This window comes from Haliotis rubra, unplaced genomic scaffold (genome assembly GCF_003918875.1).
Source record: "Haliotis rubra isolate DU_JTF1 unplaced genomic scaffold, ASM391887v1 Scf337, whole genome shotgun sequence".
Taxonomy (NCBI): Eukaryota; Metazoa; Mollusca; class Gastropoda; order Lepetellida; family Haliotidae; genus Haliotis; species Haliotis rubra.
In genome coordinates, this window is record NW_025767010.1 from 860,356 (window position 1) to 928,800 (window position 68,445).

Consider the following 68,445-nt stretch of genomic DNA (forward strand, 5'->3'; position numbering starts at 1 on the left):
CGGGTGAGGTGAGGTGAAATTGGGTTTAACGTCGTGCTTGAGAATATTTCGCTCATATGACGACGTGCATGCGTGTGTATGTGTGTATGCTTGTACTAGCCCAGACTTAAGCTGGTTTTATAGTGCTAGCCCACTGACATACCAGGCCGCAGTGAAGCATGAATACCCTACTCAGACACATTATACTTACTCTGACCCGACCAGTCCTTGTTGTATCCATTACTGCCGAGCGCCAGGCAGGGACCAACAAGTACCATATTTTAACGTCTTTTGGTATGACACGGTCAGGGATCGAACCACGCGACCTTCTGCTCTCAGGGCGGACGCTCTAACCACTACACTACGGAGGCGGTCGCCTCATTTAGGGCTTTAGCATTGCAGGGAGGGCTAGGCAATAAGGAAAATAATGTGGTTCGGGGACTGTGAGACAGACTACTACAATCTTTAACGTGGAATCGTGTCCACGTGTATGTTCTATAACTTAAACTTCTAATACATCCACACTGTTGTACTCTACAGCATGATTTTATAGACCCGTTTTGGTGTGTGGGTAGAGATTGCCTACTCTCGCAGTGAACCCTGCACTTACAGTGTAACTATATAGCCCCTTGTTCTATAGTGAGTTTGTACAGATTGTCTACTAGTCTGTCTCACAGTCCCTGAACCACATCATTTCCCCTACTACCTAGCCCTCCCTGTAGTGCTAAAGCCCTGAGGCTCATTTCCAATGGGGATGAACATGAAGTGAGTGAGGGAGTTGGGTTTAATGCCACTTTGAACAGTATTTCAGTTAGAGCATGGCTGCCAGCATAAACTGGGATTAAAGACTACAGTGATGCAGATCCTTGAGACATTATAACATTTATACACAGGGTATGGTGTCAATAACCTAAAGGTGATGATGAGACAAATCTTGAGATTTCAACCCTGATAAGATCCCTGAAGGGATGGAGCTGCAGCACTTTGTTGACTATAGCAATCTGTGTCACTGGTAACATCAAGAGACTTGAGCTCAATTTTTATACCATGATTAGTACATCACACCCTGACACATTTCTTTACTAAGTCCCATCAGCTAGTTTCCCTACAAAACCAATCTGTAAGAGTTCAGTCACACACTGTACACTGGCTGTAGTTGTAGGTAACCTGGGAATGAATTCACGAGTTGATGAAGATGATCCACACAAATCAATGTTGTATCACCACAGTTGTATGACAAGTGCAGTTGAGGTTGTGTCTGCTGGTCCAAATGACTTTCCAGCACAAACTACTGAGCAAAACACAGTCCCATGTACCTGGAAGGGTTCTGTAGAAACCCACTGTCAACAATTCAGGTATATATTTGTACGCTATGTCAACAACCTCTTGGCAACCCTGTCCTTCAAAACATTTCTGTTTCCATGGCAACCTGGTGTCCATCTTTGACTGGGAAAAGAGATGGTCAACTCCCGAAAGTGATATTTTCTCAGTTTGTATATTGATGTCTGTCAAACAACTTTCTTCTGCTTGACAGGGGCTGATTGTCATACTGAAACATAGAACATTGTACCAATCGGTTAAAGTCAGTTGAACACTAACAGGCTTCAGTGCAGTATATTGGAGAATAACAGACCAGGTGATTTTGTGCTTTACATAGAACTGTGGATACCGGTACTGTCTAAGGAAACATAACTGAAGCACACAGTAAAAAACTATGTGTGATACTGGAATTTAATGATTTCATGATACATTGTAATATCTGTCAATCTACCATCGCATTAAGATCAGATTCCTCACTTCAGTTTGATGCCTCTCTGGGTGAACTTTGTCTGAATAAAGAATGCCTGATCTGATGTTGGCTTTCAAAATCAAGGTGGCTTCATTTCTTTACCTCAAAATGTTTCTACTTGTATAAACAAAACCCATTCAAAATGCAAACTGTCCTTTGCTGGTAATTGCTTTTGATTACTGATGGTATGTTGCTTAGCAACAAGTTATAAATTACCCATACTTAAATTATTACATAGTTTTAATTGGTTCCATTAAGAGCTGATACAGAAATCAGATTTCCCCATCAGAAAGCTTCACTTGCTCGTTTTGGGCAGCTTCAAAACTGACCAGAAAGTTCACCTGATGTCCTCACATCTAAACACACATAGGTAACACGTGAACAAAAAAACTGATTTCAATGTTTTCCATTATGTAACAGGTAAATAAAGGAAGGGAAATCACTAGCAATCTGAAATTGGAGCTGAACTTTACATACTGAAGGTTACCATGATTACTGTAACCAGAGTTACGATGGTTTGGACAATCGTTTGTAAAATTGTCACATTAAGCGAACTCACATTCTGGCTTGCGCTTTTGACTTTGCTGCTTCAGGGCCTGAATAGAAAATGAAAAACAACAAAGTGAGTAAGGTATCAAAACAGACTGGCAAATGAATCTCACACTGTTTAAAACTGTTACAATGTTGAACAAAACCATGAACACTAAAGACAGCTGCATTGCTGAATAGTGTTACAACCGTCAAGAATAGAAGGCTGAAAGTACTGATGAATAAAGCTGCAATACTGAATGCATTGTTTGGACAATGCCAAAATGGACTGTTACTATGTTACAATACTGTCACTATGGTTACAATGCTGTCAGAAAACTGAAATTAATGCTGAATGATGTTACACAAGGCTACACTTTAACACTAGGCTACCCCACTAACCGAAGGGAGTTAGCATGGTTTTACACCACTTTTAGCAACATCTCATCAACATCATAGCACACACTGTACCCCTTGAGAATACAAACCAAGGCCTTTGGTGTGATGAGTTAATGCTTCATCACCAGGCATGAAAACAGTAACATCCAGGATTTACAGCGCGCTCACCTTCTTGATAGCTGTCCAGTCTTCTATGACTTCTAGCTCCTTCAACATGTACACAATATATGGACGTACACACAGTTAAGGTAAACATATATACTCTCATTGACCTTGTACAACTTGTATGTATAGTTTGGGAAGGGGCCAAAATATAATCGGATTGAGACCCCAGCTCTGGACTCACTTCAATGTAGGTAGTAAAGTAAAAAATACCAATATTATTAAAATCAGATCTTTTTCTAAATTTGTCTTCTCTCTGCTTCAACAAATGAGAAGTGAGTGAGCTACTTTCGTTTTACGCCGCTTTAGCAATATTCCAGCAATATGATGGCGGGGGACATCAGAAATGGGCTTCACACATGGTACCCATGTGGGGAATCGAACCCAGGTCTTCAGTGTGACTATGGAATGCTTGAACCACAGGGCTATCCCACCGCCCCAACATCTGAGGACATCTAAACATAATTTCACATTTCAAGGATGCATGGGTTGTTAAGCCATATTTGCCATCAAAATCAGTTTTCCCAAACAAATTGCATAAAATGAGTAAAGGATATCAGAAATGGTGACAGGCTTTCTCCTTCTGTCTGGGTTGAAAGGATCTGTAGGTTTCTTCTTCTTTTTCTGACTCTGAGATTCATTCCACAAATCTACAAAGGAAACAGAAATACAAATACAGAACTCAAAAACAGACAATTGGTTGAACTGATTGGCTGAGACCAAAATAATCATTGCACGACACATATTTACAAGGAGGAAGAAATGGGTTTGTTTTTCACATGTGGGAAAATTTGAGAAAAACACAACAAGTATGTGTCCTTGCATATGTGTTGTGTGACATAAATGGATACTTTGAGGTAACCATGTATTTGTGAGTACTGCAACTTCAAAAAGGACTACAACTTACATTACCCCAAAACAAAAGTTGTAACATCAGTGAAGCACATATGTATTTCCTTTCTTGTGAACCCAGGAGGATCCAGATTAGAATTGGTCTTCAGTAACCCGTGTTTATCGTAAGAGACAGCTAGTGGGATCGGGTGGTCAGACTTGCTGACTTGGTTGAAACATGTCATCATATCCCAATTGCATAAATGATGCTCATGCTCCAGTTGATCACTGGATTGTCTGGTCCAGATTTGATTATTTACAGACCGCCGCGCCATATAGCTGGAATATTGCTGAGTGCAGCATTAACCAAACAACCAACCCACCAACCTTTCTTGTGAATCAATCTTTATCCTATAGGCTGTGTTGTTGCTGACAAGACAAACTGTATAAATGTAAGGATCTGTATTTGTGAAGCCACATACCTGAAGAAATGTCGATGTTATTCCTATCTTCTTCTAAACGACGAATTCTTTCTTCCAGCTCTTGCTTCACAGTATCATACAAGATAATCTTCTCACTCTGAAATACACAAGAACCATAACTGAATCAACTGGGACAAAACTATAGAATATGGTTCATAGTATAACACTGACTGACTGTCTGAGTTTGGTTGTACGCCGCTTTTACGAGCCAACGCTTTAACCACTGGGTATAGTATAACAGGTCTTATGGTATACATATACATGACTACCTGTTTCCAATTTGAAGGATATTATACATGTCAAAATAACTGAGTGACCGAAGTCGATTTAACTCCACTGTGAACAGTATTCCTGTTATGTCAGTTTAATGTGTGAGTGAGTCAGGTTTTTTTTATGCCACTTTTAGCAATATGCCAGCAATATCACAATGGGGACACCAGAAATGGGCTTTACACATTGTACCAATGTTGAGAATCGAACACTGGTCTTACTATGAGGCTACCCCACCGCTCCCTTTAGTGTGTGGGGAAAGCCAGAAGTAATGCAAGTCTTCACCATTTACCAGTTGGGTAAAACCAACAAGCATGAGTATGGTGCTGAAAATTGGTCAAACATAATCTGGGCAAACCAGGATTTAATGAATTTTTGGCAAACCCAAGGGACACAGTTCTACACAGTGAATCATGGTGCCTTAGATGACTGGGACACCGATGCCCCAAAATATGTTAAGACTGAAAAGGTACTGAGCACAACTGACCACATTCCGGTTTAATACACAAAGCAGTTTGCACAAAATAGTTACCTCCATGTTCTGATATGACGACAACTCCTCACTTTCAAATCTATTCTTAATACAAGCTATCCGTAATTCTCGAAGAATCCCTGAAACAATAACAGTCTATATTATTCAACATGTTCTTTACCTATGCAATACTGAAGACAATCAAGTACCTTCACATAAAATACAGATAAGCCTACATAAGCTATTTGTTTGATGCTTGAGATTAATTATACCCCTTGAATGGGTATTCGCTAAATAATATTCATACATAAGAGACCATTATGATCATTATGAAGTAGATCTATTATACCATCAATTGAAATAAGTGAATATCAGTATCACTTGTTACTCAGGGAGAAGGCGACCATAAGTGGTGCACTTGTGCCTAATCCCGTTGTCTTTTGGACAATAAAATATGTTTAAACTAAACTTGTTACTCGTATTGGCTATTTAACATTCATACATAAGAGAGTGATTATGAAGTAGATATAGTCCACCATCAATAGAAACAAGAGGGAATCTCACCTGCCACCTGAGTACGAATCCTCATGTTGTCCTGCAACTGTGCCAGTGGGTTCAGATATTCTATTGCTTTTCCAGCCTTCACCTCCTCTAACTTTTCTGATACTTGAGCACTTCTCTCTCTGTACAGTCTGAAAACATGGATAAAACGCTTATTATCAAGCAACAGGCTAAATTCTTAGTTAAACTGCCCCAAGATTATTTGTTATTAGATCTCCATAATCCATTAAACCCATTTTTCTCTCAATTATCAGTTGGCTGAGCTTGGATAATTCTACCAAATAGTTGATTATCCTACCAAATAGTTGATAAAATAAACACAACTTACTGTTCTTTTAATTCACTGAACTGTCTTTCCAGTTCAGTCATATCATCAAGGCATTCATTTCTCCTTCGCTCACTCTCCTCCTCATCAAGATCTTCAAAAACGACACAAAACATAACAAATACATTCATATTGTATCTTAGTACAGAAAATTATTGATATCACCATATTATGTTTTCAGATGTCTTATGTTTGCAGACGACAGTGTTTATTCTGGGTATAACATGGCGTGTCGCATCACACTGACTATGTAAAAACTCAGATGAGTTGTTTTCAATTGTTCATGCGATAATTGAGAAAACAAGGGATGTTCTAAAACGTCTGACTGACTGACTGACTGAGTTTGGTTTTACGCCGCTTTTAGCAATATTCCAGCAACATCACGGCGGGGGACACCAGAAATGGGCTTCACGCATTGTGCCCATGTGGGGATTCGAACCCGGGTCTTCGGCGTGACGAGCCAACGCTTTAACCATTAGGCTACCCCACCGCCCCTAAAACGTCTGAAAACTCATAACACGATGATAAGTGTGTTGGTAGTTTGACAATCTAGATGTCGTGATATCTTTCATGGGGTTGTTGTATATTTAGAGATGACATCCCATGCAGGGTTTTTCCAAAACGTGCAAGATCATCAAATATGACCAAACTTGACTTTAAAAAATTGTCTTCACCAGTCCTAAAGCAGGAATATCTTCTCGGGATCAGTACATCGTACATGAGATAAATATTTTCAAATTGTGAATCATGACTTCAAAATTTGAAATGTCACTTCGGTAAGAGCTCCGCCCGTACCTCCCACTTGAAATGTATTCTATTTATTAGGATTATTTCGAGGGTTTAGGGTGAGGTTTGGGATTAGAGTTTAGGTTTAGGGTTAGGGTTTAGGGTTCATGGTATACTTGTGACACTTAGTTTTCCTTACCCGAGGTATCTTCGTCTTCTCCCTCCGATGTTGCCGACCCCGTTTCATCTTCGGAAGACTTATCGCTGTCCCCCGGATCGTGGTCCATTTCTTCTTCTTCCGTTTCCCCGCGGTCGTTTTCTATCAATGGCATGCCAAAGTCAACAGTTTGGCTGTTCACCTTTCCCAAGAGAATTAGTGATATTTGAAAACGTAAACAAGCACCTGCCGCCGAGATGCATGCGACGCACAGACGGAACTGGACACTGCGCCTGCGTAGAAGAAATCCCATGGAAAATCCCTTTCAATGCTATTTTTAGATTTGCTGCCCGCGTAAACTATGGAAGCAAATGTGTGTCTGTATTCGTTGTTAATGAACATACTTTTTCTTGCCCACCAGTAGTCATCGTTTGAGTGTAGCTGCTTGTTTTTAACACCAAATTTAATATTTTTCTTTACTTCACAGCAAAAAAGAGAATTTATTGATTGTTGTCTAATTTTCATACAGATATGGAAGTTTTTCTGTAACCTGTCTCGACCAAGGGCAGCATTTAACAAGCGTTCGCTCTCATTTTCGACTTGCTTTGATATTGTTTTACACAATACACATGTATTCTGAACTTGGAATTTCGATTAAACGGAGACATATGTTTTTGACTTAACGTTTTCAAACACACTAATACAATGTGTGAAGCCCATTTCTGGTGTCCCCTACCGTGATATTGCTGGAATATTGCTAAAAGCGGCGTAAAACTAAACCCACTCACTCAAATACACTAAAATGTACGAACGCTTATTGTATCATTGCTGCTATTCCAAAAACAAACGTAGTTTTGAAATTCGAGACCACCCAAAACTCTATATTTTTAATTAACTTACTGAGCTGAATTTTAATAAAAAAGACTTTGATCAAGTTAATAAACTTCAGTCGAATTTCTAGGTCATCCTTGAAGGTATATCTCGTATCACACGTACCCGGATGTCGCCTGGGTGTACAAACTGAATTAAGACCCACGCGTTCCGTTATCTGAATCTGCAAAACAAACTATCACTGTCGGTCCCGCGGCCTGTGTGTACCTCATGTTTTCCAAGTGAACGCAAAGTATCGACCCGTCTTCTCAGTGAACGACGGATAAGCGAGACTATATCTCGCGTCTCCCACCCGATACGGAGGACTACAGACCGGTAGATCGACAAACCACAGCCTGAAAATATACATATTTTCCTTATAATATGTATTGATTATGGCATGTTTCTACCAGTAACAGATTGCGCGTAATTGTTTTGTGAACGAATTTGAAATTTATTGGTGAATTATCCCGCAGGATTAAAATTAAAACTTATAATATCCTGGTGTCTTTTACCACGGGTATGATAAGTATACGTACACCAGCAGTAGGTATTATTACAGGTCTACAGTTCTCTGTAAATAGAGCCTCTTTTGAATCATATCTCATTAATCTTGAAGCCCAGTGTTAAAACACAGCTCGACAGGTATAGACCCGCTGTATGTCTGCTAGCGCGTAGCATTGTTGTGATCAGCTCAGAAGGAGTCCGACACGTATCGCCGCTGTCACTTAAAAAGGGTGGCAGACCAATTGACACGAGTCAGATATGAAATATTAATAATGACATGATGCGAAATTCCAGCATCAATAATACAGCATTGCTTGATGGTGTTGTGAGTGAGGAGCTGGGATCGATCGCTGATGCTGTGTGTACGGTGTGCTACGTAGACCCAGTGGCCATTCCCATGGACAAGCTGTCACCACCCGGTCAATGGGAATGTTAAAAGACACACGGCAGGAATGACGTAGCGGGCGACGTCACCAGTAGCGGTATGAACGACAGGAACCCCCGCCACGTTGAAGACAGAAGCTATAAATAGGGAGGGGAATATATCCCTGTCATTTTCAACACCATTCCATTCGGCGGGTCTTGTTTGAAGTTGCAGTATTAGAACTGACTACAAATTTAAATTCAAGGATCACTGTGTTCCCGAGATAACGTTCTACACAACCTCTGTTGTTAATACTACCGGAGATGGGGAGTTTAAGGATTACACCTGTGCACGTGGCTACCTGGGTCTTCATAGTCACTGTTGTGAGCGGAATTGAGAGGTGAGTACAGCGTCCTTCTACAATACTTTATGGTTAAAGCAAATATATATTATATCCATTTATAATTGCGTTAAATTTAAGCATAGTCTATATCCAATCCCAATATACTGAAAATCAACACAAGCTGTATAATCAAAGTCTCTTCTATGCATAACATAAACAAATATTTTAATACATAATACTGTTTATAAGATATAAACACGATGACAGGGGACATGCCTGCAGACAACGAAGCTATTACCTTCAGAGACAAAATCAATAAAACATTCCTTGTAGTTTACAAACCATAAAGGGAATTGATTTTTCAGATTGGAACAATGCCTTTTAGTTTAGAGAGACAATGTGCAATGTACGCGCATGCGATAGTTTGGAATAAGCGGAATTAACCAAGTATTTTTGCTCTATGGTGTGTAAGTGTAAGCGAGAGAGGTTCAAGTGAAGTAACAGTTGAGTATATAATACAGTATACAATGTACACGTGCACTCTTGTATATAGAGTAGTTACGGATCTTAATGTCAAATGTGTAAAATAAGCTCGAGTTAATTGGCACAACAATTACTCCACGCTGTTTTGTTACATATAACATAGTTCCAGCCGGTGGTATTACGCTTTAAAGGGGGGAGTGGCCCGCCCAGATTAGCATTACCAGCGCTTTTGAGGCCGGCAGTTAAAGCCCATAATGTTTGTCCGCTATCTTACATTGTATTATAAATATCAGACTATCAGTTTACGATTGTCCTAATTTCTCATAGGACAGGAAGCATACATAGCACACGCACACACGCACACACGCACGCACGCACCACTAGTAATGACCGGCTTATGATATCGGACCTCTAATATAATTGATTCGCCCCCTGAAGTAAGTTCCCGAGCTTCTAAGAGGAAGTATATGATATTCGCTGTTTTAATCTCCAACTTGTCCCATATAGCTTGTTGGGCACCGTCTCGATGAATCAAAAGCCGATCTGTAGATTGCAGGTTTTGAGATTGCAAGATAAACTTATATATTGGGTCCCTCGGCGTAGTGTGTTAAACACGGAAGTTAATGATAAAACGTTAATATGCTATATATAGGTGCCTTAGTTTCTGAACAGTGGACATGTAATTGCCACATCTCTACTTAACAAAGTAACCATAGGTCAGCCCTACGACAGTCGCAAGTTCATGTTATCGCCCTTAGCGCTAAGATCGCTTTGTACAGCGGCACCTAGATGTATAACAGAAACTTCAGTTTGCACATATTTGCACTTGATATGTAAAGGGAACAAATGCTATTGGAAATACCGCTGTCAGCTGCTTAGATCTATGCAAAAATGCTGCTGTGTCCTAACGTTGCAGTATTCTTGGTTTGTAACGTATTCATTGGTGGCTACTATAGACCACCAGTATCCAAATAGGATATGTATTGATTAAAGGGGCGGTAGGGTAGCCTAGTGGTTAAAGCGTTGGCTTGTCATGCCGAAGACCCAGGTTCGATTCCCCATATGCGTACAATGTGTGAAGCCCATTTCTGGTGTCTCCCGCCGTGATATTGCTGGAATATTGCTAAAAGCAACGTAAATCCATACTCACTCTCTCAGTATTGATTACAAAATATCGGAGATTTAATGTTTTGTCATTTGCACTTTCCGGTAATCGTGCAGCATGTAACTCCGTTATTTGCCGACAGGGTTAGTTTGGAACATATGGCATGATACTAATGCAGTGTGTATAGTACAGAAGAATATTGAGCCAACATCATTACATAATCCACAAGACCAGAACCTTATTCCTTTCCTACTTAGGTCGATCCTACGGTTTAGATAGAATAGAAGCCAATATGGAAGCACTATACTAAATTTTCTCTTATTTCCAGCCAGAGGAAGTACTGTGAAGTCAGAATGTGGTATCTGGACTTGGTGACAGATGGACCGCTAGCTGGAGAATTGTCGGAAGATAAAGTTATTCTCAAAGCAAAGATCGAAAAAATGATGGAGAAGTACAAGACAGTTGGTAGACCAGACGGCAAGGTGGATTGTCACATACTGACACTGTACGAGGAATTACTACGAGCAGACGATAAACCACCAGAACCACCTGGAGGGGAGAAAGGTTCCGTCGATGATCCGGAACAGGTCAAGGACAGAAATGACAACGAGAGTCCCCGGCAAATACAAACGGACAAAGAAAAGAACGAAACAAAAGAGGCTAGCTCTAAAAGCGTCTCTGAATCCACCGAGTCTTCAGAAGACGATACCGATCTTGATGAAACAGAGTTTGGGGACGAAACAGACGATGAGACTGCAGAACTGAATGAATCTGCTTTCCCGTCAGACACAGCCTCTGTTAGTGTAAAGGAACAAGAAAAAGCTGATATTTCAAAACAAGAAACTAAAACTCACCTCAAACAGGAAGACGAGCCCGTTAAACCCAAAAATGAACCCAAGTCAGATGCTAAGGAGGATGCGAGTCAACAGACAGCAAGTAAATCCGGCAAGAAGACACGTATGGTTGAGGACTTTGTATTTGATCCTCTCCGAGGATATGTCAAAGTCACGAAAGAAGTTGAGATTGATGACGAGGAGGAAAAGGCTCCAAAAGAAAAACAAGAATCGGATAAATCTGTAAAATCAGATTCTGATGCAAAACCACACATGGAAACAAAGATAACTCCACCGGAGACAGAGACACAATCAAAAGAGAAAAATGTACAGGAAGAAAAGGTAAAGGTAGAGGAGACTGTAAGCAATGAAGTCATCTTGCAATCTTCTGAAGAAAGAGCGAGATCCGAGCTGAAAGTACCCCAAACATTGACCTCATTACAAAGAATACAAAGTGCTTGTTTATACAAAGATCAGTGTGAACTGTATTGTTACTATGGGTTTTCCAACCGCATGTGTCTTGAGCATTATCCTGATATAGAATATGAAGTAGTTCAAAGATTTGAAGCAGTGATAACTGAGCCAATTAGCGAGAGTTCCAAAGAAGAGACCTCTGGTGAGAATGCTGAAGAGAGGCTGTCAGTGACTGAGATGTTACAGAAAAATACATTAAGCCAACAGGAATCATCAGTTGTTTCAGAAGCAAATCTAGATAAATCAGATCCTCCTGAACCTTTGCTGGGTGACGGTACCTCAAAGGGAGGTGACCACCTGTCACAGACACAAAATGACAAAAAAGAAACAGACGAGTCTGAGGAAAATCCCAAGGATAAATGGGATAAACACATTGAAACGACAAAGGAACAAATTGAAGAAAGAGCAGATGAAGGATCTGCAAAAGATACACACTACCAAGGATTCCAGGACTTCAGAGAGGATCTTCATAGGTTCGAGCGGCAGTTTCAAGAACGAGCTTCAGAATATGCAAGTAAGATTCAGAGTTTGGAGATCATGATTATGAAGCTGGAGAACCAGTTACTGGGTGAAACAATCACAAAGCAGAATGACAGCAACGTCTTGTCCAGGCTCGAGAATCAGATCTTGAGACTTGAGAACGACCTCTTGAAGCTTAACCAAAATTATGTGACTTTAAAAGAAGAAAATGACATCTTGAAAGCTCGCCAAGGGAAATATCTCAAATTGGGACATGATAAAGCCAACCCTAATCATCCATCTCTGACTGACAACAGCACGAAGCACTATGAGCTGATAACACAACAGCAAAGCAAGATATCAGAATTGTCGACCATTTTGAAGAACCACTCGACTCTGTTCAACCAACTTCAGAGCAAATCTCAACATCTTGAAGAACAAAATCAGATGCTGTATCATATCGTCATGAACCAGACAGCACTCATCTCTAGTGTTATGAAGAAGATGCAAGATTTGTCAGAGGAGGCTTTGAGGCACCGGCATGAGACTGAGCAACTCAAAGCCAAACTTGAGATAAAAGATAACTCAGATCGAATATTGGAGCGATTGGACAATCTTGTCTCGGGCACACCTGCCATATCAAAGAACGTTGTAGACGACGGTAAACCGGAAGAGAAATATATTCCAAATACTCTTTTAAGTTTCTTTCCCAAATCCCCTGATGCTATAGTAGAGAGGCGTCCTTGGTCGTGTGGTGGTATGAACAGCTCTCGTTTTTGTGTGATGTATTCCTTAATCTTATGCCCATGTCCACCTTTTTCGACTGTTTATTGGAAAAAGTGTCCATACTTTCTAAAAGATATTTCGAGAAATGACACAAACGTCAAAAACATCTCTGAGGTCACTGCTTCTGAATCTGACAAGAAAGATGACCCTGCTGCCGAAGGAGGTTTTCAGACCAGTCATCTTCCGGTTAGCGATGAGAAAGAAAGTAAAGATGATATTTTAACGAAGGAATTAAAAAGTGATGACACCAAGACAGCTACTGAAGGCACTGTAGGCGACAGTAGTTCCTATGATAAGCAGGACAATTCCAAGACAGAGGCTGATTCAACAAAGCAATCAAATGACGTCACGTCCCCGCGACCCTTTGACCAAGCACCTGCTCCTGAAACTAAAGGTGATGAGACAAAGACGGCTTCTGAAGGTGACAGCAGTTCAAAAGATACACAGGAAAATCAACCCCCCAAAGAAGAGGTTGATTCAGTGAAACAACCTCAGACTCCCGAGAAGAGGAAGATTCTCTACCAACAAGAAGGGGACACCCCGAAACCTCGAGGTTGGTTCCAGCTCGTATTAATCTAGACATAAAAACATTCATCGTGTTTGATGCAACGATACTACCACGTACGCGAGGTGATCGTCCCAGCTGTTGTTCTCGTTATAGATCAATCTTTGTCATCAAATAATGGTGACACACCTTCTTTCAGATAAATCTGTTCCATTAAAATCAATAGGTTTGCCCAAACACATGTTGACACAGCCGTTAACAGAGAAACAATATAAACTGAATGATAAAAATTAAGTTATGTTGCGGAACATGTGTCACTAACGATACTATGCGAGTGAACTACTCCATGAATTCAGCAATAATGAAAAATAAGTAATGTTTTGGACTCCACAGCTGCCACAAACTTTGGCTTAATACAGAACATAGACCAATGTCATGTACTATCCATATAACATTTGTGAGTTTATTATGTGTCGTGCATTATTATTCGTGAGGGTCCGGGTTAGCATTGGTCTTCAGTAACACATGCTTGTCGTAAGAGGCTACTAACGGGATCGGGTGGTCAGGCTCGCTGACTTGGTTAACACATGTCATCGTATCCCAGTTGCGTAGATCGATGTTCATGCTGTTGATCACTGGATTTTCTGTTCCAGACTCGTTTATTTGCAGACCCTGCCATATAGCTGGAATTTTGCCGAGTGCGGCGTTAAACAGCACGCCAACCAGGCAACTATAAACATCATGCTATAGAATGTACAACACAGAGACATGCTTAGTTTTCAGCGCTTATGGAGTAATGATATTATCCACACTATCAGAAGTGGGCACTTTTCCTGTCAAATATGCCTTAGCTAAAAGCTGACCATGTAAGTTAACGTTTTTAAAAGCCCCGCATATCTAAGCCGAGTGTTTCGTTATATAAGTTGCTCAGGTCATCCTGTTCGTCATCCACATCATTTCGTTTCTTGGTTACCCAGGTTACCGTTTGAAGTGGGACCTGTTTGGGGGTTACCTGTACTTAACCACTTAACGTCTTTGAGTTTAATTTAACCACTTAACGCTGCGTACTATCCATCTGTATACTCATAGCTTATTTATTTCTCCAGTTCACCGTGATATGTGTCCGTTTGCGTTTATTTAGGCAGATCCTGTCAACCCTCTAAATCTTCCTCGGCAATTGGTATATGTATGCTGAGCCTGTTACCCGTTCCTAAAAGTCCCTCTGTATATATTAAGTTGATCCATGCGGGGGGCTGTTAACCGACTTAAGTGTCCATCAGTACTCAGCCTGTCTATGATGAGCCTGTTACCCGTCTTAAAAATCCCTCTGTATTAAGTTGATCCATGCGGGGGCCTGTTAACCAACTTAAGTGTCCATCAGTACTCAGCCTGTCTATGATGAGCCTGTTACCCGTCTTAAAAATCCCTCTGTATTAAGTTGATCCATATGGGGGCCTGTTAACCGACTTAAGTGTCCATCAGTACTCAGCCTGTCTATGATGAGCCTGTTACCCGTCTTAAAAATCCCTCTGTATTAAGTTGATCCATGCGGGGGCCTGTTAACCGACTTAAGTGTCCATCAGTACTCAGCCTGTCTATGATGAGCCTGTTACCCGTCTTAAAAATCCCTCTGTATTAAGTTGATCCATGCGGGGGCCTGTTAACCGACTTAAGTGTCCATCAGTACTCAGCTGGCCTATGATGAGCCTGTTACCCGTCTTAAAAATCCCTCTGTATTAAGTTGATCCATGCGGGGGCCTGTTAACCGACTTAAGTGTCCATCAGTACTCAGCCTGTCTATGATGAGCCTGTTACCCGTCTTAAAAAATCCTCTGTATTAAGTTGCTCCATGCGGGGGCCTGTTAACCGACTTAAGTGTCCATCAGTACTCAGCCTGTCTATGATGAGCCTGTTACCCGTCTTAAAAATCCCTCTGTATTAAGTTGATCCATGCGGGGGCCTGTTAACCGACTTAAGTGTCCATCAGTACTCAGCTGGCCTATGATGAGCCTGTTACCCGTCTTAAAAATCCCTCTGTATTAAGTTGATCCATGCGGGGGCCTGTTAACCGACTTAAGTGTCCATCAGTACTCAGCCTGTCTATGATGAGCCTGTTACCCGTCTTAAAAATCCCTCTGTATTAAGTTGATCCATGCGGGGCCTGTTAACCGACTTAAGTGTCCATCAGTACTCAGCCTGTCTATGATGAGCCTGTTACCCGTCTTAAAATCCCTCTGTATTAAGTTGATCCATGCGGGGCCTGTTAACCGACTTAAGTGTCCATCAGTACTCAGCCTGTCTATGATGAGCCTGTTACCCGTCTTAAAAATCCTCTGTATTAAGTTGATCCATGCGGGGCCTGTTAACCGACTTAAGTGTCCATCAGTACTCAGCCTGTCTATGATGAGCCTGTTACCCGTCTTAAAAATCCTCTGTATTAAATTGATCCATGCAGGGGCCTGTTAACCGACTTAAGTGTCCATCAGTACTCAGCTGGCCTATGATGAGCCTGTTACCCGTCTTAAAAATCCCTCTGTATTAAGTTGATCCATGCGGGGGCCTGTTAACCGACTTAAGTGTCCATCAGTACTCAGCTGGCCTATGGTGAGCCTGTTACCCGTCTTAAAAATCCCTCTGTATTAAGTTGATCCATGCGGGGGCCTGTTAACCGACTTAAGTGTCCATCAGTACTCAGCCTGTCTATGATGAGCCTGTTACCCGTCTCCAAAAGTCCCAGCCCTGTATTAAGTTGCTCCATGCGGGGGCCTGTTAACCGACTTAAGTGTCCATCAGTACTCAGCCTGTCTATGATGAGCCTGTTACCCGTCTTAAAAGTCCCCCTGTATTAAGTTGCTCCATGCGGGGGCCTGTTAACCGACTTAAGTGTCCATCAGTACTCAGCCTGTCTATGATGAGCCTGTTACCCGTCTTAAAAGTCCCCTTGTATTAAGTTGCTCCATGCGGGGGCCTGTTAACCGACTTAAGTGTCCATCAGTACTCAGCCTGTCTATGATGAGCATGTTAACTGTCTTAAAAGTCCCCTGTATTAAGTTGATTCATGCGGGGGCCCGTTAACCGACTTAAGTGTCCATCAGTACTCAGCTGGCCTATGATGAGCATGTTAACTGTCTTAAAGTCCCCTGTATTAAGTTGATTCATGCGGGGGCCCGTTAACCGACCTAAGTGTCCATCAGTACTCAGCTGGTCTGTGATGAGCATGTTAACTGTGTTAAGTTATTCTGCATTTAGCTGATCCATGCTGAACCTGCTAAGCGTCCTACGTCCCCTTCTTCATGATGCATGATCCATGCTAAGGTTGTTAACCTTCTAAGTGTCCCTCTGATCCTTGCTGAGCTTGTAGTCGTGTTTAGTGTCTATATATATATCAGTATTTAGTATATATGTTGAGCCTGTTAAACCTTTTAAGTGTTCAACTGTATTTAGCTGATCAATGCTGAGCCTGTTAGCCTAGTTGAGTGCCCTTCTGTTTTCCTCCCCTCAGACTGCTGGGAGTACTACGAAGAGGGCCAAAATCGTAACGGCATGTACAAGATATACCTGGTGGGTCTGCAGAAGAGCATCCCGGTGTACTGCGACATGAGGGGCGGGGGCTGGACCATCCTTCTTAAACGCAGCAGTAGCAGCATTGACTTCTACAAAGATTGGGCTGACTACAAGAAGGGATTCGGAGGTATTTATTGTCTTAAGTGCTTCTGTTTCCTTGTACCCGTTCGTAATTAACATCACGTCTTGTGTTTTCCCTTCACTTATACATGATTTAGCCTTGTCGCCCTCCATGGTACAAATGCTTTTCAAGAGGGTTTTTCGAGCACCTGGTGTCATCACTGATTTCAGCGACCTCTTCAAAGAATTTTCACCTCTTTTCTGACGTCCATAGGAATCTGTTCCAGGGTGCCGTTGTACAAAGCAACCTTAGCGCTTACACCCGTATACCTAACATTGACGTACGGCACCCGTATACCTAACATTGACTTACGGCTGTCGTAGCACTAAGGTCGCTTTGGCATAGACGTTTTATATTCTCATCGATTTTACATTAAATAATGACTTGTAACAGAGACTATAAATATTTTGTAGCCCTACTACGAAATTGGAAACATTGCCAAACCAAACATACAATTACAGGATAATAGGACAATGTTTTGTAATGGCTGTGATGTGGTTGAAAGAAGAAATTACGTACCCTCGACTGCTCAACGTACAAAATAGTAACATACCATCATACGTGGTGCAAATATTACTTCATCTGAGCTTGATAACGGTGTTAGAACATGCACAGCAACATCTCCGTTGCTGTTGACTCGTGAAGATCCGGGTTAGAATTGATCTTCAGCAACCCACGCTTGTCTTAAGAGGCCACTAACGGGATCGGGTGGTCAGGCTTGCTGACTTGGTTGACACATCGATGCTCATGCTGTTGATCACTGGATTGTCTGGTCCTGATTCGATTATGTACAGACCGTCGCCATGTAGCTGGAATATTGCTGAGTGTGGCGTAAAACTAAACTCACTCACTCTTCATCGTTGTAATAAAGTTGTTCATTAGTATATGTTAGCCTTATTTAGTACTCTAGCTTCAAATAAGCCTCTCGAAGAAAAAACTCATGTTTTCGTGTTTAATGACTCTCTGTGTCTGTGACCGCCTCCGTGGTGTAGTGGTTAGATCGGGTTCGATCCCCGACCGCGTCATACCAAAAGACGTTAAAATATGGTACTTGTTGGTCCCTGCCTGGCGCTCGGCATTAATGGGTACAACAAGGACTGGTCAGTATAATGTGTATGAGTGGGGTATTCATGCTTCACTGCGGCATGGTATCTCAGTGAGCTAGCACTATAAATCCAGCTTCAGTCTGGGTTAGTACAAGCAGCCGCACATACACATACACACGCATGCAAGTCGTCATATGAGCGAAATATTCTCAAGCACGACGTTAAACCCAATTTCACCTCACCTCTGTGTCTGTTGTCTACAGGTTTGTACGCGGACCACTGGATTGGTAACGAAAATCTCCACTACCTCACAAACCAGAAGAACTATCTCCTTCGGGTGGACATGGATGACTTTCACTGGGACAGCGTGTATGCCGAGTACGACACCTTCTGGACTGACAACGAAGAGGAGGGGTACCGACTTCACATCTCGGGGTACAGTGGCACCGCCGGGGACAGTTTCCTTAAACACAACAACATGAAGTTCAGCACCAGGGACGTTGACAACGACCTCGTCAACAAAGAATTGAAGGCATTCGACCACAACTGCGCCAAGCGGTTCCACAGCGGATGGTGGTACTATAAGTGCTACATGACCAATCTCACGGGACGCTACTATAAGAAGGGGGTAGTTCCTGACAAACAGTATGATGGTGTTTCGTGGAAAACGTGGAAAGGTCCGTCGGAGTCATTAAAAGAAGCAGTGATGAAGATTAGGCCTGTAGGAGTGACAGCCTAGAGTTTCGTAGTGGTTAGCGTGCAATAAACTATCATCTTTCCAAAAAGATCCTCAAGGGTATTAACAGAATATTACGCCAAACTCATCGTGGAATCATGTCCATGTTCTACTGTATGTACATATTCATTAAGAAACTCATCACCGGACACTTCTTTAAACAAGTTCCATGTCTTAAGTGTGATCGAAAAAACGTTTCTTTTTCTTAGGTTAGGTTGTCTAATTTATCCTATTGTTTGAAATAAAACGTGATTCTACAAAATGTAAATTATGTATCTAATATGCAATTAACTGTTCATAACTGTATTTTGTATAAATATGTTTTGTTACCAAGAGTTTAAACTGCTGGAATCTATTCTTCTTGTATCACGCTCTCCAAACTATCTCGGCAAATTCAGAGTGCCAACGCTTTACATAGACATTGTTTCAAGGTCAGCGTCAAAACTGTTTTGCATGATATCATATTGTAATTTTTTCTTCAAAATATCTGTCATTCAACTTTCTGCTAAGAAATCTGGGGCAAGGGAGATGCAGTCCTCGATAGCGCCGCAATTAGATACGCAAAGATGCGTCCGTGGGTCACGAAAAAATGCTACGATCGCGGGTTCGAATCCCGGATGCACAAGACCCGGTTCGACTACTCACATGGGTACAATGTGTGAAGCCCATTGCTGGTGCCCCTCGCCCTGATATTGCAAAAGCGGTGTAAAGCTAAACACACTCCAAGGTAGGTACCCTATATAATACTAGCCTGAACCAAATATAGGCCCAATGATAATTTAATCAGATTTGGCTCTGACTTTCTAATCTATTTAGTGTTGAGTGAGGGTTTTCCTGATATTTCCGTATTGACTGCAAAGCAGTTGGACGGAGGACAAAGCCGCCATAGCTGTTCCGAAAGAGAGAGGGCTTGTGTGCATGTGTGCGTGCGTGCGTGTGTGTGTGAGAGAGACATAACATTTGAAGTATCTCCCGCCATATGTGTGAGAGGTTGATTTTAAGTTATAAACAGGCCTATGTGAGCTGGTCTTCAAGATTGTATCCTTCATGACGGGGGCCTCCCTGTTCTCCATACTCCTCAGTGTTAATCAAAGTAATTGTAAAGTTATTAAATATTTTCATCTAAAAGTTCTATATATAACCATTTTCCCTGCCTAACTGCCATACAATTCACACCCCACCAATCACGCCTGGTATTCCCCTGATGTATGTCAGACCTTTGCTCAACCCATCCTCAGCAAGTACTTTAGGTGTTGCTATGAGCAACATTTATCTCATGACAAATGTTTGGTGAATGACAATCAGATGCTTTTTTTTATCATGATCAACATTCCATACCTATCTAAACCTTTGAGGATAACGACTTCTTTATCCTTAGAATTCTTAAAATAACTTGTTGTTATCCAAAAAAAGTTCATAGCTTCAGGTTTGACCAACTTCAAAATGCTTCTTAAAGACCTTATAACAATTAAATGTGATTCAAGCCTCTCAAGCACATCACTGTCTGTCATGTCAATTTTTTTTATACATGTAGCAGTTATTGAGTACCCTAATCACAAGGAGATAGTGTGTCAGTTATCAGCAGATAATTATAGAGCATTGTGACCCTTTCAAGGACAAGAAACAACATGACCAAAATATTACACGTCATGTAAAACTATTGTCATTATGAGAGTAAAAGCAAATGGTTCTCAGATAGAACTTACTCAAAAATATTTAATTTCTAATATATTTAAGTTTTAATTAAATAATGTTTCACATGGGTACAGTTAATCCATATATTTAATAGGTTGTATCTTCTGAGATAAGAAGACGATAATCTAGAAGATTTCAGATTCACATTTTTGTGTGTGTAACCAGAGGTTTTGGAATAATATGTTTAACCTTAACATGCCACTCTTCTAGTATGTTTGGTATTATGCAAATAATCCATTTAGTGAAATATTACAGAAACTCTTTGTTAAAATTAGTAAAATGTTTTCTTCGTACCGAGTAGTCAACTCTCTGAAAAGACAAACAAGCTTGCTGTTTACATGAGGTATATGAGACTGGTATATTATTTCCATAACTGTGCAATGTGCCTTTCACCAGTTAAAGTGCCTTCTTCATCCTCCACAGCCTGCAACTTGGCAGGCACCTGCAATCAGTACTTAGCTTGATATCCTATATTTGTATCCAAGTCCATGTATATATGTAAATTATTGACTGAATGTATTCATGTTGAATAAATATCATTTGTACAATACTATGTCTCCATTGTTAATGTATGAGGTAGTTCCTTCAGCTGGCTTTTCATCAGAAGTGGAACCGCCTCCGTGGTGTAGTGGTTAGAGCGTCCGCCCGGAAAGCGGAAGGTCGCGGGTTCGATCCCCGGCCGCGTCATACCAAAAGACGTTAAAATATGGTACTTGTTGGTCCCTGCTCTCGGCATTAATGGGTACAACAAGGACTGGTCGGCTCGGAGTCAGTATAATGTGTCTGAGTGGGGTATTCATGCTTCACTGCGGCATGGTATCTCAATGGGTTAGCACTATAAAACCAGCTTAAGTCTGGGCTAGTACAAGCAGCCGCACATACACATACACACGCATGCACGTCGTCCTATGAGCGAAATATTCTCAAGCACGACGTTAAACCCAATTTCACCTCACCTCACCTCATCAGAAGTGTGTTCGCTGCTAAAACTCCAGCCCATTGGGATTTGGAGGGGCAATGGTTCAGTATAATCCTGATCTCTTCAAGGCCCCCAAACCTGTGAAGATCCGGGTGAAAATTGGTCTTCAGCAACCCATGCTTGTTGTAAGAGGCGACTAACGGGATCGGGTGGTCAGGCACTCTGACTTGGTTGACACATGATATCGTATCCCAATTGTGTAGATCGATTCTCATGCTGTTGGTCACTGGATTGGATTGTTTGGCCCAGACGTGATTATTTACAGACCACCCTCATATTGGTGGAATATTGTGGCGTTAAACAACAAATAAACAAAGAGCCCAAAAGAGATTTTGTCGCTCAAATTGATGATCTGGTTGATTGTATGTCTTCTTCTGACAATGTGGGTCGCTGCTCATACAGACTACCATTTGAAATTTTCTATCATTGTAGAGGGCATTTGTAATTACTTAGAGAATGGTCGAGACGTTGAGAAGGGGCTTCTGTAGCAGGGTGCTTAATACAACCAGTTGTTTTATACTATCAGGAAGCCAGTGCAATCACCTGAACATTTCTCCCAGTGATACAAGACATTCCTCATTACATGGATCACACATGGATTTGGATGGAACTTTAGCCTTGCATTTCTTTGATAAAACTCACCAAAATTACAGTCTAAAACGTTTCTACAAGAGCAATATGAAGTTCATTTTCTTGCCATTACTTGGATATACAATGTCTAACTGCCATTTGACACAACAAAACAGAGCTTCTTCAGACAGATCTAGGCTTCTTAGAGACCAACCATTCGATATTTAAGGGGATACTTTTGAAAAATTAAACAAAGTTTCCGGAAAACGTCGAAAAACCTATCTGACCAAATATCATGATAAAAAATAAAGATATTCAGATCTTAAAGGTCAATGCAACGTAAAACACAACTTTGCAGATTCTTATACCTTTCGGCGAAATCAGGGTTTAAACGATTCACTAAATTCACCCCAGCTGGGGTGAAAAATGGTTTCCACAGCTGTGCTGCGCTGCACTGCACTGCGCTTATGGCGCATGCGCAGTGAATAGGTTCGCGCAGCTTGGAAGCGGGATGTCCGGATTATAAGGTCGTGAGCAGGAGTAGTCTAATCTTGGTTGTGTACACAAACAACAAATAGTAAATAATCTACTCGTTACATAAAAGAACCTTGTTAAGGATCTGGCGGTGAGTACTCGGAGTTGGCTTTGATGTTCACGAGCTATTTTTCTAATGTTTTGTTGATATTACACAGTCGCGAGCTTTTTATATGTTATGACAGAAGATTACCGTTTATATAATTTCATTTGACAATTTCACCACACGTTGTTCTTACCGAGTCACTTTCTCCGTTCGATACTTAACATCAACGTCATTATTTAGCATTGTCAGAATTTCTATCTGTGATATATATGCTTCTGTCACAGACAATACACAATGGCTGTTTTATTTACACCTATGTGTCTACCTGCCTGTCTGCTAATGACAATCACTTCGATCACTGACCACATGCAATTTGAACACCTATCAGTCTATACACCATAAACAAAACGCATTGATTTATTGCTCGTGCACCCGAGTTCTGTCTCTGTCACATTATGTAATTACACAGACAGGCAGGTGTGATACTTGTACACATGACATGTTATGGTGTCTGTTGTTTGCAAAATGTTATACACAAAAAATGAGCGCGTGTTTACAAAACCAAAGATCTCTATACACACACAAAGAGTGTATGGGCAAATGAACCAGCCAATGCAAAACTTCGTTACACTTGAGTGCACACCCACCCGCTCTGACTGGGTTCGGTATCCCGGTTGCTTTGTTTCGAGGGAAGAAAACCCAAGTACAAAATATTGCACTTTCGATTTGCGATTGTACGCTTATAATTTGGTTATTTGTTTTTTCATAATCAGCAATGTATATTATATGTCATGAATAAGTGAAACATAATGTCTTGAAGCAGTTCTTTCTTAAGCAAATCTAAAATTCCATTAAATCACAAATTTGACCCTTGTTCACAAATAAAGCCATACAAATCTCTGAGAAGATCCAGATCCCAGGGTGTATATATAAACTGTATAGCTTGATTCAGGTCCATAGTTAAACACTGAGATTGAACACAATTCAAACTTTTGGGGAATATAATATATCTTCTATTTAGTTAGCATAAAAAAATAAGAGGAACAAGCAGTTGTTTCTTAGGTGACAACACACACACACACACACACACACACACACACACACACACACACAAATCATTAATATCAAATCAAGCTTAAAGTGTAATGAAAGTGAGTTTAAGATGAAGTTAAATGTTAACCAAAACATGACCAGACAACCTCTCTTGATATCTTGCTCTGTAGCTGTTCAAACACACAAATATTTTCAAGGCTCACTTTGACCTTGACATGAATGTCATGGTGTATGGAATATGCAAAACATAGTAACAGAGAATTTACTTATCAAAAAACATTCAAGAGAAGTCTTGAAAGTCTATGAAGAACATCCAGTGACCCGTTCTGGAGAGGAACAAGCAGTTGTTTCTTAGGTGAGAAAAACACACACACACACACACACACACACACACACACACACACACACACACACACAAATTATCATTAATATCAAATCAAGCTTAAAGTGTAATGAAAGTGAGTTTAAGATGAAGTTAAATGTTAACCAAAACATGACCAGACAACCTCTCTTGATATCTTGCTCTGTAGCTGTTCAAACACACAAATATTTTCAAGGCTCACTTTGACCTTGACATGAATGTCATGGTGTATGGAATATGCAAAACATAGTAACAGAGAATTTGCTTATCAAAAAACATTCAAGAGAAGTCTTGAAAGTCTATGAAGAACATCCAGTGACCCGTTCTGGAGATATCTTGCTGACATTCTTAACATACTGAAAACTTCAAAGTGTCGTTGTGACTGGGCCCTGCGCCTTCCCTATATGAAGCCTGGTGTCAAATATGATGAAAATCTAGTGAATGGTTCTTCAGGTATCCTGCTGAGAAGCTTAACATGCAGGGTAACATGCTGAAATCTTCGAAGTGTCGCCGTCACCTTGAAAATTAAGTGAAGGTCACCAAAATCGACTGGGCCCTGCACCTTCCCTATCAGGCGCGTAGCAAGCCAATGTTTTCGTGTAAGCCCGATAGGTTACAAAGTTTCATATTTAGATAGTATATTGAGGGCTTGCCCTGCCTTTTTAGCAACAAACATGTGTAAGCCCGGGCTTTATTTTATTATGGAAGCTACGCCCCTGCCTATAGTTGAGTTTGAGTTGAGTTGGGCTTTAGGTCACATCGGCATTATTCCAGCCATATAGTGACGAGATCAAGTTTCCATTCATTACCATTTTTGGTCCAAGGTTCAAAAGAGTTCTATCTTAAAAACATATATATTCATTACATTTCTATTTCAAAACAGAAAATGTCATAGCACCAAATACAAAAGCAAGCAATTTGTTATTCTATTTACAAAGTTACAATTTATGATACAGGTCAACTTCCCTCAGGTAGTTTACGATCAGATGCCCCCTCACGCGGGAAAACAGATCTTTCAGATTTCTTGCATCATAATGTGAATCCCTTGCAGTTGAAAAGTCCACACAGTCAAGCAGAATATGCTTGATGGTGAACACTTCATCGCAAGAGCCACACATGGGAGGTCCATCCCCATCCGTTTTCAGCAGATAGTCATGAGTAAACCGACTGTGGCCAATACGACATCGTGGTAAAATTACCTCATCACGTCTTGACTGACAACCAACGTAGGTATATAACCAATTCCTTCCCTATAGGAAGCTTGGTGTCAAATACTAGTATGATGAAAATCCAGTGATTGGCTTTTGAGGTATCTCGCTGACAAGCTTAACATGCAGGTTAACATGCTGAAATCTTCAAAGTGTCGTTGTGACATTGAAAATTATGTGAAGGTCACCAAAATCAAATGGGCCCTGCGCATTCCCCAGATGAAGTTTGGTGTCAAATATGCCAGAAAATCCAGTGATTGTTTCTCGAGGTATCTCGCTGACAAGCTTAACATGCAGGTTAACATGCTGAATTATTCCCTAAACATGAAGAAAATCCAGGGAACCGTTCTTGAGATGTCTCGCTGACAAGCTTAAAGGTCATAATTAAAACACAATTATCACTTAGTCATGACATATAATATACATTGCTGATATGAAAAAACATATAACCAAATTATAAGCGTACAATCGCAAATCAAAAGTGCAATAATTTGTACTTGGTTTTTCTTCCCTCGAAACCAAGCAACCGGGATACCGAACCCAGTCACAGCGAGTGGGCGTGCACTTAAGTGTAACGAAGTCTTTCATTGGCTGGTTCATTTGCCCATACACTCTTTGTGTGTGTATAGAGAACTTGGGTTTTGTAAAGACATGGTAATTTTTTGTGTATAACATTTTGCAATCAACAGACACCATAACATGTCATTTGTACAAGTATCACACCTGCCTGTCTGTGTAATTACATAATGTGACAGAGACAGAACTCGGTGCACGAGCAATAAATCAATGCGTTTTGTTTATGGTGTATAGACTGATAGGTGTTAAGTTCAAATTGCACGTGGTCAGTGATCGAAGTTGTGTATTGCATATTGTCATTAGCAGACAGACAGGCAGACACATAGGTGTCAATAAAACAGACGTTGAGTTTTGTCTGTGACAAAGGCATATCTGTATCACAGTTAGACATTCTGACAATGCTAAATAATGACGTTGATGTTAAGTATCGAACTGAGAAATTGACTCGGTAAGAACGTGTGGTGAATTAGTCAAATGAAATTATATAAATAGTTAAATCGGTAATCTCCTGTCATAACATATAAAAAGCTTGCGACTGTGAAATATCAACAAACCATTAGAAAAATAGCTCACATCAAAGCCTACTCGAGTACTCACCGCCAGCGAAGGTTTTCCGTCTTGAAATGTGGAACGCCTCACTGGTTGACACATAGCTGAGTAGATCATCTAGATCCTTAACAAGGTTCTTTTATGTAACGAGTAGATTATTTACAATTTGTTGTTTGTGTACACAACCAAGATTAGACTACTCCTGCTCACGACCTTATAATCCAGACATCCTGCTTCCAAGCTGCGCAACCCTATTCACTGCGCATGCGCCATGAGCGCACCACAGCACAGTTGTTGAAACCACTTTTCACCCCAGCTGGGGTGAATTTAGTGAATCGTTTGAACTCTTATTTTGCGGGGTTTTTTCATCGCGTCATTTTTCAACTTTATAAGTTGAATTTGCATTTTTGATCATTTGTAACTGTAAGTCCATACCGAAAGGTATCAGAATGTACAAAGTTGTGTTTTACCTTACATGTGACCTTTAGGATGCAGGCTAATATGCTGAAATCTTCAAAGTGTTGTCGTGACATTCAGATTTATGTGAAGGTCACCAAAATCGACTTAGCCCTGCACCTTCGCCATATGAAGCTTGGTATCAAATATGAAGAAAATCCAGTGAACGGTTCATGAGATATCCCGCTGACAAGGGTAAAACGTTAAAGTCCCTTGTGACCTTGAAATGAAGGTCAAGGTCACCAAACCTGACTGGGACCTCTCTTATACTGTGATGAACCTAGGTAACAAGTATGAAAAGAATCTAATCAATGGTTCTTAAGATATTCCAATTCGTACGTACGGATGGAGCCTAATACTATTTGCCCCGCTTCACGCAAAACGCGCGGCGGGGAATAATGACAAAGGCATGAATATTTGTCGCGATACAACATAGTTATTTACAAATCAGACATTCATCCATACACATAAAACCATCTTGTTATTTCTTTCCAAAAAACAGTTTTGACTTAAGTATTTTGGGCACAACTCTGATGGTAAGTGAGACCCGAGTGCCTCTTTGTAAAGTGTCCCCACACTTGGCAATTGAGCACATGTCTATGTTGGCCACATGGTCTGTGATGGAGTCGACTGTTGTCTCCGCGATGCCGTGTAGATGAACTTTGTACATGTCCCCCATGACCAGGACAAGACTGCGAGGCTCCAGCAACATCGACTGAAAGTACCGGTCCTTGAAGCAGAGAGATGTCTGAAACATGAAACATGAAGCCTTTACTCCCTGACTGACCCAACTTGAAACTGGCAACATACTCTCTTGAAACCAGCGTGACCTGAAACACACAATAAGATCCTTAACACCCTGACTTGCTCAATCTGAAACACACAACATGATCCCTAACACATTGATTGGCTCAATCTGAAACACACAACATGGGTCCGTTTATGATTTATGGCTAAGGGGGTGATGATGATTTTTATGGAGAAACATGTACAATGTGAATGCCCCCTGCTAAAATTTATGTACAAAATCAATTACCTCCCCTCCTTCCCATAATTTTTCAGGATTCAAATGTACAAAATTGATGAACTCTCTACCTCCCCAGAACAAAATGGGTGAACCAACCAACAACCTCGACCCCCCCAACCTCCATTCACACCCCCTAGCCATAAGTTATGAACGGTCCCTGTCAGGCTCAATGTGAAACACACAATATGATCCCTTAACGCCCTGACAGGCTCAATGTGAAAACACAATATGATCCCTTAACACCTGACAGGCTCAATGTGAAACACACAATATGATCCCTTAACACCTGACAGGCTCAACATGAAACACACAATATGATCCCTTAACACCTGACTGACTCAATGTGAAACACACAATATGATCCCTTAACACCGGACAGGCTCAATGTGAAACACACAATATGATCCCTTAACGCCCTGACAGGCTCAATGTGAAACACACAATATGATCCCTTAACACCTGACTGGCTCAATGTGAAACACACAATATGATCCCTTAACGCCTGACAGGCTCAATGTGAAACACACAATATGATCCCTTAACACCTGACTGGCTCAATGTGAAACACACACTATGATCCCTTAACACCTGACAGGCTCAACGTGAAACACACAATATGATCCCTTAACACCTGACTGGCTCATTCTGAAACACACAATATGATCCCTTAACACCTGACAGGCTCAATGTGAAACACACAATATGATCCCTTAACACCTGACAGGCTCAATGTGAAACACACAATATGATCCCTTAACACCTGACTGGCTCAATGTGAAACACACAATATGATCCCTTAACACCTGACAGGCTCAATGTGAAACACACAATATGATCCCTTAACACCTGACAGGCTCAATGTGAAACACACAATATGATCCCTTAACACCTGACAGGCTCAATGTGAAACACATAATGTTCCCTTAACACCTGACAGGCTCAATGTGAAACACACAATATGATCCCTTAACACCTGACAGGCTCAATGTGAAACACATAATGTTCCCTTAACACCTGACAGGCTCAATGTGAAACACACAATATGATCCCTTAACACCTGACAGGCTCAATGTGAAACACACAATATGATCCCTTAACACCTGACTGGCTCAATGTGAAACACACAATATGATCCCTTAACACCTGACTGGCTCAATGTGAAACACACAATATGATGTGACAGGCTCAATGTGAAACACAATATGATCCCTTAACACCTGACAGGCTCAGTGTGAAACACACAATATGATCCCTTAACACTGACTGGCTCAATGTGAAACACACAATATGATCTCTTAACACATGACAGGCTCAGTGTGAAACACAACAGTGAGATCCATTCACATCTTTACAGAAGAATTTCGTCCCAAGGCTCTGAACTCTCTGCCACTGAGGTACAATTCTCAGTTTTCCCAACTTAACTGACACAAAATGACAAAAGCAATGAGAATGTAAAATGCTCACCTGTGTTTCTTCCCCATCTCCCTCGTCAGGGACGTCCTTCAGGTGGTGGTAGAAGTCTAGCAGAGTATGAGAGCCCAGACTAATGGTGGACACTGTCGGGTAGAACAGGGGGCCATCCTCGTGGGGCTGTAATGACAACATGGGGATAAATACACACCCTTTTCCCCTCAAGCAAAACAGATCTCAAAAAGTAATATGTCTAGAATAAACTAGTGAGAGAGTGAAGAGTAAATGACAGGATACTGTAGATAGTCGTATGAGTTGTTTCCCCTGACCACTGACCATGATGCCCTGTCCAGGCAGGTACTCATTGACCAACACATGGTTTGGCATCTTCCCATCAAACACCCCCAGCTTGCCGATCTTCTCACACTGGGTTAGCAGCCACTGTAAACATACACACACACAAATATGAAACACGAAAGTGAAACAATTCACTCAAAGTTAGCTGCTACAAATCAACTTGAAACATGATGTAGTGGACCTGTAGCCTGTTGTAGTGAACCTGTAGCCTGTTGTAGTGAACCTGTAGCATGTTGTAGTGAACCTGTAGCCTGTTGTAGTGAACCTGTAGCCTGTTGTAGTGAACCTGTAGCCTGTTGTAGTGGACCTGTAGCATGTTGTAGTGAACCTGTAGCATGTTGTAGTGTACCTGTAGCAGCCTGTTGTAGTGAACCTGTAGTTGCATGTTGTAGTGAACCTGTAGCCTGTTGTAGTGAACCTGTAGCATGTTGTAGTAGCAGCCTGTTGTAGTGAACCTAGCAACCTGTAGCATGTTGTAGTGAACCTGTAGCCTGTTGTAGTGAACCTGTAGCATGTTGTAGTGAACCTGTAGCCTGTTGTAGTGAACCTGTAGCCTGTTGTAGTGAACCTGTAGCATGTTGTAGTGAACCTGTAGCATGTTGTAGTGAACCTGAAGCCTGTAGTGAACCTGTAGACTGTTGTAGTGAACCTGTAGCCTGTTGTAGTGAACCCTGTTGTAGTGGACCATAGCATGTTGTAGTGAGACTGTTGTAGTGAACCTGTAGCCTGTTGTAGTGAACCTGTAGCCTGTTGTAGTGAACCTGTAGCCTGTTGTAGTGAACCTGTAGCATGTTGTAGTGAATAGCCAGTGAACCTGTAAGCCTGTTGTAGTGGAACCTGTAGCCTGTTGTAGTGAACCTGTAGCATGTTGTAGTGAACCTGTAGTGAACCTGTAGACTGTTGTAGTGAACCTGTAGCATGTTGTAGTGAACCTGCCTGTTGTAGTGAACCTGTAGCCTGTTGTAGTGAACCCTGTAGAACCTGTAGCCTGTTGTAGTGAACCTGTAGCATGTTGTAGTGGACCTGTAGCATGTTGTAGTGAACCCTGTAGCTGTGTTGTTGTAGTGAACCTGTAGCATGTTGTAGTGAACCTGTAGCATGTTGTAGTGAACCTGTAGCCTGTTGTGTAGTGAACCTGTAGCCTGTTGTAGTGAACCTGTAGCATGTTGTAGTGAACCTGTAGTGAACCTGTAGACTGTTGTAGTGAACCTGTAGCCTGTTGTAGTGAACCTGTAGCTGTAGACCTGTAGCATGTTGTAGTGAACCTGTAGCATGTTGTAGTGAACCTGTAGCATGTTGTAGTGAACCTGTAGCCTGTTGTAGTGGACCCTGTTGTAGTGGAACCTGTAGCATGTTGTAGTGAACCTGTAGCCTGTTGTAGTGAACCTGTAGACTGTTGTAGTGAACCTGTAGCCTGTTGTAGTGAACCTGTAGCATGTTGTAGTGAACCTGTAGCATGTTGTAGTGAACCTGTAGCCTGTTGTAGTGGACCTGTAGCATGTTGTAGTGAACCTGTAGCATGTTGTAGTGAACCTGTAGCCTGTAGTAGTGGACCTGTAGCCTGTTGTAGTGGACCTGTAGCATGTTGTAGTGGACCCAGACTGTTGTAGTGAACCTGCAGCATGTTGTAGTGGACCTGTAGCATGTTGTAGTGAACCTGTAGCTGTGTTGTAGTTGTAGGAACCTGTAGCATGTTGTAGTGAACCTGTTGTAGTAGGACCTGTAGACTGTTGTAGTGAACCTGTAGCATGTTGTAGTGGTAGTGAGTGGACCTGTAGCCTGTTGTGTAGTGAACCTGTAGCCTGTTGTAGTGAACCTGTAGCATGTTGTAGTGAACCTGTAGCATGTTGTAGTGAACCTGTAGACTGTTGTAGTGAACCTGTAGCCTGTTGTAGTGGACCTGTAGCATGTTGTAGTGAACCTGTAGCATGTTGTAGTGGAACCTGTAGCATGTTGTAGAACCTGTAGCTACGTTGTAGTGAACCTGTAGCCTGTTGTAGTGGACCTAGCCTGGACCTGTAGACTGTTGTAGTGGACCTGTAGCCTGTTGTAGTGAACCTGTAGCATGTTGTAGTGAAACTGTAGACTGTTGTAGTGGACCTGTAGACTGTTGTAGTGAACCTGTAGCATGTTGTAGTGAACCTGTAGCATGTTGTAGTGAACCTGTAGCCTGTTGTAGTGGACCTGTAGCATGTTGTAGTGAAACTGTAGCCTGTTGTAGTGGACCTGTAGCATGTTGTAGTGAACCTGTAGACTGTTGTAGTGGACCTGTAGCACTGTTGTAGTGAACTTGTAGCCTGATGTAGTGAAACTGTTGAAGGCTGCAGTGAATAGCACTTGTTTTTTCTTTCTAATTTAAGTGCATTACATATTAATTTACGAAAAGTTAATTTTTACAGGTATTTTTCTCATTGAATTGAAAAGAGTTCATTCATTTGAACCATGTGTACTTTTAATCTTCAGAACTATACATTATATTTTCAGCCCCTAATAACTATACATGCTAACCTTAGGAATGTCCTCTGCTATCATTCCCTTGGGGTGAGGCAGGCCCCCTGAAATAGGCAAAGTCAAGGCAATGTGAGTGAAGCCTGGATTGTTTGGTGTCCCTCCAGACTGATTTGTTTGTTTGTTGTTTAACACCACACTCAGCAATATTCCAGCTATATCAGCGGCAGTCTATAAATAATCGAGTTTGGGTCAGACAATCCAGTGACCAATACATGAGCATCCACCTACACAGTTGGGATACGATGACGTGGCAACCAAATTAGCAAGCCTAACCACCCGATCCTGCCAGTCGCCTCTTACGACAAGCATGGGTTGCTGAAGACCAGATGTAACCTGGACCTCCAGATTGACATACAAGCTTAAAATAAACAACCACTAAAGAATAACATACATACATTCAGTGTTAATTTGCTTATAACTAGTGTCCGACTGACAGTGTCAAATTCATATCCAGATGAAGATATTTCTGAACTGATAATGTATCTGTGAATGGAAATGTCCCCATCACAGGGGTAGAAATAACTTTAAGATTGCTAGTGTACTCCGGTACAGTGGCACATGTAAAGTCACTTGAATGCCCTGATCATTTTTCCACTATACCGGCCGTTTTTTTGTTGATTTTTAAATAAACAACATAATTAATATTGGAAAGTCAACTGGACACCGGTACAGTGTGATATACAAATTTGCTTGCCCGACAGAAAAAAACACTGGACTCAGGCATCGGGCAATGGGTTATTTCCACCCCTGCATCATTACATGTAGATGTTCTATACAGGAATTGTATAGGATGAGTGTTTCAGAAGTAATGCTGATCAGATTAACTGGTTTCAAATGTATGTTTCAATGACAAGCAGAACTGAAATTTCTTGAGCTCTGTTCGTAAGTCAGGGCTCGATTTAGTGCTTTGTTACTTGCACTCGTGCAACTCCATATCACAAAGTGCAACCTAGTTATTAGTCAAAAGTGCACCATGTGCAAGTCAATTTTTGAGAAATAAATCAATAACAAATCGAAGTTTGTCAGTTAATTTTTCTTCTAAACTTTGAATAGCTATGGCACTGAAACATTGCCATTTGTAGACACTTCTCGGCTATGACAGCTCTTGTAAACAGGGATCAGCTGCGTATCTGTGTTGCTATGATTTCATGGGTACTACGTCACGGAAATATGTTTATGTGCACCAAAACATCTGACGTTTTAGCACACTACATTGCAACTGGAATTTGGCTTGTGCAACTAGGTTTTCATCTTAGGTTGCACCTGGTGCAAGTAGGTTAACATCCCTTAAACTGAGCCCTGTAAGTGTATAGTTCCTAGTTGTAATCTGAAATGATATTCCTTGATTCTTAACAAAGTACTCATTGACATTTATAATTCATCAATTTATGTCACATTGGAAATTCATGGACATACTTACCCCAATTCTGTAATCGTCTATTTGACAGGTGTGTCCATTTAGGCTTTGGTGCAGCATATACATTAGCAAGAAGGGATTCTTCTTCTTCCTTGGTGATGAACTCCGAAATGTAATAGATTGATGGAGCAGCCTGCATCAGCAACATGAATGAAGATATTACGTATATATATATATAGAGAGAGAGACACACACACACACACAAGCAAGGCAAGAAGTGTGGTTTGTCTAAGAATTTAGGGTTTGAAGGAACCATTCATTTTTAATGTAATGACACTCCTGAGGAATAGTTTGGGAATATATGCTACTAACTGGCTAAGGATCAAAATTGGGTTGATTCCTGGGTTTGAACCCACAATCAGAAGATCCTTGCATATCAAGGGATGTAACTCTGCAGATCAAACTGCAGCACCCTTCACCACTGAGCCAACAAAAGGAAAATAATTGTATATACAAAAAACACATGCAATAAAAATAGAAAATATACGTCATCAAGTGGAATATTGTAATCAAAACAGATTATATATATCATCAAGTGGAATATTGGAATGTAAGCGCGCCGAAGGAATATATGTGGTATGTGTTGTTATAACCATTACAAACAAACAATGATACAACTGAGCTGTCATTAGTCTTTCTCCCACATCATAAAGAATATATATTAAAATAGCAGTACTGAAAACAAGTTCATACAGTGACTAATCCAAGCCTAGATCACCCAAGGCCTAAGATTAAGCATTGTTTTGGTCTCCCTTGGGACATTTTATATTTTTCCTGTTTTGTGGGTTTATACTTAGGTTAGATAAATGAGATAAATTGGGAGTAAATTTTATTCTAAGCTGTAACATCAGCATTGTAATTGTCAATATTAATACCTCAACTAATTCTTACTTAAACTGTGTGTTTATTTGGCGTCAACTTGGGTTAATGCTTTTGAATGGCATTTAGAATTGATGTCGACTTCATTCATCTGATGAAAGAGTAAGAATATACCCTCTGAAATGTTGTGTTCCTTAACAGGCTATATATAGAGGAACTGACATCCATAAATTGCCCCCCTTTACTTTTTCGAATCTTTTTCTTCACTGGAAAAAGTTGGCAGAGTACTGAACGTATAATTGACAGAGTACTTTGTCTTTATTAAATTAATCACAATACAAATACGAATGATGAGGTTGTAGCAAGGTAAACGGCAGTCTGTTGACATGCACTGGCATTCGTTGTCATTTTAATTCAATGTTTTCAAGATTACATTAAAGTCTGTACGACATAACAATCAAAATGATCTAAGCATTGGGACAGCGATGACTACACACCCTTTTCACTCTGAACTCGGCTAGTTCTGGTAGTAGTTCAGTCATTTCTACATTCAAGCATTTTCCGTCTGCTACAGAAATTGTAAATCGTGCACATGCTTCCGGGTATCAAACCTACCGAGACAATTTTAGTACGCTACCTACGGTTGGCCAATAAAGTAACCTCCACCAGCACTAACCAATGAAATTAGTTATAAAGTTGTAAGGCGTTACTTCCTTTTCGAGCGCATGCGTTTTAGCGTCTGCATTTACAAATTTGAGCTTTTCACCTGAATCACAAACCGAAGTAAATGCATTTTTGGCTAGCGTGACGCAAATTGGAATGATTATGAAGTAAAAACTTCTTTTTTGGTTGGAAATAAAACCAATCAAGTCTTCTAACCTAAAGGTATGGCTTTGATTTGGCAATAATGATCAGTAGATATTGACTCTATTTTCATTTCAATCACTGATTAATGGTTGCAATACACTTGCATTGACAGTAACAGGGCAGTGTATGTTGTGAAGAATCTAGCTTTGCGTGTAGGAATTTGCAAGATTAAAGATAATTCGAACTGCCCTGATCTTGATCCACTGAATATATCCAGAATAGCTAAATTACTGTACCAGTGTACTATACCCCCATACACTCTGACTCTCATACACAGTGAAATATGCCACCTGGATCATACTAGGGATAGTTTCTTAGAGTTATTTTTATTGAAGTTATATGGTGAATAATGACTTAGCATTGGTAAAATCTTTGAATGATAAATCATCATCTAAATATTGTTTTCGTTTGTAATTCAGAATAAGTTAGATAGCTGTCAACAATAGACAATTATCATGAATATAGATTCTTATGACCTGATAGAATGTGTTCTCAATCTATATCAATGCAAAGCTGAATATGCTCGTGTCACGAAGAAGAATCTTAAGAAGGGTATAAAAGAGAACTGAAATCCAGTAGTGGGATCAGGGCTCCAGATAATTTTTCAACATCAGAAGTACGTACTCCATATTTTTTCACAACAGGAGTACTGGAAAACCTCAAGAGTACATTATTGTTTCGTTTCATATATACACCACAGCATTGATAGTCTTGTGTAAACAGGTCAATAAGCAATAAACCAATATATTTCTTCAGATAAATACGTCTGTAAATGATTCTAAGACCGTACACTATTGCTGTGGTGCGTACCTGCTACGTTTTCTAAATTATTTGCTACTGTATTGTGCATATTTTTTATCCGTACATACGCCGATACAGACCTTATCTGGAGCCCTGTGGGATGATATGTATTGAAAAGAAAGCATTGATTGATTGCATATTCAAGGCTGGAGAACATATTTATAATTTCACGTGACTGTTGCATCCATATAATTATTGTGATATGGGGATCATTTCACTGAAATTGGTGTTTCAAGATCATGTTTCTTTGTAGAAATAATTCATTTTTTATATTGTTATGCTGACCATTTGAGAGTATTTCCTTGACTATACAACTTAAATGAAAATGTTGTTATAGATGGTCAAAGGTGGACCAGAGTTTAACAAAAGACTGCCCAGATTTCTGCGACATGAAGACATACCAACAGATACCTTTACACCCAGGACATACCAGGTTTGTCTTTTAAAACTTATTGTCCTCTTCCAGGAATATAGGATTTGTTGCCCACTTTCCTTTACTGCTCTGCTCAACATGCTCAATCAGCGTCAGCAAAACAAAAGGATCACTGTGTTCCTTACTTTTCTAAAATGAACTAGTAACAGCAACACCTGGTCATTTTCAAGAGTATGGAAAAATGTGTTTAACATTTTAAATAAACTTTGTAGGGGATATCCCACGTCGCTTCAGGCTTTCCTTTCACACTGAACATTTGTGCTGTGATGTAACTGGAATTCAATTTCAAGTTCAATCTGCTGAAGCATTGAGATTGGGTCAAAGTTATAGCCCTCTTATGCTGTTTTTTTACTTGTCCTCAGAACAGTTTGAAGTCTTGGGCTAATGGACCAGCAATAATTTCATTTCAAATTTTGCCCTATGAATGTGGGCTTATTTTATTAATTTACATTGAGTAGGTGATGTCATTGACAGAATATGTTGCATGTACTTGTAGGTGGAGCTGCTTGATGCAGCATTACATCGCAACACAATCATATGCCTGGGAAGTAACTCTGGCAAAGCCTTCATCGCACTCATGGCCATCAAGGAGATGGCACACCAGATCAGGAAGGCCTATGATGATGGAGGGAAGAGAACTGTCTACCTTGTGGTGTCCGGTAACATTGATGCTTGATCACCTAAATTAATGAACAGGCACTAAATGTTAACAATGTATGGAAATAATTACACAAGTGTACTTTATGTTCGGGAAGCAATTAAGCATTATGAGGGGAAGCATTAAGCCACCTGAACTGAAACTTCACAATGCCAGTTAAGCTTTGAAACATATTTTTAGGCAAAACGTGAATCTAAGACTTTTCAGCTTGTTCTGAAAAATCATCAAAAATAGTACTTTGAATGACAGTTACATTGTTTTGAATATGAGTTGATATACTTGAAACAAAGAGTAAGTAAACAATGTCACAGGCTCTCTCAGGGTGGTTGGATAGCCTTGTGGTAAAAGCATTTGCTTGTCACACCAAAAACCTGGGTATGGTTCTCCACATGGGTACAATGTGTGGAGCCCATTACTGGTGTCCTATGGTGTCCTACTGGTGATGTTGCATAAATGCTAAAATCCTGAACTCACTCACTCACTCATGTATTCGACTTGAAGTTGAACTATTGTTGTTAATAAAGGTGTCACGAGATTCAAGCTCATATGAAATACTCGATTTGCTAGTTCATTTGATCTCTAGTGAGTGTTCAGGTTTCATGGTTTAAGTGGACTGAGAATGGCTACTTTCCCATTCTTGCCAACATTACCACTGCTGATTGTTTTGACCTCAGTATAGGAGAGCATTAAATTACTTTCAGATCTGGCGGCCGAGGTTGAATGGCAGATCCTCCAGCACCACACTGACCTGACAGTAGGCAAGTACAACTCCGACACCAACCTCGACGACTGGAAACAGGAAGACTGGGTGGCCGAACTCAGGGAGAAGCAGATCCTTGTCATGGTGGCAGACGTGTTTCACACTGCCCTTGACAGCGACTTCCTGCCACTCTCCAGCCTCAATCTGGTTATATTCGATGACTGCCATCTTGCAGTAGGGGACCATCATTATGTGCACATAATGGAACATCTTTCCCCTTCATCGGACGAAGAGCAGCCACAGATTCTGGGTCTGACTGCAGCCATATTGGGAAGTCGTTGCAATGACCCCTATGAGCTGCGGAATGCAATCACATCACTTGAAGCTATGTTACATTCCAGAGCTGAAACTTCCATGCTTGTGATCTCAGAGAGGTATGGCTCACGCCCCAAAGAGGTTGTGTACCAGTGTGAACAAGTTGAGCCCTTGGACATCACCTTGGTGCTGAAGACAATCCTCGAGAATGCTTTGTTCTTCCTCTACGAGTTGCAGTTCACGGAAGAAGAATGTGGGAAGAAGGATCCTCGGCACATTCCCAGGAATGCCTTATCTGAATGCCACAATATTTTGCTCCGACTTGGTCCATGGTGTGCGGCTCGAATTGCAGAAATGTTGATAACCCAAATTGAAAAATCGGAAAAATTGGAAAGCAATCCAATTCCTAAAAGACTGCTTCGCTTTGCATCAACTCAGCTTCGATACATCACAAAGGTTTTCGATAAAGAATTCACACCTGATTATGTGGTTGAAGAATTCCTCGAGTACACAACACCTAAGGTTGTTCAACTTGTCGATATTTTACGGAAGTACAAACCAGATTTAGACTTTATGATTATCAGTAACGAGGATTCCGGGATGTCGGATGAATCGGACCTGTCTGACGACTCCATGGATTTGTCTGATTCGGACGATGATGATGGAAGTCCATCTTCTCATTCTAACAAACAAATTCATATTGCTGTCAAACGAAGCATGGATGGGTTTGAGGATAGGGCCGTTAGCTGTTTCCTTGGTCCAGATGAGAAAAAGTTGATAGGAGTTGTTTTTGTAGAGCAGAGATATGTAGCATTTGCCTTGAACAAACTTATAGAGGAGGTGTGTGGCTGGGACGAGAATCTGTGCTTTATCAAGAGCAACCACCTGACTGGGCCAGGATGGAAGGGAGGCAAGATGAAGAAGGACACGGGGAGGGTGTATCGTAAGCAGGAAGAGACGTTACGCAAGTTCCGCATGCAGGAGCTCAATCTCCTGATATCCACTAGTGTCCTTGAGGAAGGGGTGGACATTCCCAAGTGTAACCTTGTTGTTCGGTTTGATCCTCCCAAAGACTACAGGTCCTATACGCTGGCCAAGGTGAGACACTGATTTATGCGTAGGGATTACCAGGCGTTGAAATGAATAGCTGCTGTTCCAAGACTTGTAGTCTACAGTAGAACTGAAGGACTTGATACTGCTACTTTCTCTCTGTGCATGACATCTAGCATGGAAATGTGTCATTCAAATAGATTTTTATCATTGGTGTTATTATTATCATTTCAATTAGACCAGGCTTTAAAATGAAATATTGCTAATCCGAGACTTGTAAAGCTAAGGGACTAGTTACTGGAAGACTGCTTTTTCTCTCCTCACTTTGAGGTTGGCATCAGCTTGGAAAAAAGTGTCATTAAAATGGATTATTAGGGCTCCTTGCCTCTAGGCAGGAGACCTATTGTAATCTTTCGGATTATTATTATTATTATTTATTATTCCGCAGACTCCGAATCGCTTACACAAAATCACAGAGATGCGCACCGAGGTGTAGATATTCCCCTTAAAAATCTCTAGGCTCTAGTCCCAATAGCAAAGGGGAGATAATTCAAAATTAATTCCAAAATTTCAAAGTTTGACAGCAAATATCTCAAGAACTAATTGTTCCAACACTTCCAATTCACTTGTACAGATGCACAATCGAATTCCCAACAATTTTGGGTCAAGTCGCTAAAACGTACTGTCTGGCAGTTATTTTTGTTGCCAGTATGGTAGATGAAGGCTTGGTGATTCCAGAACACTAATTGTTTTGACCGTAGACCCAAGAACAACTGAGATACAGCCTTTTAAAGAAGGAACTATTTCTTCTCCGGAACTTCTTAAAAGGTACATCACCCCCGCGACCCCGGCTGTATTTTGAAGATCCGCTCGCCTGTCATAAACGTGTTCTGGCTCCGTTTTGGACGATGATTTCTAGCCCTCGGATACAATATATAGAACTAAAGCCAAGGAGCCCTCATCGTTGCTTGCAACTTTATTTATCATTGTTATTATAATCATTTCCTTGTGGGCTACCGTTTGGGAGTACATGGGAACTCTTACAGATCAATGTATTATGCAGGAAAAAATAGAAACCATTTTCTAATGCTCATGGAAGTAACAGTAACACATTTGAAAATTATGGGCACATTAAGGTATTGAAGATCATTTAAACATGCTTGGGTTCTTTTTCAGTACAAGTCAGGGAATTTTAGGAAGTTCAATCTCTAAATCTATATGAACTCAGTCTGTGTTTTCAGTTCTTTGCTTGACAATGGGAAAGTAATTAAAAAATATTAGCTACTGGTTATATTTTATTATGTTCTTGGAGTAATCTAAGTCTGTTGCATCACCATGGTTACATTCATGTGTTTGTGGTGCCCCAGGGTCGGGCTCGATCTAGGGATGCAGAGTACATAATTCTGGTGGAGAGGGACAAGAAGAACACTTTCACAGAGGAACTCAAGATCTTCAAAGGAATAGAGGAGGTAATCTGACCCTAAGCCTTGTTGTCATGGTTACTGCTTAATAGTGTTGTTACACTTTAGTTAAAGGCTGGGAAGATGGCCAAGTGGTTCATGTACTTCACACAAAAGGCCTGGTTTGAATTTACACAAGGTGTAATAAGCGTGTATGTACAGCCAGATGACCTTTAGTTAAAATTCATGCATATTCGTGGGCACGGGTATCCCACTTGTCAAAGGTGCTGCAATTTGCTGTGCAAATACAGAGGATCCAAGCCAGGGATCTTTGATTGTGGGTTCAAATCCAATTTTGCCGCAGTTGTGGTTCTAGGTTTGTCAGCACCATGCTTGTGGGTTTAGCGTAAGTGGATTAATCGGAGACTTGCCACTTTCCTACCACATGATTAAACCTGACTACCTCCTTCACTCATGCATATTCACGGACTAAGCAACCCCATAAATGTGTGTAAATCACTGTCACTATAACAGGTCACCATTACTATTACAGGTTTTGATCGGGGATGGGAGAGGTAGGAAAGATTTAGCTGATGAAGCAGATGAGATCAGTCCTGATATAGTTGTGGACATGCTGCCGCCATATTGTCCAACTGACAACCCGTCTGGTCCCAAGGTCACCATGCAAACAGCCATTGCCCTGGTCAACAGGTAGCTTACACCTCACATTTAATATCTTTGAGTTAGAAGTACCATATGAAGTTTTATCATTTTTCTGTAGATTTGGTAATTGTAATGAATCTGTGTGTTTGTTTTCATGGCAAACAGTAGATTTATAGCCTACACTTAATAATATTAATAAGGCATATTATTGTCGACATACCTTTGTTTCCTTAGGTACTGTGCAAAGTTACCAAGTGATGCCTTCACCCATCTAACACCTCACTGTTCCATTGCCATGGTTACCGACACAGACACTCCAATGTTTGTGGCCTCGCTCAGACTGCCAGTGAACTCGTCCATAAAACAGGAGATAATGGTAACCCTACAACTGATCACAATAATGTAATTCACAAACACAATATTATACTCTCTATGACAGATTGTTCATAAAGAATTGATAAAATGACCCAGAAAAAATGAGCTATGTTAGTTTTTATATGTATACATTCTGCTGTTGTCCTCTCAGGGTGTGGCCATGCCTTCCAAGAAGCTTGCCAAGATGGCTGTAGCATTGAAGATGTGTGAGAAGTTACATAAAGCAGGTGAGAAATCATTTGTCAAACAGATGAACATCGCTATGTAATTAAACTTGAACACTTTTAACCGATTTTCACCTCAGCGCTCTTTATAAGTCACCCCATGGGGATTCTGGGATATAATAAATATGCCCAGCATTGTATAGCTGTTGTAAGAGCCAAAAAGGCACAGCTGGTCAGACTGTGGGATGTGTCTGATGGCTCATTTCACTCCCTTGGTTTGTCTGGTCCAGACTTAAACATTTACAGGCTGCTCGGATGTGAATGAGTATTATACTTTCACTCAGTTCATCATCTTTTGTACATATGTACAAAAAATATTGTCAAGCTCATTAAGAAATTGTCACATTGATTGCAGTGAAAATGTGCAAAATGTCATCAGTTTAAGTGTACACTGTCATCTGTGGATTTGTTGCATTACATCATCACTCTGTGTGTAAAATGTCATCCGTTTGTGTGTACATTCTCATCTGTAGGCTTATATTACATCATAACTCTGTAATATATCATCAGTTTGTGTGCTCTCTGTCATTGGTAGACTTTGTTGTATTACATCATCATTCTGTGTGTAAAATGTCATCAGTTTGTGTGTACACTGTCATCTATTTGCTGTATTGATTTACATTGTCATTGAATGTTTCTGCAGGTGAGTTGGATGACAACTTGATGCCTGTGGGGAAGGAGATGTTTGTCTATGAGGAAGAAGAGGAATGGGAAGAGGAGGACGTCGCTGGTCAGGCTCGCCCAGGGACAACAAAGAGAAAGCAGTACTATTACAAAAAAGTAGGCAAAGTAGTAGTTCACCACTTCATGATTGTCCACTTTTTCTCCAGGGCTTGAAATTCAATAAACCTATCCTAACCCATGGATCTGTTCATGAGGTTTTTATGATCCCAGATTACCCCCCTTATAGAAACAGAGAAAATTTCTACATAAACATTACGAATTGTTCAGCTTTGTAGTTATATGGGCTTAGAGCATGTCCGTGGTGTTCAACCGTAGAGCCATATATGTGGCCTTGTTATCATTATTAATAATGTCAGGATGCTGATGGCGGTGTGTTATATTTCAGGCAGCAGATGCATTTGTTCAAAGTCATGTCCGCCCAGATGAGCCCTGCAATCTGTACTTCATCAACCTCAAACTGACAGGGCCAATCACAGATGAGCAGAACACCCGCGGCAGACGCATATATGCACCAGAGGATACTGCACAGTCGCTGGGTCTACTTTCATCAAAAGAAATCCCCCTGGTGAGCTACTATCATGTACTTCAATATCACACTGAGTAATCACAGCAGTTCCCTTGTTTGGGCGTCCTTGAAATGGCTTTTAATATTGCCAAGCCAGCTTAAGACCTTCCACTGGGAGATACAGCTTTTTGAGAAAGTGGGTGCACACTTCATTTTCACGAGAGTTACAATGGTCATTTAATAAACTTTCAGGACAAAATGGGGGTGGGTAAAGTGTTTGCTTGTTATGGCAAAAACCTAGATCCAATTCCCACTGGTTTGAATACCCATATGGGTTCCAAGTTTACTGCCCAGTGTACTGCCCATTTCTGTTGTCCCTCATGTTGATATTGCTGGAATATTGCTGAAAATGGCATAAAACAGTACTCCCTCACTCACTGTTTCATATAGCTTGAGGAGGTAAGTTATAGTAACATAAATGTTTTGATCAAGTGAAATGTCTTGTTTTGTAGGTCCCTCATTTTCCAGTGTACACTCGATCAGGGGAGGTAACTGTCTCTGTGGACCTGATCCAGTCAAATGTAGTGCTTGGTCAGGAAGACCTGAAGAAAATCGGGAAATTTCATCAGTTTGTGTTCACCAGTGTCCTTCACCTTGAGAAAGACCCCATGGAATTTGCTGTTTCTAGTGCTGATGTCGGCTATCTTATTGTTCCGCTTGACAAAGGTAGGTCACAGTTCGACCAAGTAGTGATGGACACATGAAAGACTTTCGCATAAATTTGTAGAACAAAGGATCTGCATGTGCAGTCAGTGTCAGTATGTGTCATACACTTAAAATTCCAATACATTTATAGTTCAATATGTGTATGCACGGACCTATCATATGTTTTAAAAGTTGAATGTATTTTACCTGCAGTCAGGAAGTAAGTAATAACGACCGGCAGCTATATGTAAATTAATCATACCCAACTGGAAACATTCAAATAAGGAAAATCAAGGACTTTGAATGTTCCCAAATAATGATGTTTGGATGTGAAAGGTGTCAGAATTTGTGTGAAACCAGTCAAGCATTCACCACAGTGGGAACATTATGGTGTGCAATGACATATCTGTTGACATAATATGTTCAGTATATATTACCATTACTTAAAAGGAGTTGAACAACACCCTATACTTTCTTGTTACTCAAGTGGCATCACAGATTAAGGGCTGGTGGGGTAGCCTAGTGGTTAAAGTATTCGCTTGTCACGCCGTAGACCTGGGTTCGATTCCCCACATGGGTACAATGTGTGAAGCCCATTTCTGGTGTCCCCCACCATGATATTGCTGGAATATTGCTAAAAGCGGCATAAAACAACTCATTCACTCAACTCACAGGTTAGCTTTACTAATATGAAAAAAAATCTGTTTTTGCTTAACTTTTTTTGAGCAGTATGTGTGAATATTTACATAAGCCCACCATTATATTTAAGGTGATATGAATATTCAGTAATTTGCCTGAATAGTATGCTTGCATTAATGTGATATTTCCTTATTGTTAACCTTCTTTTCAAGATTTGTCCACTGAGAGTGGCTTGGGAATCCAGTGGGACTTTGTGAACCTTGTCCAGTCCACTGCCAACCCAGAGAAAAAGAAGAATGTGTTTGACAAGAAACGCGGTGTGTTTGAGTTCCGCCAGGAGGACTTTGCAGATGCTGTGGTGATGCCATCATACCGTAACATCGATCAGCCCCAACACTTCTACGTTGCTGAAATCCGTTTTGACCTCAACCCAACTAGTCCCTTCCCTTCGCCCGAGTTGTACAAAACATTCAATGAATACTACACCACCAAGTATGGGCTGACCATCACCAACACAGACCAGCCCCTCCTTGATGTGGACCACACGTCTGCTCGCCTCAACCTCCTCACTCCGCGCTACATGAACCAGAAGGGTGTGGCCCTGCCAACAAGCAGTGCAGAGACCAAGCGTGCTCGGCGAGAGAATCTGCAGCAAAAACAGATCCTAGTCCCAGAACTGTGTGATATACATGTCTTCCCAGCTTCTCTGTGGCGGAAGGCTGTTTGTCTGCCAGCTGTTCTCTACAGGATGAATTATCTTCTCCTTGCGGAGGAGATTAGAAAACGCATTGCAAAGGAAACAGGCATTGGGGTTGTGGAATTGCCTTGTGACTTTCGATTTCCACAGCTGGATTTTGGATTTGAAACAAATCCTGAAAAGTTAAAATGTGACACTGAGGAAGGTCAGGACAAGGATGTCAGTGACGATGAAAAACAGAACTCTTTTGAAAGGCAGGAAAGTCCAACAGATGATGTACATTCATGTGATTCTAGTCAGAAGTCTGATGAAAAGGATAAACTGCCGTCCAGTCCCAATGAAAGTAGTCCCCCTGTCATCTCCCGGGATGACCTGAAGGCAATTGAGGACAAGGGAGAGATGTCATCAGATAGTGATTCAGGTATTGCCTCGGCAGGCTCAGAAGTCAGTGTAGCAGACATTGGAGCTCAACCCAAGTGTGATACCAGTACAACTGATCTGTCTGCCCAGCCAAATAGCAACACACCTGATGCAAGTACCAGCACCACAGGTGTACAGTCCAAGTCTGACCATGCTGATACCACTGCCACAACCGTTCAGCCTCAGACAGACAGTGTAGTGTCAGATGCTGGTACCAGTGCCACAGCCGTTCAGCCTCAGACAGACAGTGTAGTGTCAGATGCTGGTACCAGTGCAACAGCCGTTCAGCCTCAGACAGACAGTGTAGTGTCAGATGCTGGTACCAGTGCAACAGCCGTTCAGCCTCAGACAGACCGTGTAGTGTCAGATGCTGGTACCAGTGCAACAGCCGTTCAGCACCTGACAGAGAGTGTAGTGTCAGATGCTGGTACCAGTGCCACAGCCGTTCAGCACCTGACAGAGAGTCCTGTGTCTAAGGCAGATGTCAGTGCCACAGCTGTTCAGTCCCAGACAGACTGTGCTATGTTAGAGACAGATATCTGCGCCAAAGATGTTCAGCCCAAGACAGACAGTGCTGTGTCAGATGCATGTACCAGTGCCACAGCCGTTCAGCCTCAGAGAGACAGTACTGTGTCAGACGCAGATACCAGTGCCACAGGTGTTCAGCCTCAGACAGACAGTGCTGTGTCAGACGCGGATACCAGTGCCACAGGTGTTCAGCCTCAGACAGACTGTGCTGTGTCAGACGCAGATACCAGTGCCACAGGTGTTCAGCCTCAGTCAGACGGTGCTGTGTCAGATGCAGATACCAGTGCCACAGGTGTTCAGCCTCGGACAGACTGTGCTGTGTCAGATGCAGATACCAGTGCCACAGGTGTTCAGCCTCAGACAGACTGTGCTGTGTCAGATGCAGATACCAGTGCCACAGGTGTTCAGCCTCAGACAGACAGTGCTGTGTCAGACGCGGATACCAGTGCCACAGGTGTTCAGCCTCAGACAGACGGTGCTGTGTCAGATGCAGATACCAGTGCCACAGGTGTTCAGCCTCAGACAGACAGTGCTGTGTCAGACGCGGATACCAGTGCCACAGGTGTTCAGCCTCAGACAGTGCTGTGTCACGGATACCAGTGCCACAGGTGTTCAGCCTGTCAGTGCTGTGTCAGATGCAGATACCAGTGCCACAGGTGTTCAGCCTCAGACAGACAGTGCTGTGTCAGGCAGTGATACCAGTGCCACAGGTGTTCAGCCTCAGAGAGACAGTACTGTGTCAGGCGAGGATAGTGCCACAGGTGTTCAGCCTCAGACAGACAGTGCTGTGTCAGGCGAGGATACCAGCCAGGTGTTCAGCCTCAGACAAACAGTACTGTGTCAGGCGCTGAGATACCAGTGCCACAGGTGTTCAGCCTCAGACAGACAGTGCTGTGTCAGATGCAGATACCAGTGCCACAGGTGTTCAGCCTCAGACAGACAGTGCTGTGTCAGACGCGGATACCAGTGCCACAGGTGTTCAGCCTCAGACAGACAGTGCTGTGTCAGACGAGGATACCAGTGCCACAGGTGTTCAGCCTCAGACAGACAGTACTGTGTCAGACGAGTATACCAGTGCCACGGGTGTTCAGCCTCAGACAAACAGTACTGTGTCAGACGCTGATACCAGTGCCACAGGTGTTCAGCCTCAGACAGACAGTGCTGTGTCAGACGAGGATACCAGTGCCACAGGTGTTCAGCCTCAGACAGACTGTGCTGTGTCAGACGCGGATACCAGTGCCACAGGTGTTCAGCCTCAGACAGACAGTGCTGTGTCAGACGAGATACCAGTGCCACAGGTGTTCAGCCTCAGACAGACGGTGCTGTGTCAGATGCAGATACCAGTGCCACAGGTGTTCAGCCTCAGACAGACAGTGCTGTGTCAGACGCAGGATACCAGTGCCACGGGTGTTCAGCCTCAGACAGACAGTACTGTGTCAGACGAGGATACCAGTGCCACGGGTGTTCAGCCTCAGACAAACAGTACTGTGTCAGACGCTGATACCAGTGCCACAGGTGTTCAGCCTCAGACAGACAGTGCTGTGACGAGGATGTGCCACGGGTGTTCAGCCTCAGACAGACAGTACTGTGTCAGACGCGGATACCAGTGCCACAGGTGTTCAGCCTCAGACAAACAGTGCTGTGTCAGACGAGTATACCAGTGCCACGGGTGTTCAGCCTCAGACAAACAGTACTGTGTCAGACGCTGATACCAGTGCCACAGCCGTTCAGCCTCAGACAGACAGTACTGTGTCAGACGAGGATACCAGTGCCACAGGTGATCAGCCTCAGACAGACAGTGCTGTGTCAGACGAGGATACCAGTGCCACAGGTGATCAGCCTCAGACAGACTGTGCTGTGTCAGATGCATATAGAACAACCACAGGCGTTCAGCCACAAACATACTGTGATGTGGAAGATGCAGATACCGCAAATATGCAGAAGAAATGTGTCATATCTGCCAAAACCATTGCAACAACTAGTACCACAAATATGCACGACTCTATCATGCATGATAAGGAAACCAGACCAAATGACAGTTACACATCCCAGTCAGACCACAGTCCCACTGGTGCACAGTCACACCAGACAGGTTCTTCTGTAGCTCCTGTAGAAACTAGTTCCAAGAGTTTAGAAACCGTTAATGAACCCATACCACTTAGTACAAAACAACAGACAGATTGTTTTGTACCTGGTACAGAAACCAGTGTTTCTGGTACACTGCCCAAGATAGACTGTACAGTGCCTGATATGGAACTGAGTGTAGTCGGTAAACTTGAACATTGCAGCAAGTCATTTGCAAACCATACTTCTACTGATGATATTCCGTTAGTCACAGGCAATGTAATAGAAGTTGTAGATGACAGACATGCAAGATTTGACAATGTGTTGGAAACAAACTCTATGCAGATTAAGAACAGAAATGATTCTTTATGTCGTATGGACAGAAATGTATGTGAAGACTTTGTGAAGGAATCTGGAACTGCAGATTCTGAAGGGAACGATACTCAATGGTGCTCAACTGAAGTTAGCAATGCAACTGTCTGCAGTAATGCACAGTCCGCAGAGGACACTCCAGAGTCCTGTGATGCTGCAGGACCCCCAGCAAGTCCAGACCACGGCCCGGTGCTCAACACTTCACCTAGTACAGCACACACTGGAACAAACATAATACACAATCAAACTAGTCACTCATCAGAAAGGTGCTCATCACTAACTCATGCTCATTCCAATATGGTAATCTCCGAACCTCTCAAAGAAAATATCCAAGCTGATCCTCAAATGTCAGTTGATCCTGACTCCTCACCCCTTCAGGTGGACCACTTTCAGTATACATCCTCCACATCTTGGGAAAACTCTTCAGCCAGTCACCATGGTGATGTAACAGATCCCAATGTGATGGATTCATGCCAACACATGATCTCACAAACAGAACAATATAGTACAGAAACCCCTGCTCAAATTAAGCTAGATGATCAAGGAAAGGACAGTGTGAAGGCTGATGGGCAGACTGCTCAATACTCTGATGCAAGCAAACAGTCCTCTGTGTCAAAAAGTGACCTTCTTAGCGAACCAGCTGCCGAAACAGTGTTCAATGCAAATCCTCGGTGTGATTCTTCCGACCAGACAAAAGACAGCCCAGCATCAGGATGGGATGATGATTCTGTGTTACAGCTGACCTCGATCGGGGGTCCTTCAATTAGGCAGCAAGAGGATGAAACTGAAGGTAACTGCTGTGATAAGGACAATGCAGGTTCTTATAGTAATGATGCTGATGCTGACTTTGGTGTCTGGTCCTACCCGGGTTGTGGAGAGCCTTGTCCTGACAGTGACGCCTCCTCCTCCACAACATCAGAAGAGGTGGAACTGGAACTGACATCTCAGCCAAACATCTGCCTGGATGAGGATCGAGATCTCAGTACTTTCGTCGGACCAAGCCCCTGTCTGATTTTACAGGCGTTAACAATGTCCAATGCTAATGACTTTTTCAGTTTGGAAAGATTAGAAACTATTGGTGACTCGTTTCTCAAGTATGCCATCACTGTATATCTCTACTGCTCGTACCCAGGCATTCACGAAGGAAAGCTGAGTTACCTCCGAGCAAACAAGTCAGTAATTACAATCTGTATAGACTCGGTAGGAAGCGCCGTTTGGCGGAGTGTATGGTGTCAGCCAAGTTTGAACCCTATGAGAACTGGCTCCCTCCGGGATACATCATCAACGAGAACAGGAGGAGAGGCCCGGTGCCAAGAGTGGTCATTGCTAACTCTGGCAAGAAGATGTCAAGTAATGCCAAAAAGACTGATTCCGATTCCACAGTGGCCAAATTATTCGAGGACAAGAAGAAACGAGATCGTAGTAAACTTGATAAAGCAGAAGTGTGTGATCTGATAAGTGAGAAAGAGAAATCTGAGAGTAAAGATGTATCTGAGGATTCTGAAGGAAATGTGACAAAGAAACTTGGGTGTGGTGAAATGGATGACACACTTAGAGTTGACGCTGAATCTGAAGGTAAGGTGGCCGATAATCCTGAATCTGAGAACAAGCATCTCAATAATGAGGATTGTAAAGAAAACATGTCAAAGAAACAGGAAGCAGACAAAAATAGAACTGATATGGATTCTGAAGGAAGTGTAACTGTGGAAACTGAAACTGTAAACAAGCATAGTGTTGCTGCTGTTTGTGAAGAGAGCTTAAGTGAGGATGTTGTTTGTGAAGAGAGCTTAAGTGAGGATGTTGTTTGTGAAGAGAGCTTAAGTGAGGATGTTGGTTGTGATACTGAATCTATTTATATGGAAGAGGACGATGCTCTTGTCAACACATCTGCTCCATCAAACAGTGCTGCCAGTCACACATCTGCTGATATGGAACAAACCACGACTGTGTCCACAGCAGACCATGGTGACGGGACAATAGAACAAAGTGGATGTGTGCCACCTATGAGTGATGTAGAACGTCAGAAGTTTGACCAGGAGCTTGAAGAAATTGACCTGATCCAAGAGGCCGACAAGATTGAGGACTTGACTGATGACACTCTGGCTTTAGTGCCCTACAGTCTACAGACTCAGCATGGGATTCCAGACAAGAGTGTGGCTGACAGTGTGGAGGCTCTGATTGGCTGCTACCTGACCACTTGCGGGAAGAAGGCAGCGCTGATGTTCATGTCGTGGCTGGGTCTGAAGGTGTTGCCGAGGAAGGATCAACGAGTGGGAATGGTTCGCAGGAAGGAAGGACAGCAGGTTTGTGTGATGGTGTTATTTGGAACAGGAATTTACAAAATAACTTCAAAAACACACAAATAAAAATACATTTAGGGACAAAACACATATTGTAGGGAAACTTTATCATTGGACTTATCATTATGGAAATATTTAAACTTTATTCATCTGTTTTACAGGTGCTCTTTTGATATGTTTTGGCAAAATATGTCATGGTTTGAACTCTGGATTAGAATAGGTCCGGAACAACCGATGCTTGTCGTAAAAGGTGACAAAATGGGTTGAGTGGTCAGCCTGACAGAGTTGATTGCCTATTACCTTACCTGAATGACATGGGATATTGCTCATGATATCAATCACTGGATTGTCTATTCCAGACTCAGTTTTTTACAGCTACCTTTAAACTTCTTGTCCCCCGCCACAACTTGAAATGGGGGATTATGTATTCAGCAGCGTCCATCGTACGCATTCTTATCGTGACAGCCCGATTCTTGTTAACAGACATCGAAATTCCATGCACTGTTGTACCCAATATCTTCAAATTTGGTGACAGCCTACATTGGGGGGATTACACAGACATCAGTCGATTTAGGTGACCTTGACCTTATTTTCAAGGTCACCACAACACTTTGACCACTTTTCAAACTTGTTAATGTGATATCTCATGCACTGTTGTGCCCAATGTCTTCAAATTTGGTGACAGCCTTCATTGGGGGATTATGCAGACACCAGTCAATTTGAGTGACCTTGACCTTATCACCATGACATTTTGACCACTTTTCAAACTTCTGTAAACGTGTTGTCTCATAAAATGCACCACCCAATTTTAGCCTCCGAGCTGAAGAATATATTGCCATTTCTTACAAATTTGATGTTAGGAATTCACATAACTGGTATCAGGATATGGTAGGGTAATACAGGGGTGGGGGTACCCAGGTACAGAATTTGGACCCATCCCAGCCCTAATGCAGACTGATACTGACAGTGGATATATGCATCTGCATCTATACATTCAAATGTACTCTTGTAAGTGTCCTATTTATGTGATCCATGTAAGATTTGTGAGGTTAATTTCCACCTGTTGTCTATTTCGTTAGAAGTTGACAACTCTATTTATCCACCAGGTGAGTGAGTATGAGTTTGAGGAGCTGCAGTGTCCCCCGTCGCCGCTGTTCCTGGCAGGACACCAACACGCCAACAACATGCTGATCCATCTCCTGGACGGCTACAACGTCTTCGAGGAGAAGATCGGCTACACGTTCCAGGACCGTTCTTACCTGCTACAGGCCTTCACTCACGCCTCCTACCATTACAACTCCATCACCGACTGCTATCAGAGGTACACACCATACCATACCATACTATAGTTGGGTTTTATACAGGGTTTTCCTAACACCTGATGTTGGATGATTGCATTGTTACCTCAGACTTCTTAAGATTTTGCAACTTTTTGCCACATCCAGGTTTTTGTCAATATGCAAAACAGTTCTGGTTCATGTAGGGACTATTTTCTGAGGGTAAGTGGAATACAAAATTTGTTTTACTTTGTGACTCTCTTTGATATGGTGCACTTGCTGTAAGACACACGCTATATTTCAGGCTGGAGTTTCTTGGAGATGCAATCCTGGACTACGTGATCACCCGTCATCTGTACGAGGATTCGCAGAAGTATTCTCCGGGCATCCTGACCGACCTGAGGTCCGCCCTTGTGAACAACAACATCTTTGCAGCTCTGGCAGTGAAGTGGGATTTCCACAAGTACTTCAAGGCCATCTCTCCAGCGCTGTTCCACGTCATTGAGAAGTTTGTGGCCAGACAGAAGGACAAGGAGGATGAGATTGACATTGAGGATGAGGTGAGACTTTCATAGCACCAACAACACTGTGAACTGCATGATCTGATCAAATGATGGTGCAGGGGGTATCATTCAGCAGACTGTAAATGTAGTGACTGATAACAAAGTGAACTGTATTGTACTTGGGAGTGTTTGGTGATTGGTTGTTATCCTTTGGTGATTGGTTGTTATCCTTTGGTGATTGGTTGTTATCCTTTGGTGATTGGTTGTTATCCTTTGGTGATTGGTTGTTATCCTTTGGTGATTGGTTGTTATCCTTTGGTGATTGGTTGTTATGGTTGTTATCCTTTGGTGATTGGTTGTTATCCCTTTAGTGATTGGTTGTTATCCTTTGGTGATTCCTTTGTTTATCATTTGGTGAATGGTTGTTATCCTTTGGTGATTGGTTGTTATCCTTTGGTGATTGGAACTTTGGTGATTGGTTGTTATCCTTTTGTTATCTTGTTTGGTGCTATTGGTTGTTTTTTATCCTATGTTTGATGGCTAGTTTCTTTTAGTTGCCTAGTGACGAATGGTTCTGAACCATTTTCTGTATTTTAGTTGTTTATCTTGATCATAAGTGTCCTTTGTATTTTAGTTGCCTTGTTGTTATGCCTTGTTACCCTGTGTCCTGTACAGTTGCCTTGTTACCCATGTTTTGGCTGATTTTCCTGCTAGTTGCCTTGTTACCCGTGTTTTGATAGCTGATTGTCCTGTATTTTAGTTGCCTTGTTACCCGTGTTTTGACAGATAAGGTTCCTGTATTTTAGTTGCCTTGTTACCCGTGTTTTGATTACGGTTCCTGTATTTTAGTTGCCTAGTTACCCATGTTTTGATAGCTAAGTTTCCTGTGTTTTAGTTGCCTAGTTACCCGTGTTCTGATGAATGTTCCTGTATTTTAGTTGCCTTGTTACCCATGTTGTTTTAACAGTTCCAGATGCTGGAGGATGGGGATGAGGACAGTGAGCAGGTGGAGGAGGTGGAGCTGGAGATACCTAAAGCTCTGGGAGATATCTTTGAGTCTGTTGCTGGTGCTATCTACCTTGACAGTGGCATGTCCCTGGACACTGTGTGGAGAGTGTACTACCGCATCATGCGACCCCAGATAGGTATGCAGTTCTCACACACTTGTAGTGACAATCCCATGTGAAATGGAAACCCCAAGTCTCTGATTCGCGATGTCCATAGGTCTGATTATAACAGGCTACTCTATAGATAAGTCAGGGATGTGTTCGTCAATCTTTGGTATGTGTCAAAATGTTTTGTTTTTTCAGGGTGAATGTTCTAAGGTCTCATGTACTGGCAAATAAGGATAAGTTAAGCACTGACCCGACAATTGACCCGTATAAGCATGTATGAGTGCCGCCCACTGGCACTTGCCATTTTTAGCAAAGGGGCTCCAGGTTGACCGCGATCAAGTGTAGTGGGACTTGCTACACCGACGTGAGAGTCTTATGAGCAAGGCATGTGCAGCTACACGCGGAATCAATTTCATCATCATGCAATGCGCGTACACTAGCCTACATCTGCTCTATCTTTCACAAACCAAATGGGTTTGCTCATTGCCGTGCACCGCCTACTTCTCGTAAACGCGTTCGCTGCGCCGATCCAACTTATCCTTGTTTGCCAGTAGTTTTCAGTATCATCTTTGCCTTGACAATCCACAGGTATGATGCAAACGTGTAAACCAGGTAAAGAATTCATATAATATCGCCGACAAAAGATCACCAAATCTTTTTATGTTATTCCAGAAAAGTACCTGAAGAGCATCCCCAAGTCTCCTGTGAGAGAATTATTGGAGCTGGAGCCTGAGACAGCCAAGTTCGAGTGAGTTGTCTCCCCTGTGTGTGCAGGAGTTGGTTCATATGGTTAGACTTCATGACAGCATGGAATGTTGCTGATAATATCACTCACCAGTTTGCCTTGTCCACACTCAATTATTTACGACACCTGAAAAGATAGTCTTCTGTTAGAATTGGTCTTCAGCAACCCATGCTTGTCGTAAGAGGCGACTGATGGGATTGGGTGGTCAGACTCTTTGACTTGGTTAACACATGTCATCATATCCCAATTGTGTAGATTGATGCTCATGATCAGCGGATTGTCTGGTCCAGACATGATTATTTACAGACTACACTATATAGCTGGAAAATTGCTGATGTTGCCATTAAACAACAAACAAACAATTATTTACGAGCTGTATACTATCTCATGTAGCTGGAATATTGCTTGTGGGACATAAACAACAGACAAACAAATAGATATTTGTATGAGGTGTATACCTTTTACAAAGTACATAGCATCAATTTGGAGCATCTGTTTTCAGGAAACCTGAACGCACAATGGAAGGAAAGATCCGAGTGACAGTGAATGTGGTAGGCAAGGGAGTCTTCAGTGGTATTGGCCGCAACTACAGAATCGCAAAGAGTGCTGCTGCCAAGAAAGCTTTGAGAATCATCCGCTCTATGCAAATGGGAGGGCTTGAGTGATGTCCATATGCTCAGCAAGTCTGCCTTGACCTGTGACCTCTTCATGCCATACCTCAGTCTGGACTGTAGTCCCAGCTAACTGACCATGCCTTCCAGTCTTCTGTCCACTGACTGACCAGGCCTGGGAGTTTTCTATTCAAGGTCCCTGATGAGATGGGACATCTTTTGACCTTGACCTTCATCATCGTATAGACACTAGCTAAAGTCACTGACATTTTGAAAATATATATGTTTTATTTATGAGAACAATGGTTCATAAAGTTGAAATTGTAAATATTCGGAATTTAGATATGAGATTAACAGAATTAAGGTATAAGATATATCACACTTACATGTATATGTTATGATGACTAGGGGTGAAATAGTATACCAAGGTATTAGTAGAACCGCGGTAATTTGCCTTCGGTTCGGTATACCGTAATGCAATCCAAAAATTCTCGGTTTTATCTAGTCATAAAATGACAGTTTTGTTCATTCAAAATAACAAAGATTATGGTTATTTTTTTCCATGTTATTAAACAATGTAAGGTTTGGTTCTTTTTGTCAATTTTCTGCATTATGATCACATCTAATATACCGAACCGAACATCTTGTACCGCAATACGTACCGTACCATGGTAAGAGCGTACCGTTTCACCCCTAATGATAACCAGTTTGTGTTGTAATATTATAAGTTTTCTAGAATCTAGAGTCAGGGTTGTTGGAAAGTAAAATTAATCATACACTCTACTGTTCAAAATGAATGTCTTCCTGATCACAACTATGGCTCAGTCACAGATATGATTCAAGGGATGTTATTTTTTAACAGTAGTGTAGCTCTAGTCAAGTGTCCTGGAACTGGACGTGCTGTATTGAGTCCAGTCGTTCAGGATATTGTCGCAGGTTAGTTTTACCCTGGTACCCTGTCGCTGAAAAATAGTGCATTCAGAACATATATTTATGTTTATTTATTTTTGTGTTGTTGAAATAGTAAAACAAAAGTTGAACACGATTGTCATGATGGTTTGGGACAAAGAATTGTAAGCCTGTCACAATATACTTTGTTACAATATGTTTCTCAATAGTCGCAATATGTTTGTTGACATTCTTGATACGTTCTTGATAGTCAAGATATGAATCTTGATAGTTATTGTACATTTCTCGGTAGCCAGGATACGTGATACCAAGCATATTGAGGATTCTTGTTTTGAATAGAAGATCAAGAGACAACATCCAAATGAATTTTCTTAACTGATTTAGCTTTTGTTTTATATATGAACTGGCTTCTGACCTCTTATACATTCTGTCGGAGATAGTATTTAGTGCTTTGTCTCTGATGTCATATCTTCCTCTGCATTGTATTGTCAATTGTATTGGTGAGCTTATCATGACAGAGCAGATCTTAGTATAGCGTATCATGGTCTTATCAAAGTGTAATGAGGTACAACAGATCTTAGCAAAGTGTATTAAGGCATCACAGATCTTAGCAAAGTGTATTAAGGCATCACAGATCTTAGCAAAGTGTATTAAGGCACTGCAGATCTTAGCAAAGTGTATTAAAGCACAGCAGATCTTAGCAAAGTGTATTAAGGCACAGCATATCAGAGCAAAGTGTATTAAGGCAGAGCAGATCTTAGCAAAGTGTATTGAGGCACAGCAGATCTTAGCAAAGTGTATTGAGCCACAGCAGATCTTAGCAAAGTGTATTGTGTCACAGTAGATCTTAGCAAAGTGTCTTGTGGTACAGAGGAACTAAACAAGCATATTGTGGCAAAGAACATTTCGTGGTACCGCAGGGAATGTTGCAAATCATAACATAGTACAGCGGATCTTAGCAAACTGCATTGTCAGACAGCACATCTGAGCTACGTATATCATGGCACAGCAGATCTTGGCAAAGCGTTGCATGATACAACGAAGGTCTTAACATGGCACACTGGATCTTAGCAAATCGTATCTTGGTACAGCAGATCCGAAACTAGCCTATCATGGTACAGCGGAACTTAGCAAAGCATCCTGTAACAGTGGTTCTAGCTGAGCATATTGGGACAAAGGGAATCATGGCAAAGTATATTGTGGCACGTATAGTTGTGATCAGCCAATATTTTACTTAGTCAGTTGCAGGCCTTTTAAGAGACCGTTCATAATTTATGGCTAGGGAGTGTGATGATGATTTTGGGGTGGGGTGTGTGTCCCACCCGTTTCATTCTGGCTAGGTAGGGGGTCATCAATTTTGTACACATAAACTAGGGTGGGTCAGCAATATTGTACATAAAACTACTTAAAAGTTAAGGGTGGGGTGGGGGTGGTGGGTGTTCCATTGGCTTTGTACATGGGGGGGGGTCCACTTTGTAAATGAAATTTGGGTGTGTGTGTTTGTCGTACACACATCATACATGATTCTCCATAACAATCATCACCCCACAACCCCACAAAAAATTATGAATGGTCCCTAATGTTATACTTCTGCAAACATACATTTAGTCGTGTCCCTCTTTTTGTGTCTTTGGATGTAAAGGCATATTTTTTGGTTAAATGAACTTAGCTGAAGCATCTGAGACATAATTTGATCACTGAGACCTGAATCATTCCACAATCCAGGAAGTCTTGTGTAGGAGCATTTGGTGTTGTGATTGCAAGTGATGCTGATTGTAGCTTAGTCATGGATTCTGGTTCCATTGTTTTGACATTCCCATGAAATAGATGAAGCTACATTTTTTTTATAAATCACTATTTTCAGTGTTTTGAAACTATCAGATAGTTTTAGTCAATATAGATATATATATATATGTGGTTGTTAATCAGTCATTTGTCATATACTCAGGGGTAGAAATAACTTTAAAATTGCTAGTGTACTCCGGTACAGTGGCACATGTAAAATCACTTGCCCTGATAATTTTTCCACAATACCGGCCGTTTTCTTGTTGATTTTTTAAATAAACAACATAATTAACATTGGAAAGTCAACTGGACACCGGTACAGTGTGATATACAAATTTGCTTGCCCAACAGAAAAATACACTGGACTCGGACGTCGGGCAATGGGTTATTTCCACCCCTGATACTGACCACCAAAAGAAACGCAATTTAAGAAATGAAAACAATTGTGTTAAAGTATCAAATCCAAACTCATGCTGAAAAAGTATAATTTCCATGAATTCTGAGTTGCGTTTTTATTGCTGGTCAGTATATATACTAAGTATGTGTTAGTCATGCTTGTTATGCAAACATCTGTAAAACTGATCAACATGTTTCTCATATTGAAAACATGAAATTAGTATTTTCTGTGTGAGATACAGACATTTTTCTAAATAGACTTTTGGGCCTTTTTCATTAATATGTTTTTTTTCTACAAGTTTCTGAAGAGTAACTTCAGTAGTAAGGTAAACAAATAATATGTTGCTTTTGAAAATGCAGATCATAGGACTCTTCCCTTTCTTTATTTTGTATGGTCATTCAGTAATTTCATACCTAACTGACACGGCATAAAACAAACTCACACAAACTTTTAGTTTCATTTTACCATTTTGGAATTTTTGTCCTGCAGATTTAAGTAATTACTAAATGATTATGTGAACAGTGTTCTACTTAATTCAGAGGTATCTACCAGGCTCCTGTTCCACGGGGCAAGCTTAGTACTCTGACTATCCCTGTCGGTGTTAATGTATGGGAGCTAGGCCGTCTTAGTGCTAAGATTGCTATGTGGAACTGGGCCCAGCACTTGTATCCAAGTCAGTGCATCTTATATTTACTGGAACTTAATGTTTACAGCCTTGAAGTTAGATGACAAGGAACCCTTCTGTGTAGCCATGTTAGAAGTTGTACAGAAAACAGCATAATGGTGCTTTCTGCACGATTTGTTTACTTAAACGAACTGTATGCAAAAATGGAAACACTCTGAATCTGTTGTATGTAGATTAGATGAGGTTACAGCAGGTTAATTAATTGTTTGTTGATTACAATATCGGGTTCATGTATGGGATAAACGTGTGAAAATGTATTGTGATTCACAGGGCCCAGTCATTCAAAGTGATCGTAGCGCTAAGATGATCGTAACTCCCATACTTTAATATAGACTTACGACTGTCGTAGCGCTACGACATTAAATATAACCATGAGATGTACGGTATTCTCTGTATTGTCCATTGTTGATAATAATTCTGCTGACAGCTTGAAGGTATCACTTTGTGAATTCTTGCAACCATATGCATAGACACCATTTTGAAAATATGCGACACAGAGAAAAAATATCATCTTCAGTGGACTATAAGGGACTGTTGAACAGTTTATGTTAGAAATTACTGTGTTCAATCTTTATTAACATGCTGAGAATTCCTGTTTCTTGAAGATGTTTTCTGGATATTTTTGGTGTTGAAGATTTGACAAACAAATGATTAGCTTACTGTGGCCTCAAATAGGGTAATGTTTTCATGATATGTTGACGTGTTATGAATTTGTTTATTGTATGTCAATGTCATTTATACCCGATTCAGTTTCACAAGTGCTGTTACCATGGTTACATAGTCACTGTTGAATCTTGTCACGTGTTTTGTACATTTAACTTATACTATTTTATGAACAATGTATGTACAAATAGTGCTTGCAGATGAAGGAAGTTGTCTTTCATGGATAGCGTTGATGTTTGTGAGTTTTGAAATGGCATGTTGGGTCTTAAAACATCATTGGTAAAATTCCATTGGGTTCGTATTTCAGCCCAGTTTGTTGATGGCGTCATACTAAAAGTATACCAGACAATGACCGCATATTTAACAGATATAGAATATCCATTATCTATCATATTTTCATTGAGACCATTTTCACACTTTTAGATGTTTTATTGGTATCTTAACGATGTTGCTAATCATGATTTGCTTGTGATGTCAATCATCATATCAATCATATCAATCATGGATGATTCTGCTCACGTCTTTAGTTGACATTTTCTCAATCAAGTATGTTGACAAATATCAGATATTGAAATCTCTTTATTAAAAATATGGCTAATGTTGTTGATATTGCATTTGCTCCGCCTATATATAGGCTTGACAAGGCTTGTATATACAGACTTGACTTGTATGTAAGGCTTGACATGGATCCTAAATATAGGCTTGATCTGGCTCTTGTATACAAGCATGACATGGCCCCAGTATATAGGCTTGACATAGTTCCTATATACAAGGTTGACATGTCTCTTATGTAAAGGCTTGACTTGGCTTGTATATACAGGCTTGACAGGCTTGACTTGGCTTGTATATACAGGCTTGACAGGCTTGACTTGGCTTGTATATACAGGCTTGACATGGAAAAAGATTCCTATATGCAAGGTTGACATGTCTCTTATATAAAGGCTTGACTTGGCTTGTATATACAGGCTTGACTTGGCTTGTATATACTGGCTTGACATGGGTGTTACATACAGGTTTGATTTGGCTTGTATATACAGGCTTAACATGGGTCTTACATACAGGCTTGACTTGGCTTGTATATACAGGCTTGACATGGAACAAGATTCCTATATACAAGGTTGACATGTCTCTTATATAAAGGCTTGACTTGGCTTGTATATACAGGCTTGACATGGAACAAGATTCCTATATACAAGGTTGACATGTCTTTTATATAAAGGCTTGACATGGCTTGTATATACAGGCTTGACTTGGCTTGTATATACAGGCTTGACATCGATCCTAAATTTAGGCTTGACATGGCTTTTATTTATAGGCTTGACATGACCCTATATACAAGGTTGACATGTCTCTTATATAAAGGCTTGACATGGCTTGTATACACAAGCTTGACTTGACTTGTATATACAGGCTTGACATCGATCCTAAATATAGGCTTGACATGGCTTGTATTTATAGGCTTGACATGACCCTATATACAAGGTTGACATGTCTCTTATATAAAGGCTTGACATGACCCTATATACAAGGTTGACATGTCTCTTATATAAAGGCTTGACATGACCCTATATATAAGGTTGATAAGCTCCAATGATGTTTGACATTACACTTAATTAGCCTGTATAGATTATAGTCTCTTCCATGATCAAAACACAGGGTTACACGATAACCAAGTATGTGCCATGACATTTGTAATTAGTTTTGTCTTGATTGTTTTTCATGTAAAGTTTATATATGACCCAGTTTGTTTCGCGTGATGGTGCATGAGGTTTACCCAGCTGTGACAAGCATGATGTTGGTAGCGTACAACATTATTTGTTTTTCTCTTTCCCTCCTATAGTATAACTCTGTTTTGGAGACATAGATAACTTAAGGCAGCAGGAATGGAAGTATGGAGTATACAGGACGTTACCTGTAAATGCTGGGTCCAGGCTTAGTTTGGGAGTGTGGTGTGAGATGGGAGGGATGGGAGGGTATGAGGTGCTTCTCATGACTGATCTCTGTGACACTGATGAGTGTAGGATATTCTGGGATAGTATTGAATGTCAGCAATATCTGCTGTGTCTTTACTCTCTTCACTAAGGACATACAATCACACTGTATATGGAGTGTTCTCTTCATGACCATCTTGTCAAAATATTTGGGGTAAAATATGCCAAATTATGGATTTCAAGTAAACATTTCTTGGTCAAATTATTCTTCTACTCATGGTCATGGGGTACCGGTATATAATATTTTGGGTAAAATATGATGTAGAGTTGTGGTTTTCAATTCCAAATTTCTTGGTGAAATGTTTTTAGAAATAACGACCCTTGCCTCTGAGTACTGCCCGTGCTCATGGGGTGAGCTCTCCTCCATCATTAATCTGACATGCCCATTCGTGACCAACTCGTGTTATTCCGGGACAAGCCGAATAGCGACTCGTGCCCCTCTGGAAGGATTTCATATTGGCCCATAACACCAGAACTACTTTAAACAAGAACGATAACTCTATTCCTGTTTGATTCCAATAGTACGTGAAATCACCGAAGCAATGTTTTTGTTTTTGCATACATTGTCTTGGTGTTTTTGTTTTTGCATATGTATTTTAAAGAACTAAACCTCACAACTGAAAGAAGAAAATATATTTTAAAGACATATTCTGATGTAAATATTACCAGCTGTTCACCTTATATTTCCAATTGTATATTTCTAAATAGGGTTTGATAATCACAAATGGGATTTGTTTTATTGAATATGCAAATAAAATATACAAAACTCAGCTACATTAAATCCCAAAGCAGATACTCAAAAATGGCTCACAAACTGAACATTCGTGTAACCTTTCTGTCATACCCCTGGTGGAATTTTGAATGGATTCGCTGAAAAAAAATATGAATGACCAAACACAAGTCAGAATAACATATCCCCAGAGATGTGAAATATAAGCCCAGTGTTAAAGATTAAAGTTGATTAGTTACATACAGATATAATATTATTGTTTTGAAACTCGTAGCGATGTATAATTACATTTTCTAAAATTGTTGGAGCACCCATACAATCTCAAAAACAAGCATGCAAGATCGTGAGAAATACACTCAATTGGACATATGAGAGCTGTTATGTCAACAAACGCACGTGCATTGAATCTCTTACTCTTACTGTGAACCGCATTATCCTTACTAAAATCTACTTGAGGCAACACAGTTCTGTTAGCTACGTTCTTTGTACTTTCAATATGACGATACATATTTTTCATGATTTTTTAAACAAACACATAATGCCATAAACGATTTAAGTACTGGGGATTATTTTTATCAAAGCACCGCAGTCATTACGCACGTTCTGATTGGGTTGTCACACATAACAAACTTTGAGACGGGGATGAGTCTTCTTGGAGGTTACGGAAAGGGGTGAGTGGTGACGAATGTGACATGTCAGAACAGACTTCAAAGCATTGTACATCCCATTACAATAAGATGAGAAAGATGAAAGTATATCGGGTTAAAATAGTCAGCATTATGACCAGTCTCAGTAAACTTAGTCTCAGTATTAATCGTTACACTGCTAGACTGAGTCTAACAAACCCTAGTAGAAGGTCGCGTCAGCTAACCTTTGAGTGACGTATGACCGTCCATTCAAACGCGAGCCAGACGAAAGGATTTAAACAATCAGACAACGGCTACTTGTTAGGGTTCAACGAGACTCACAAAATGGTGTCGCTGACACTGATCTCTCAACAAATTAAAATTTGCATAAAACACAGATATTTGACCTGCAGTATATACGCTTAGGGATTTCTTATGACATGGTTACTATTAGCTTATATTTCCGTAAGATGACTTCCTGGAATATTGACAAAAACGCTATTTTCAGCGACTGTTTACTGTGTTGCGTCCTCCATGTGTAACACTTGGAAGCGATCCTGCGGAAAATAGCATTCGGAATCATTCGAGTTTTCGAGGTAAAAGTTCAGACTTTCGCAATTTGGTTCTGAGCTGTGTTCTGATTGGTCAATTCAAAAGGTTAGCTGACGTGACCTATTAGGGTTTGTTAGACTCAGTATAGCAGTGTAACGATTAATACTGAGACTAAAGTTTACTTACACAGCATTATAACAGTCTCAATATGTCTAAAGAGTGTGAGGAAAGTTAAGGATTCCAGGATACCAGCCCAGTGTAAGATGAGGACGGCAATATCCACATGAGATTACTCAGATTGGGCTAGAAGTTGGTCAGTGCCAATTGTTGGGGGAGGGTGCTTAATGTGACATGACCTGTTAAAACATTACAGGTTTGTTTGATTTGCCTCATATCAATTAATTTAGGTGTGACCTCTGACAGTTTGTGGCAATGAATTTGAAGAATCTCTAAACATTTCTGTACACAGTGCAATATGTGCTGTGATTGAATTCACAACTCATGTTCTCATTCATTTCTTCATTTCTTCACAATCTGAGCCCTACCGACTGCAGAACAAGGGTTTCTGACCAGACCTGTATGCAAAATAATGATGGGCACCAACATATCAGTCTCAATGTATCCTTGTTTGGGGGCTTATCTGACCTCATACTGCTGAAACGGGATGAAACATTGACTGAAGTTAAGAAAGTCAGAGTTATCTCCCATTGCTTGGTTATTGAACAGCATGTTCCCTAGAGGCCAGTCACTTGTTGCTGTTGGCCATTTGCCAACCTTGCTCCCTTACTTGCATACAGGCAGTGATTATCTAAACAGTTGTGTAATAAGTAAACATTCATTGCATATACTGAAGATCCTTGAATTTTGATGAAATATTTGAGTGAAAAAATATGATTATTTTCTTCTTTTTTAAACTTCTCATTTAAGAAGAGGTGAAAGATTTTGTTTCAAGGTATTTTTGTTTTGAATATATGTGGGTAATATTTTGATCTGTTTACTTAAAGATTTAGAAGTAGAGCTGTTTGAAACAAAATTGAAAAGGCTTTATGCATTTATCTCTCTGCAGTAAATAAACGCTATCCATAATTAACACCAAGTCCAAGGGCTTTACAAAATTGATCTTTGGTGGCATTCATTCAAGGATTTACAACATTATCTGCAATGTGGCCATATTTTTAACACAGTACTGAGTCCTCATAGTGAAATGTCTAGGGATGCCACGATGCATCGATACTTTTTCTAAGATGATACAATTATCGATACATTCAAAACTGTATCAATATTTAGTTTTGAAAGTACCGGTTTAATTGTGTTTATGTATCATTTACATTTTGCAATTGTATCATGTTTTTTTATGTTATGAGAGTTATAAATGATTATGTTTCATGCACAAAGATGGGAAATTAGAACTTTTTTATCTCTGAGAATCAAAAATGTTGATCTTTTCATGGACAATTATAAAATATGAAATATTAATGTCCAAAATGTATCTAAATTTATGCAATAATGCCGTGAAAATAGGTATTGTGATGCGTATCAAATCGTGACATGGGTATCATGATACATATCGATTCATGAATTTTATGTATCGAGACATCCCTAGAAATGTCTGTAGACATTTGGTGAATTAAAATTCCATCTACAAAAGTGTCAGTGGTTCAAGTTTGACACAATCGTTCATTGTTACTATTTTGCACCATTTCATCAGTTTGAGCATAGGGCACTGTTACCATGGTTACTCAGATTATATTCATGTTTGACTTACAATATGCATTTGTTACTGGAGGTGCTTTACTTAACAATGTTTGTTACATTGCCACTGTTAGAGTGTTCTGGTTCAGGACAGTAGTGATGACTTGGGTGCTCATTAAATACAACATTGTTTTAACACAGTCCAGTCAGTCTCATAATGGTATCACTTAGTATCAGCCATTACATCTCTCATGCTGTTATACTACTCAAAGAAGTTAAACAATGTCCAGTTATTAATCATGTCATGAGATATACTTTAGCTTATGACTATTGGTGTTCTTAATTTCTCTTGAGTAGTATATGTGGGGCCCATTGGGCAGAATTAGTCAGGGAATGGATGTGTTTTTCGAAGGGTGTTGCAAAAGCTACACAATTGAAATACAGACTCTCAGTAAGGTGTAAATATTAGAGAAAGCCCATGCATTTGTTTATTAGTATCTGAAAAACCGAACATGGAGGTACTTGTACACGGATGTTCTTACAAGAACCTGACCAGCCTTTGTCGAATGTCTGAAGCATTGACAACAGCAGGATAGGCCTGGGATGGTGGCTTGTTTTCATAAATGACTTCTTCGTAGAGTTAAAATGATCTCCAACTAATTTAACAAAGAACATAAAGTTGTACGTATGATATCAGGGCAACTATTATAAATAACTGAGAAGTGTCCCCCGAAGATGTGTATGTTATATGTGAAATTTGCACAAGGAGACAAATTAGCTGACACTTTCAACAATGTTACGTGAACTCTTTGCATCCTGTTCTACATCTTCTGTGTTCCTGGTTTCGTTGTAACTGACTCCCGCCATTTAGCTGGAATATTGCTGAGTGCGGCGTTAAACAAGAAATCCAAACAAAACTGACTCAATCACACTGTGTGCGAACCTCAATGAATACTTCAGTCATCAGGGCCCCGTTTCACAAAGCTATCGTAGCGCTACGACTGCCGTAAGTCGATGTTACAGTATAGGAGGTACGACAGTCGTAGCGCTACCATAGCTTTGTGAAACAGGGCCCTGATCTTTTGACAAGCAACTTTCACACTATCCATTTTGACATCTTAGATTTCTTCATTGATGGGCTTGAATTGTTTCATCGAAGGACATGGCAGCATGAGAAATGTTCTTCTCCGTGTTCGTCTCTTGGTCCCACTTGACCCAATGAAGTCAGTCAGTGTCAAAGATTTCTGTCCTAATTTCGATCGAACAACAAACCACCAAATCCTTGGAAATTTTTCTTAACATATTTTTCCTAATTATTTGCTTATTCAATCTGTGCCAATACATAATGTTCCTATATGCCAAAATTGTCTTTCAGCAGGAATTTTCGACCTACTTTGTTGTGAACACATAGACTTTATTTGTTTGCTTGGTTTGGTTTGGCAGTTGCTCTATGTTTGCTGCTTAATATAAACACCATGAACTTTGTACTTAATTTGTTGATTGCTTACTGCAGCTTAGATATGCTTACTTAAGTGTTAATTAAGTGTTTAATATTGGCCTCGTAGCTTACTTAACCATAAACAGATCATTGCAAACACTGCTTCTGGTATCTATTTGATGGCAAGGACAGAGTTTTCTGAAAGTGAATCTTCTGAACCCTCAGGAGTATTCCACAAGGAAACTGTGGTGGTTAGTTCAATATGGAGAATTTGTTTGTATTTTGTAAACATCATTACTAAACAGTTCTCGGTCAAACCTTCAAGACTCCATAAATCTTGTAATTGACTTGTGGCACTGTGTTTGGGTGACAAACTACACTGAACACAGTTTGAGTTTTAATATATGGTAACATAATGTTCCTACTCACATATTTTTGATAGTTTATTCACGTAAAAATATGTTATATCCGACGATTTTTCAGTCAGTGAGCCATGTCCACTTTTGCTCTGGAATTAACTATGCTTCTACTGCAGGCTGTTTCAGGCCATGTGCACAACAGCTGACTGGTCAAAATGGCAGAGCTAAAATGGGCTTTGACGTCATCGACTGGATATCGAGGACATACATTATATGCAAATAGTGCACAACTCTGATACTTGGTGCAGGATGAAGCAACAATTGAGTGTTTTCACCCACTTACGACAGCAACAACTTCCTAGTGTTTAGGATTTTCTCATTTCATTTTTTAAGGACATACCATTTGTGCAGTTAGATATTTTCAATATTTTTATGAATGCATTAGTTTTGCAAGGATTTTGAGTGTGGAAATTTGCCCAGAAATATTAGGTGGTCTGTAGTCCTTTTATTGTATCGGAAGTGAAATTTGACAAGGATATGTTTCTGTATTTCCATATTCCTGATGCAATCATCTATATTACCTCAGATTAGTCATACAGTATTAGTATCATAATATCATGAGACATGTACAATGTTGGCTTGGAGTTCTCTGTGAAATAATAGCAACCTAAAAGTCCAGTGGACAAAGATGCCACATTTCCCAATACAGAATCATGTCATTTTAGTTCTGGGTTTAACTCCCCCCAAATCCAACAATGATCCTTGGATTAATCAATGCCACACTCATGCTTCATATTCAATTATCCATCTATTGGTTTTTGTTCTGTTACAACAAATAGTCTGGAGCCATTCGCCATCAAAGTATGTTTCTGTGGCCAAGCCACTTCCATCTCGTCACCAGCAGCACAGCATTTCTACTTCGTTTGAACAACCAATCAAAATTACTCATCTGAACTGGTGGTCAGAAAGATCCCAGCAAACCCTTATGTATTTAATCAATCCAGGCTACAAAATGTTTGGCTTGTATTTGAAATGGGAAGGGAATCCACAGTGCAGTTTGATCTGTTGGCTACAGACAAGATAAGGCTGTAGATGGGTCGAGGGTATACTTCACGACTCATTGCAGACTCAGTGAATATACAGAACAAGAATGGACATGATTTGGGGGTTTCACCAAAGTGGTAAATACCTCAAAACTGCAGCACATTGGGCTTTCATCCCATATTGAGATGACACTGAGATATTACCGACATGGTATTTCAGTATACAGGTGGATGCAGAGGTTATTGCTTGTCAAGTACATCCCCTGTATCTGTGCTTGAAACCCAGCTCACTCTTTCCTTAGATAAATGTTACTTATGAAACAAGTAATTTTTGGCTGCCTAGTGTTGAAAGGGTCTGGAGAGCTATTTTTTGGACAAGTGACCTTTTGTTACCTGTTGTGTTCTAACCTTTACTCTTTCTTCTAACTCTTCTGGGCCAATGAAGATTAAACTTTGTATGAATGCAGTGATTTTGCTGA

General features: G+C 40.9%; 4 protein-coding genes and 2 long non-coding RNA genes across 7 annotated transcripts; 3 read left to right on the forward strand and 3 right to left on the reverse strand.

Moving 5' to 3' along the window:
• Nucleotides 1-1,234: 1,234 nt before the first annotated feature.
• Nucleotides 1,235-6,960, reverse strand: LOC124284454 (breast cancer metastasis-suppressor 1-like protein-A). Its single transcript, XM_046720534.1, has 9 exons — nucleotides 6,724-6,960; nucleotides 5,802-5,892; nucleotides 5,477-5,604; nucleotides 4,973-5,052; nucleotides 4,171-4,267; nucleotides 3,415-3,507; nucleotides 2,864-2,928; nucleotides 2,328-2,364; nucleotides 1,235-1,528 (listed from the first exon to the last, which is right to left on the reverse strand). Exons 1-9 carry the CDS (start codon nucleotides 6,854-6,856, stop codon nucleotides 1,524-1,526), a joined length of 729 nt encoding a protein of 242 aa, XP_046576490.1. The 5' UTR covers nucleotides 6,857-6,960; the 3' UTR covers nucleotides 1,235-1,523.
• A 1,323-nt stretch (nucleotides 6,961-8,283) lies between these two features.
• LOC124284451 lies at nucleotides 8,284-21,122 on the forward strand. The gene is made up of 4 exons (XM_046720532.1): nucleotides 8,284-8,822; nucleotides 10,682-13,458; nucleotides 16,913-17,101; nucleotides 18,405-21,122. The coding sequence occupies exons 1-4, from the start codon at nucleotides 8,746-8,748 to the stop codon at nucleotides 18,878-18,880; spliced, it is 3,519 nt and encodes a 1,172-aa protein (XP_046576488.1). The 5' UTR covers nucleotides 8,284-8,745; the 3' UTR covers nucleotides 18,881-21,122.
• Nucleotides 21,123-27,318: 6,196 nt separating this feature from the next.
• On the reverse strand, nucleotides 27,319-35,047 carry LOC124284456 (alpha-ketoglutarate-dependent dioxygenase alkB homolog 6-like). Its single transcript, XM_046720537.1, has 6 exons — nucleotides 34,943-35,047; nucleotides 33,630-33,759; nucleotides 32,207-32,253; nucleotides 29,678-29,782; nucleotides 29,396-29,521; nucleotides 27,319-27,652 (listed from the first exon to the last, which is right to left on the reverse strand). Exons 1-6 carry the CDS (start codon nucleotides 34,985-34,987, stop codon nucleotides 27,386-27,388), a joined length of 720 nt encoding a protein of 239 aa, XP_046576493.1. The 5' UTR covers nucleotides 34,988-35,047; the 3' UTR covers nucleotides 27,319-27,385.
• LOC124284457 lies at nucleotides 30,080-30,743 on the reverse strand. The gene is made up of 3 exons (XR_006900555.1): nucleotides 30,680-30,743; nucleotides 30,162-30,308; nucleotides 30,080-30,116 (listed from the first exon to the last, which is right to left on the reverse strand). It is a non-coding gene; the product is annotated as an uncharacterized LOC124284457 (long non-coding RNA).
• Nucleotides 35,048-35,189: 142 nt separating the features above from the next.
• LOC124284472 (endoribonuclease Dicer-like) lies at nucleotides 35,190-55,595 on the forward strand. The gene is given in 21 exon segments (XM_046720554.1): nucleotides 35,190-35,330; nucleotides 36,451-36,546; nucleotides 37,043-37,205; nucleotides 37,906-39,317; nucleotides 40,637-40,738; nucleotides 41,223-41,380; nucleotides 41,567-41,708; nucleotides 41,859-41,934; nucleotides 42,575-42,711; nucleotides 43,001-43,180; nucleotides 43,633-43,846; nucleotides 44,677-46,064; nucleotides 46,111-46,941; nucleotides 46,985-47,572; nucleotides 47,679-49,707; nucleotides 49,710-50,848; nucleotides 51,952-52,166; nucleotides 52,427-52,682; nucleotides 53,593-53,770; nucleotides 54,413-54,488; nucleotides 54,988-55,595. Coding segments are annotated over 20 exon segments (9,543 nt in total). The 5' UTR covers nucleotides 35,190-35,330; the 3' UTR covers nucleotides 55,151-55,595.
• Nucleotides 55,596-58,117: 2,522 nt separating this feature from the next.
• Nucleotides 58,118-61,713, forward strand: LOC124284460. 2 transcript variants are annotated; one of them, XR_006900557.1, is made up of 3 exons: nucleotides 58,118-60,308; nucleotides 60,454-61,017; nucleotides 61,112-61,713. It is a non-coding gene; the product is annotated as an uncharacterized LOC124284460 (long non-coding RNA). The 2 variants fall into 2 exon arrangements; XR_006900556.1 differs by lacking the exon at nucleotides 58,118-60,308 and having other exon boundaries at nucleotides 60,400-61,017.
• Nucleotides 61,714-68,445: the final 6,732 nt, after the last annotated feature.

Bases quoted from the DNA above. Each gene is read 5' to 3' on its own strand.
- LOC124284454 (XM_046720534.1), bottom strand. From the start codon at position 6,856: ATGCCATTGATAGAAAACGACCGCGGGGAAACGGAAGAAGAAGAAATG. The intron at 5,893-6,723 runs GTAAGGAAAACT...TCGTTTTTGAAG, and splicing joins AGAAGACGAAGATACCTCGG to ATCTTGATGAGGAGGAGAGT. The intron at 2,365-2,863 runs GTGAGCGCGCTG...TTTTCTATTCAG, and splicing joins ACTGGACAGCTATCAAGAAG to GCCCTGAAGCAGCAAAGTCA.
- LOC124284451 (XM_046720532.1), top strand. From the start codon at position 8,746: ATGGGGAGTTTAAGGATTACACCTGTGCACGTGGCTACCTGGGTCTTC. The intron at 8,823-10,681 runs GTGAGTACAGCG...TCTTATTTCCAG, and splicing joins GTTGTGAGCGGAATTGAGAG to CCAGAGGAAGTACTGTGAAG. The intron at 13,459-16,912 runs GTTGGTTCCAGC...TCCTCCCCTCAG, and splicing joins GGACACCCCGAAACCTCGAG to ACTGCTGGGAGTACTACGAA.
- LOC124284456 (XM_046720537.1), bottom strand. From the start codon at position 34,987: ATGACTGAACTACTACCAGAACTAGCCGAGTTCAGAGTGAAAAGG. The intron at 32,254-33,629 runs GTAAGTATGTCC...TGCCTATTTCAG, and splicing joins TAGACGATTACAGAATTGGG to GGGGCCTGCCTCACCCCAAG. The intron at 29,783-32,206 runs GTTAGCATGTAT...GTATGTTTACAG, and splicing joins TAGCAGAGGACATTCCTAAG to TGGCTGCTAACCCAGTGTGA.